At 45.2% G+C, this 72,089-nt stretch overlaps 1 protein-coding gene, 1 long non-coding RNA gene and 1 pseudogene across 2 annotated transcripts; 1 reads left to right on the forward strand and 2 right to left on the reverse strand.

Moving 5' to 3' along the window:
* Positions 1-4,235: 4,235 nt before the first annotated feature.
* LOC134486444 (uncharacterized) lies at positions 4,236-24,428 on the reverse strand. The gene is made up of 2 exons (XR_010065390.1): positions 24,192-24,428; positions 4,236-6,052 (listed from the first exon to the last, which is right to left on the reverse strand). It is a non-coding gene; the product is annotated as an uncharacterized LOC134486444 (long non-coding RNA).
* Tgm3 (transglutaminase 3) lies at positions 9,216-44,626 on the forward strand. The gene is made up of 13 exons (NM_001108959.1): positions 9,216-9,276; positions 19,673-19,846; positions 20,332-20,571; positions 21,171-21,289; positions 22,512-22,640; positions 25,520-25,697; positions 25,796-25,931; positions 33,647-33,750; positions 34,579-34,824; positions 37,969-38,277; positions 40,705-40,862; positions 43,639-43,772; positions 44,008-44,626. Exons 1-13 carry the CDS (start codon positions 9,270-9,272, stop codon positions 44,153-44,155), a joined length of 2,082 nt encoding a protein of 693 aa, NP_001102429.1. The 5' UTR covers positions 9,216-9,269; the 3' UTR covers positions 44,156-44,626.
* Positions 44,627-69,751: 25,125 nt separating this feature from the next.
* Positions 69,752-70,616, reverse strand: LOC134486153 (large ribosomal subunit protein eL8-like; annotated as a pseudogene).
* Between the last annotated feature and the right edge of the window lie 1,473 nt (positions 70,617-72,089).

Here is a 72,089-nt window from a genome sequence, read left to right on the forward strand (position 1 = left end):
GGGGGTACCCAGGCAAATGGCTTAAGTCTGCAAGGCTCAGAATCCACAGGAAGGCAAGTGGGGACTGGCAGAGGGCAAAAGGTCATATCCCCTCCGAGCCTCCATACCCAGGAGGAAAGAAGGTGGAGAGGAAAGAGAAAGTGCTTATGGTCTTCATGTCCTTGTTCTGGCTAAAGCTCTTGGGTGTGCATAAGGTGTCCCTTTACTTCCATGTTCTCATGGTTATATGTCTTAGCTCTCCATTAGGAAGTTCTTGCCCTAAGTCCCTTTGCCTTCTTGGGAGCACTAGACATGTCACCCATCTCCAACATTTGCTCTGGAAGGTTTCAGGTGGCAAATACTCTTTATAGGAAAAGGGAGAGAGGTAAGGAGAAAGCTAGAGAGAACAAGAAAAGGGAGAAAAAGAGGAAAAGAAGGATGGGGTGAGGGATCTAGGGATGGCAGAGTCAGATTACAGCTCTCAGCATAGTGTGACAGTCTGCTTTATTTGCTAAGATTATCTTTGCCTCTCTCTAGCTCTTTCTCCATGTCTCCCTGTCTCTCTGTTTCTATCTTTCTGTTTCTCTCTGTGTGTTTCTGTCCCTGTCCCTCTCTCTGTCTCTGTCTGTCTGTCTCTGTCTTTTTGTGTGTCTGTCTGTCGGTCTGTCTGTCTGTCTCTACCCTCCCTCTCCACACCAGTGGAGGATTGGATATCCAGAGACAGACAGTGGCTTTCCCAAGAGAACAGAGAACCTGAACTCGGATGTCTTAGGTACTCATTCCAGTCTTTGTTTTCTGTTGTAGTGATTCCTAGCCCTACAAGGACCAAGTAGGTCTCCTTTAGAATAGGCTCATCTGTTAGAACAAAACTAAAGCCACAGCCATGGGCTAAAGAGCTCTAAAATCCCAGACTCAGGGCCTTGCCCTCAATGACACAGAGCAGTGAACAATGGAGGGAAGCCCGCTGCCTGTGGTGGAGCTTTGCTACCCAAGCAGAGGGAGAACAGGACAGAACATGACTGCAGAGCACAGCTCTTGTCGTTCCCACCAAAGTTTAGCAAATTCCCTTAGATCAGTGTGCTTTGGTTTTATTTGCTGTACAACCTTAGAAGATGTTTCTGGCTATTTCTTACTCGTGCTGGAAACCTTATGTGGTTTCTACTTTGTCATCGCTGTGGTCATGCTGTATTGTTTGTTCCTATGGCTTTCTTCTGGCAGTGTTATTGTTTGAAAAGACAATGCATGTGCTATAGACACACTGTGACCACCAGATCTGTAACCCATCTCTCATTAGTACTCATAAGACCCTAATTTTGCATTGGACATGTGCTGTACACAAGGCAGCAATCCAGCAAGATGGCTCGTGTTCCCAGCCCCTCGAAGCTGAGGGGAGCAGTAGAATTGAGCTGTGATTTCACCAGAAGTGGCTGAGGCATCCTCCCAGGATAGCTTATTGCATAATCATCTGCCAGTGCTCTTTGCCCTTCTGCCTTCCTGCCAGAAACACAGGGTGTCACCCAGAGGTGCACGAACTATCTCTGAGCTTGAGGCCAGGTAAAGCCAGATGGAACTGGAAACAACTCTTCAAATCATGTACCAGCCCTGGATGGCCTGTCTAAACTTTTCCTTTAGACAGAAGGAAGATAAAATCACTGGTGTGATTAACTGCCATTCTTTGGGACTCTGTGACAAGCAGCCAAATAAAATTCCCCAAGTCCTCTGGACATGGTAGCACAGACCTCTACTCTCAGCTCTTGGGAAGCTGAGGCAGGCAGACCAGAAGTCCTACTTTAGCTTGGGCCACATAGTGAAATTCTGCCTCAAATGGCCAAGAATTAGCAATATATTTCCATGATGGAATACTTGCCTAGCATGTGCAAAGTTCTTGGCTCAATCCCCCAGTACCACAAAACCAAACAGCCAAAATCAATGGCTAGAGTTTCTTCATCATTGGGTTCCTAGATCCTCTCCCCAGAGAAAACCATAGTTAGCATCTTCTTTTAAGTCTTTCAAGGCATAATCAAGCTGTATACAAGGATAACTACATCTGTGCCTGTTTCCTTCAAGTCTCTACTTTAAATGTAGAATCTTAAGATTCAGGAGTAGGGTAGGGATACAAAATATATTATGATCATCTTGTTCAGAGAGTCTCAGTGAGAATCAGGAATGGGTAGAGGTGGTCATGTTTGTTAGCAGTCGCCGTGTCTAATGAGAGATGTTGCTGATGGGTTTATAGAAGATGAGATAATATATTAGCCGAGGAAAAGGTTGGCACCTCCCACTTTAAACAGAACCCTGCATCTCTCAAGGTCTCCAAGTGTGTTAGAGAGAATCGGCCTTGACTAGACCTAATCTCCAAATCTCCAGAATGCAAGGCTTCTATTTTATCCAAAATGCTGAGGACACAGAATCTGAGCCAAAGAACATGCTGGGGAAAAAATCAAGAGAAGTGGAGTGCTGGGGGCTTGCTGGAAGAAGACAGAAGATTATTTATTCTGAGTTGTAATTGACTTAAATTAATAACTCTGTTTCCTCTCTTGGGTCCTCACAAATATTGCTGTACTGTGAGGAGTAAGCCTTGTTTGGATTTTCTAGACAATTTTATGTCAGAGGGGTGAACAAAGCTATTTCTCCAAGCAGTCTCGACTTCCTGTCATCTAGTCTGTCTTCTGGTAGACAAGATGGTAACCTTCCTCACACACACATCATGTCTTTGGTTTAAAGTTATTAGCGCCCTGCCATGAGGTCCTACATTATGCCAGACATGCCTTCGCCCTTTAAAGTTTACGACTCTCTTATTTTATGGCTCTCTTTACTGATGCACAAAACTAGGACCTAAATATGCTGCCCGGGAATCCCCACTTTGCTCCAGAGAAGTAAGAAACCTTTAGTTTAGATTAATCTGATGAAGACCAAAACTCCCAGTTAAATGCAGCCAACAGACAATAGATTTCCCAACCATAAATTAATGTGCTATCTTGGGAATCAGCTCAGTGGTAGAGAACTTGTCTAGCAAGGCAAGTACAGTTCCTAGCACCAAATTCACTGACAGAACTTCTTTAGTGCCAAATCCTTTAAAGAAATTAGTAGCAAATATTGACGAGAATGACATTTTCGCATATGCACACAATGTACTTTGATCATGTTTCTTTTTGCCCTCTCTGTCCTCCTCCCAGTTCTCGGTCCTTCCTCCAAATAGACCTCCTTCTACTTGTATTTTTTTAATCTAGATTCTGCATATGAGAAAAAATATGCTGTGTTGACTTTTGGACTCTGCCTTATTCCACTTAACATGTTTTTCCATCTGTTCTCTTGCAAATAGCATAATCTCGGTCCTACTTATGGCTAACTAAAACTCATACATCACCTCGGCTTTGCCCATTCATCTAGAAACAGGCGCTGAGGCTGCTTCTGTGACTGGGCTTTGCGAATAGGCTGAATGAACATGAGTGGGCAGATAGATGTCTCTGCTGTGTACTAACCTTGATTTCTTCAGGTGGGCACCCAAAAGTGGCACAGCTGGGGAATTAGCTTCTATGTGTGTGAAGAGAACAGAAGAACAGAGGTTGGGCCCTTTGCATGGCTCCTTATTTCAGAAGCTGCCTAAGATTCAGTGCTATTGGAGAGTCGGTCTGGAAAGTGGCTGAGGCTGCTGGGTACTTTCCAGATGTCGTTCTGTGGATGCACTCTGACTTCATCCTCCCTTTACGTTAATGAGAATGCTCTTTCTTCCAGTTTCTATTATCTTTTATGCCACAGTGAAATGTTCGCTTTCTTGCGAATCTTTACCACATTTTTTAGTAGGCAAACCTCACTGATTCCAGTTGTATAATTACGTTCTCCTTGGTCTACTTGCCTCTCCAGCAGTGAATCATCATGGCAGTAAAGGCAGGACCCTACTTCACTAATCCTCCCTCAGAAGAAGACACGTTTCTCCTGTATCCATAATGTGTGCATATGAATTGTCGACACAGCAAAACAACAGGGAATATGAAACATTTTGCATTTGGTTACACAAATTCTAGACTTTAAATTTTTTTCTCTATTTGCTGAAGATATATCAAATTGGATCACTCCAAATCCATAGTCACACCGACTGCCTCAGTTAAACTCTGGGTTACAGAACAAAACAAGGAGATACAACTTCGGGGCAGTGAGTTGGAGGAAGGTGGGAGGAGGTGGAGAGGGCCGGAAAGAGCTAAGAGAAGGTGGGGTGAGGGCCATCGGATTGCTTCACATACATGCACGACGGTGTCAAAGAATGAATTTAATTAAAATGTGCCTCGTCAGACTACATTTAAGGCATTGAGGGAGTTTCTCAACTGAAAAGCAGGAAATGACTAAACTGGCTAGCAGAAATGATTCTCCCAGTTGGAGGTCCCAGGTGCACCAGCCTGAGGGTGAAAAGGAATCTCAGAAGGGAAGGAAGAGACCTGCACTCTCTACAGTTCAAGTCTCCATTTGGAGATCTTAGGCCAAGCATTTGTCTGTAGGCCTTGGTCCATTATCAGAAGAATAAAAAGCTGAGCTTCATGGCCTCTGGTCTGTTTTCTTCCCGAGAAGTTACATCCTCCAAAAGCCTTTGCCACCGTCACTTCCTAATGTCCTCTCTGGCTACAACATGGCTGCAGGTGTGCCATCAGGAGCCAGATGGTGGGTTGTAGTCTCTTCTCTGCATTGTTTTTTCCTGACCCTGCTCATGAATGACCAAGAGCGTTTGGCAGACGCCAATCTTTCCAACAGTCTCGTAGTGGGTTGAGACCCACTGATTTCTCTTCTATGTCTGAGAACTTAGGGTGACCACTGGGACTAAAAGTGGAGGCTAGCCTTCCCTACTGACTCCAAGCACTGTGTGCACCACACAAAGCCATGTGTGGGCAGCCCATGGAATGAAGACTGTCTGTCACTGCTGGTGGCTCCCCTTGATCTTCTCCTTCCTGGTTTGTCTGAAACACATCCTCTTTAATAAGCTGACCTCACCTATTGCCATCATCAGTATCTATCACTCTTTCTGGAAGATGACTACAAGTGATATGAACCCCTTTGGCTATGAGTTTATCATCTTCAAGATTTTCTGTTGCTTCTTGTCTGACTGTTCAAGGAAGTACATCACTTAGCTAGAATTCACTGTGCCACCTGCAGTTTACAGTCAAAGAAATGCACATAGATAATTTAGAAGGGATCATCAGATACCTACTCTTCTTACAAGGTTTTGTTTAATCGTGTTTGGGCAAGAGTAGGAAAGTGGGGGTACAAACATTGAAGTTGATGTTAGATCTGGCATTAGATCCCATGAGTCCCTACCTTCCTGTTCAGCCCTAGATTACTAACGCAGCCACCAATCAGTAACAACTGTCTAGGGGTAGAAGACCCAAGTGGGGGCTTTCCTAAGGTCCAGGCTACACTGAATGGAAGGACCTGGGTCAGGTAGATCCTGGTGGGTCCACATCATCTTATCAAGACTGTTATTAGCTCCTGTAAGCTAAGTTTCTTAGCTGTGAAATGGATTAGTGCTCCCTAAGAAGCTTTAGAAGTTAACAGATGTGGAACTCTTAGCACACAATCTGACATCAGGAATAGTGGTGAGTTTTTGTGTGTGTGTGTGTGTGTGTGTGTGTGTGTGTGTGTGTGTGTGTGCTTATGTATATGTGCACATACACAAGTGTGTGTGTGTGTGTGTGTGTGTGTGTGTGTGTGTGTGTACATATGTTTAGGTTTAACAACCCAGTATTAGCTAATCAATTAGTGGGCACATCCCTGGGGAAAACTAATTCTCCTTCTCATCAGTCATAACTTGCCTATGGCTCTTCTAGGGGTGAGGTCCCTAAAAGTTCCTTCATTTATGTCATCTGGTGCCATTGTTCAGGTCTTGTTTAGACAATCATATTACTGAGATTTCGTGGGTGCCACTCTCCTGTTGTATGTCCAGGTCTTCTTGGCTGTTCAAGTCCTTCTGTCCACTATGATATTCCCTGAGCTTTAGGCGTGGGTTTGTGCTGGAGATGTATCTGGGCTGAACAACTTCTCAGAGCCGGTGCTTTCTGTGTTGTGAAATCTTCAGCATCCTAAATCCCTTAATGAGAGGGAGAAAAAAAGGCAAATGATCAATGGGCTTCTCGTTTTAAAAGCCTCCGCTTGCGTGCTCCATCTTACCTGGTGTCTGGGCTGCAGAGTGTGGCCAAGCAGGAATTTCATCCTGTGTATAGCTGTCTGACTCAACTATGAACTGAAAATCATTTAGCTGAAGTTGTGACAAAGCCAGCAATTAGAGTTTGCCTGCAGGTTGGGGCTGTGGCAGTGGCCATGATGCAATCCTCCCACAGCCAGCATTAGGCTCAGGCAGACTCCCTGCTGTACCTGGCCTCTGGGGAGTTAACAGGCTGGCCAGCCTGGATGGGCAGCAGGGAAGGGGACAAGGGAAACTGGCCCGAGCGATGTCTCAGGAAGTATTTCTAGCACTGACTAAACAGTGGTTCTGGGTGTCCCTGCAGCTCAGCAGGATTTGTGGTCAGGAAGCAGAGGTCAGTGTGAAAGTAAACAGCCAAGGCCACACAGCAAGCAAGCTCTAGTGCCTAGATTTGCATCCGGGTCTTCTGAGTCCAGTGTCTATATTTATCTACCACACTGGGATAAAGGCTGGTCTGTGGGAAGACTACATGACCAGGCATTAGTGTAGACACTTGTGGGTCCCCTTGCAAAATTTGTGGCACTGAGAACTGTGCCATTCTTTAAGGATAACAATAACCCTAGTAATCTGAGCCCTGACTACTTGCACCCAGAGGTCGTGCTAATTAAGCTCTTTACAGCTCCTTTAATTCTCACAACAGTTCTGCCTCAGTTTTACACACAAGGAAACGGAAGCTCCGAATGATGAGCTGACCTGACAAAACCAGAATATGGACCCGGGTCTGTATGACCTCAGGCTCTTCCCCAAGGGCAGTGCCACCTGCTTGTCCTCTCTTCCGGTTACTTTGTCTTATTACTCAAAGGAATGCCCAGCGTCCAATTGCCCCTGGCACTCAGGCCCACAGAAATAGTAACACTAATGGGTAAGCTCTTCCTTCTCTTTGTTCCACACTCGAGAGTACAAGGAGTGATTCCACACTCGTTCATCACATTTGGGTCACACAGCAACTTCCAAGGCTCCTGGTAGGATGGATCCTGCATAACTAAGGCCTTCCTCAGAGCCACAGCTGATGGAACAGCATGGGCCACAGCCACCCTCAAACCTCCACATGAGATTCGGGGCTCTTTGCCAGATACCTCTGAAACCTCTGCTCTCTTCTTGACTGCCTAAGAAATAGGTGCCAAGCAAGCTACCTCTCCCCAAGCCATCAGGACTCTGAGAAGGCCAAGCTTCCTCATCATCTAGGAAGTGATGACTGAGCAGACCAGATCTGGAGTCATTTAAATTTGGGTCCCAGGCCCACAGTTGCATGGCCTCACGTTCATCTGTTTGTCCCCTTCATGATATAGCAGCAATAGAGCCTACGCTGTGTACGTATGTGAGGGCAGAAGAAGGTAACACTTGTGAAGGCAATGGCCACAGGAACCACAAGATGGAAGTTGTTATCGCCCTCTTAGTCGTCCGTTCATTCATTCATTCATTCATTCATTCATTCATTCATGTATTCAAGCAGGAGCCAGTGAGATGGCTCAGTAGATAAGAGCACTTGGCACACAAGCCTGGCACCCAGAATTGATCCCCGGAACCCACATAAAAGGCTGGACATGGCGGCACACATCAGCAACCCGAGGGGCATAGGAGGCAGAGACAAGAGAATTACCAGAACCTTGAGGACCACCTAGCCCAGAACAGCAACACAACAGAAACAAGAGAGACCCTCCTCCACAAGGCAGAGGGAGAGGACAGACACCCCAGAGTTGTCTTCGGATCTCCACACACTCACTCCAGCATACATGCCTCCATGCGTGCATATGACACACATGCTAATAAAAAATAATGTTTTAACTCTTATTCAAACAAGTTTGTGTTCTCACCACTGTCAGGTACTCATCTAGGTTTGGGGAAGAAAATTAGTAACATACAGCCTGTATCTCCAAGGAGCTCAGTCTACGGGTGGGGTCCTATTAAGCAGACAATTACAGCATAGTGCGGTCTATCTTAAACCCTCAATACATTTATTGATTGATTGATTGATTGGCTGGTTGGTTGGTTGATTTGTTTGTTTGTTTGTTATTGCATTGCTAGAGATGGAAGTCAGGCCCTCTGTGCAGATGCCCTAGCACCATGCTTTATCCCTATCTCCTTTTCCCAAGCTAGCCTATACCTTATGATCCTCCTGTCTCAGCTTCTCAAGAACTGTAATTCTGGTTGTGCAGCAAGCTACACCTGGAGGTGACTGTGAGCCACTTGATATAGGTGATGGGAACAAAACTGGTCTTCTGGAAGAGTAGAAAAGGTTCCTAACCACTGAGCCACCACACCAGCCCTTAATCTTCCCTTTAATGTTGGAGCCAAAAAACAGGTCAATGACTCCTCCTACACTTCTGGAGAGAGCATACGGCTGGAAAGTCAGTGGCCATTTCTAGTGCTTCGTGAAAAAAGACTGTGGTCCCCCTCACCTGGATTCTAACCGCCATCTGATTTCAAGATCTTTGGTGTAGTCCATGGTGAGGCACATGCATTCGCTTTCCACTTAAATAATCATATTGAATTAAATCCCCCATCCTTGTGAGCTGAGAGTGTGGGAATGCTTATCCTCAAACCTAAACAAAAGCTTCCAAGTTTCAGATGTGAAGGATGACCCAGGACCTAGAACTTAGGGCTGCCAGCCCCTCCGGATGAACTTTCTATTACCTTCTCCCTGGGCACATGAACTGTGGCGTGTGGAGGCAGTTAGCCCTAATAATATATGTGCACAGAGAGAAAGGACTGTCCTAAGTTCTAGACATGCCCTTGTCACAAAAGTCTTCCTGACATGAGTTTGGGATAAGTTTCCTAAATGCTGGGGCTCCAGGAAGCCACTTACCTTTGTAAATGAAACAAGAAATCCCAAGAACAAACCAACTTTCTTTCATCTCCTTTCTTCTTTGCCAGCCCATCTTGCATAAGCACGGTGACCATCCATTGGGTGGCGGGTGTGTTGTAAGTGAAACGTCTACAGGCACTACAGGAATGACTTGGTGCCTCGCCCACCTCATTAGAATTCTAATTGGGGTGTGTAGGAGAGGCTTCTATAAATGGTAAGGCAGTCCTTGGCGCCTGTCTCCCCACATCATCTCTGTCATTCCCAGAGGAGCCCCAGGAAAGGCAGAAGAAGCCGAACATGAGTGGTGAGTGTGGTGTCTCTCCAGCAGGTCCTCTCGGGAAACCCATTCTACCTTCTGGGCCTGCCTGGCAGAGCAGCCAGTCGGGACAGTTGTGTGTCTTGGGGACTCTGTTTTGGGGTTCTGTTCAGGGGCATCTCTATTCTAGAGTACCTGCTGGGTTCTGCTGGCAGATTTCAGTGGCGGAACGTGACTGGAATGGATGGCATGTGGGTAGGATGTTCAACACATTCCCCTTCAGGACAAGCTTTTGTCTTTATTGGTACTTATTCGTTGCTACCTATAAAGTCAAGTCAGATGGCACTCTGGGTTTCTTAGTACACTTTTCCTGGCTGTCAGTAGCAGGGACAAAGGAAAGCAACTTTCACAGGGTGAGAGAGAGACATGTGGAAGATGAGTGCTGAGAAGCCGCTGGCGTGTTCCTAAGTAAACTACAGATCCTCAAACACTGGGGCAGCCTCCCTGGCTTCACTGGCTGTGTGAAGGCCCAGGAGCAGACGTGGCAAGCATGTCACACGTTCCCGACTGTCCCTAGGAACAGCACCAGGGAAGGCGACTGAAAAGGAACAAGAAGTGCAGGTTTTTTGACTCCGTGGTTACTGTCGAGGATTTGGGCCCTGCTAATTACTGCCTATCATGGTGATTGGCCTTGGACCTTGATGCCAGCAATGCCAAACCCAAACAAAGCATGAGTCAAACCTGTAAAGTGTGGTGAATGGTGGTTAGGAGCACAGAGTACCAATCCAGACACAGAAGGTGGATATGGGCCCCAGATGAGGACTGGGCAGGGGATGCTCATGGTACCATCCAGTCCCTCTCACGAATACAAGCACGGCTGAGATGCTAAAAAGAAGTTCTCGGGGGTCTTACAACTTCGCCAAAAGGGGTTGGAAGTTGTCATCCAGTACATCTCTCTTCTGCCAGGAAGAGGCTGGGGACCGGGTACAGGAAGAGCCTTAGGAAGGTCAAACAGCAAGTTGGTAGCAAAAATGAACCAAATCCCCAGTACCAGGGTGCCTTTCCACTAGGCTCTGTGTCCAGATCTGAGCTCAAAAATGACTCCCAGCAGGTGAGCCACCAGACCTCTTTCTTGAGCTTGGACTTCGGCTGCTTTCTTGCAGGGAAGAGCTGGGAACTTCTCCTGGGTTCCTGACTTCTTTGTATACACCTACAACCTGCCAAGGTCCTTTCCTATCCTTATTTCAATTCCTCAGACCACAAGAGTATCCAGGCTCCCCAAAAAGAAGATCATCTCTCTGAGCTCCATATCTTGAGACTTCAGCCCCACCTGTTGTTTGCATCGAAGACCAGATTAGACACACACACACACACACACACACACACACACACACACACAGCCCTGGCTCAATGGCCTCTGTCACCTCCCTTAGCATGTGCCCACTTTGTGCTGCTCAAGCTGTATCTACCATTTAGGATTATATCCAAGAGCAGGGCTGTGGAAGCAATTGGCTTTCAGCCCTGTCCCTAGTGATCTTAGGGGTACTCTACCCTGTGAGTCTGTTTCCTCAGCTCTGACGTGGATTATACTCACCTAAGAGTGTGCATTAGCATGACTTAGTAGCACTTGGGAGTTTTTGGTTTTTTGGGTTTTTTTTTTTTTTTTACTGCGCCTGTTTCCTCCTTACCTTAGGATCTTAAGAAAGCCTGATGAGGAAGGGGTAGGTGTTAGGGTGCAAACATTGTTTCCATATATAGAATCATCAAAGAGTTTTTTTTTTTAAAAAGACAGTCTGTGTTTTAAAAAAGGAGAAGCCCCCGTGGGATAAAATCCATTTTCTGTTCCCAGGTGATTTCCAGAGGACCTCTTCTATTAGCACAAGTCACCCCAGCCTCCTTCCTCATCTTCCTTTCATGAGTTCCCAGGTTTGCTTGGGTTCACACACTCTTTGAATTCACCTCTAATGGCTTCCTATGCTGCCTCTACCCTGCAGGGCTGTGGTGTGCATGTGGGGCAGCCATTCCCCTCCTTGGGGCCCACATGCTAGGCTGGGGTGTATGTTGGAATTTGGAGATTCTCTCTGTATCACTTAGGAGGAAAGGAAACAAGATTGGGTCTCTTGGGTGGAAAGATGGCTTCCAAAGGAGACTGCATTGCGTATGCTGAGCCCCTCTCCCTTGGGAGATGATGGTAGCTTCTCTCCCTCCACTCCTACCCCATAGAGCAGCCACACAAGTCATTCGTGTGAAGGATCTTTCACACATATGAACTGAAGCATAGCCTAAGGTACCTGTTCTCTGCCCCAGCTACACATTTGGAATCAGCAGTAAAGTCGCTTTTAAAGGCCAAAGGTGTTCCTAATCCCGATCCTGATTTGATTGGTTGGGGAAACTCTTGGCTCAAGACATCACTCTCCTGGTGACTCCCCCGTGTGTCAAGGCTTGAAGCACCACCCCCCACCCCCACCCCAGCAGGAGAGATGACAAGCTCACTCTTTAGAAAGGAAGCATGTGAAGTCCTTCACCTCTAACCTGTCAGCATGATACCCAGGGCACAGAGCAGGCTGTGGTTAATGGCTTCTACAACACCACAGTAGTTGGCTGAAGCGAGCAGCTTGGAGTCAGATTTTTGTCAAGGAAAATTGGATTCCATCTTGGCCTTGGGTCTAGGTTCTGTCTGAGCTTGTGATATTGGAGCAATGAGTTCACCCCGCTGAACTCACAACACCCCCACCCCCATTGTAAATTGGTATAACGCCGTAGGCTTTTATGAGTTTAAAGGATGCAAGTGTGGTGCTCCGTGCTTGGCACAGAAGGAGCTACAGCCTTCCTGACCTTAGAAGAGGCAGATGTTGAGGTCTCACCACTCCCTTTGTATGTTGAGACACCCACAGTTCAGAGACATTGAAGGCCTAACCCAAGGCCTCTCTACCTATCCAAGGTTTTACCCCAGGAACTTTGCCAGACCCTTCCCCGGCCTGCTGACAGATCCTGGCCTTGAGGCCTGCTGACTGACAGATCCTGGCCTTCAGTGCCAGGAAATGTCGCAGTGTGTAAAGCACCCAGTTTGGAGGTGTCTTACTGTGGAGAGAGGCTAAAAGCAATTGATACCGACTGGAAAGAGAGAAAGGAGAGTGTGTCTGGCAGTGAGTCCTGGGATCCAAGGAGTGGCTGGCCAGGGCCTGGAGCCTGAGGGAGTGGCCTGGGGAATGACTCCTGCTTCCGTGGCTTGGATCCGAGACCTGGCTACTAAGCCAAGCTCTGCTTCTAAGCTACACTGTGCTTTCAGTAGGGTCCCTTCTGCCATTTTGGAGTTGGGGCGGGGAATCTGGTTTTCTGAAGTGAGATATGGGAATTATATTGAATTACGTCACCATTTTTCAAGATGTCCATTCCAATCCATTTCAGATTGTGACATCAGTTTAGACAACCAGCATGTGCTGTAAGTTGGTGTAATGGAGAAAATGTCAAGAGTATGTGCATTGTGGTATCTAGTTACAAATCAATGTCAGGGAACACCAAAATATGCTTCGTAGTGTGGTCCCTATCCTGAAATCCTCTCAGCTAAATGACTTTTAGATTTTCCATTAGTTGGGACTGTGGAGCTCGCTCAATAGTTGTTCTTGCAGAGGACCCAGGCTCAGTTCCAAACACTTGCATGGTGTCCCAGCCTTCCATAATTCCAGTTCCAGGGAGTCTGATGACCTTTTCTGGCCTCTGAGGGTACCAGGCATGCGTGTAGTACACTGACATACATAAAAGGAAATCACTTGTACACATAAAAAATAAGTGAAGTATAATTTCCATTAGCATTAATTAAGTCTGGAAACCTGTAATATAAGAATGCATCTTTGCCTAAGGAAGACATAATAAGAATAGAATCAGACTGGTGTGTGTAGGAGACCAGCTCCCCATGTGTAAGGCCTGCCATCTTGGTGCCCCGCTAGCTCCTTTCTCAGCCCAACACTTAGCAACCAAGACATCCTCAGATGTCTGCTGCCAGCAATTTCTTTATAGAGCTGGCCTGATAAGGGCATGTTTAGCCGATGGTAATCTCCTGTCACAGTCTGACATCTTCTTACACTGCCCTGCCAAATGTGAGCCCCAGAAGAGATGGGTGAGAGCTATAATCACAGGATCATAGAAGTAGGATTACTTGTAAATGACAGTGATTCCCCAAGAGACAACCAACCAGAAAACAAAAGCCACCCAGCTGTTCATTTCCTCTTTACACAATAGATCTGAATGTAGGTAGATCCAGAGATGTTCATTTCCTCTTTACACAATAGATCTGAATGTAGGTAGATCCGGAAAGGGAAGGGAACTACATAGTTCTCAGAACACAAGCTCTGACCAGCCCCACGACTTACTGCCACACATGGCCCCTGTGGAATCTGAGGTGGATATTGCAAGCCCCATCCACATCACTTTACACCCGAGACAGCAGGATAGAAGAAAGAGGAGGAAAATAGGCCAAGCACATTTGCCAACTGCTGCCACAAAGGTTTCCTAGCTGGGCGTGATGTAATGATGAGGTGATGTCATCTCAGTGCTGGGAGGCTGAGGCAGGAGGATCAAAAGTTCCAGCAAGCTTGGGCGTGTTCCAAGTGTGTGGAGATAGAATAGGGTCACATATTCAGGGCACTCCTGGGCTACATAGCGAGGCTTATCTCAGAACCAAAGATCTTCAAAAGAATTGAATACAGCAACTCAGAGAAATACATGCTTCATAAAAGCCCTTTTCATAACAGCCAGAATATAGAAACAACCCATGTCTACCAGCTGAGTAAAAGATAAAATGTAGGGTGTATTTGTGTAGTGGAATATGGTTCGTCCATAGGAGAATAAGTTGTGCATTCGACAGCATGAACGAGCCTTGGAAATATTGTACCAAGCAAAACGAGGCAGACGTCAAGAACCAGTACTGTGTGGTTCCGTTTTTACCAGATCATCCAGAACAGACAAAACTGTAGAGGCAGGAAACAGACCGGAGGTCAGAAGACTCTAGGGAGGAGTGGCAATGATGGAAACTAGGTAGAGTTCACACAACATACAAATATACTAAACATACTGAAGTGTACTTAAAATGCGTAAGATGTTAATTTTTATCCTATGTCACTGCAATTTTAAAAGACTCATTGGAAGTTCTGGCCTATAAACCACTGGCTAGACATGGTTTATGTGCGTCCCCTGACGGGAACCTGTGAGATGCACAGCCTATTAAAATGCAGGTTTTGTTATAGGAAAGGGGGAAACAAGTGAACTTCGGGATAGAATTTAGCAGTCTCTCCATCAGAAATGCTGGTGATGCTGGTATTTACTGAGATATGTCTTCATCCTGACACTGATACAAAGAGTCATCCTAGGGTGGGATGGGGAAATGGTCTGCAGTGAGACATCAGGGGCATTTGCTTGCAGACTTCCCCATCTTTGTGCAGGGAGAAGCTTAGAAAGCAAATGAGTCGTTTCTCGGTGTTCTTTCCCCCTCTTTTCCCCCAGGAACTCAAACCCAGGGCTTTGAGCATTCTAGTCTCCTGCCTAAATCAAGCTATACCCCTAGTCTTTCCCTTTCCTCCTGACAATGTTTAAGTGTGTGACTTGAGTCCATTGCAGGCCAAGGAGACTCTCCCTTCACCTCTTCCTTTCACCCAAGCAGGCAATAGAAAACACCTCTGAGATGAAAACACATTCGTGAGCTTTCAACCTGAGGAGACCCCAAGATGGCGGACACTTTTTCCCCTTTCCCTTCATTTTTTTTTCCTTTTTTCAGAGCTGGGGACCGAACCCAGGGCCTTGTGCCCCCTTTCCCTTCTTACTCTTCTGGCAAAGTAGACAACATGCTCTGTTAGGAGCAATGATCTGGGCATAGCCAAAGGCCCCTGCTACCCACAAACAGGAGTTCCTGATTCAGAGGTTCATGGGTGGGACAGGGTCCGAGAATGGCAGCCAGTGAGCCTTCTTGTGCAGCTCTCTCAGGGACGACAAGGCAGATGGATCCTGTTCATTCACTGTCCCCAAAGACTGCCCTCCAAGAACACGTTTCCTCCCACTAGGTACTCAGTGTCCCTGTTCATTAGGTTACAATGTCAGTGAGTAGACAGTACATCCTAAGCACCTCTTACTACCTACAGTAGCTTCTGGGTTCTGAGCCTTACATGGAACCTATTCCCAAGAGAAGACCTGGGGACACAGTGACAGTAGAGTCAGAGATCCTGGTGGAAAGGAAATGCTGTTTCCTTGTAGCCTGCTTACAGTGCTCCTAGTTAACAAATGAATGAAATTTCCACACCAGCCAGCCCCACTCTTGTAGCATTAACTAGATGCCCTATGGCCTATGGAATAAGAGCTCGGTTTCACAAGTCTGTTAATCACACAGATGTAAAGAAAAAGACTGCTGATCCAAATTATGGACAAATTAAAGCAAGCTATATTTTGGTTTTAGTAAGTCTTCATTACATAGACAACCTTGATTGATTACAGAGTTAATTAATGATTAATGATGACCATAGTCATTGATGATTATATCAATTTCCCTTCCCTGAAGAACAGGGTCATGATAACTGAAGCCTCTAACCCTCTGAGGACATGGTTGGTTTCCTAGGCAACCAGCCACTATCCTGAGGCTGTTGGAAGCTCCCAACCACCAGTTATCTTATTAGTTTAAAAAGACACTCACCCTTTCCAAGATCCCAACTGTTTTAGAAGACTTGTGCCAGGAAAAGGCAGAGACCAAATATACATTTCTGATTGGGCCACACAGCTTAGTCCATGCTCTGCTGATTTCTAGGTACCAAGGTGGACGCTCTGTCTCCTGAACTTGTTTGCAGTTGCCAGAGTCATCCATGGTGTATATATAATATATATAATGGGTTCCCTGTGTGGTCAACAGTTGACACGCTGCATACTGGTGACACATATGAGTCCACCTTTCCGTCTTCCTTCAACTCAGGAAGGACTTTCAGATCTCACAATACCCCTCAGGTCTCTCATGACTGTGTACCTACCATATCCCACTCAGGAAGGAGTAACTATGACCAAGGCTTCCCCACATCTTGGCTCTTTCACCTATAAAACTCTGAGTGCAACTCATGGCATTAATGGGCTAAGGCATGTAAAGACTTGGGACGATGGTTAGCACATCAAAGCCTAGCAAACTTCAGCTAATGCAGTGATTGTCATCACCACAATCATGCTGCAGCTGACCTGTCTGCTACACCTCTGGTGGGAGGGATCGGGTCCTTACAGCCTTCTCTCATCCTGAAGTGCAGCCTCATCTCGATTATTCCTTCCAAGCACAGCCACTGGTTTCTAGAATGAATGAGGAAGGCACAGCTATGGCAGAGTGCATAAACGTCAGTAGAACCAAGAGGCAGGGGTTGGGGTGGGGGTAAAACCCCTGTGGATGGGAACAGATGCCAACCATAAATGTGACTCTCCCCACTCTTCTATCCTTACCCCTGTCCTCGGCAGAGGGCCGTACACTTTCTGCCCCAAAACAGTCCATGGTCTAGCAAAGTGAGCTTTTACTTCTGGCCATGCATCATTTGGGGGATAAAAAAAGTCAGAGGCTAGAGGGTCTGAAAACACCTGGCTCATAAATTCCTCCTCCTCCTCCTCCTCCTCCTCCTCCTCCTCCTCCTCCTCCTCCTCCTCCTCTTCTTCTTCCTCCTCCTCCTCCTTCTCTCTTTTGTTTTTGTTCTTGTTTTGTTTTTATTTTTATCAAGAAGGGTTTCTCTGTGTAGCTTCTGCTGTCCTGGAAGCTGTAGATCAGGCTGACCTTGAACTCAGAGACCCACCTGCCTCTGCCTCTCTCTCTGCCTCTCTGCCTCTCTGCCTCTCTGCCTCTCTGCCTCTCTGCCTCTGCCTCTGCCTCTGCCTCTGCCTCTGCCTCTGCCTCTGCCTCTGCCTCTGCCTCTGCCTCTGCCTCTGCCTCTGCCTCTGCCTCTCTGCCTCTCTGCCTCTCTGCCTCTCTGCCTCTCTGCCTCTCTGCCTCTCTGCCTCTGCCTCCTCCCCCGCCTCCAAGTGCTGGGATCAAAGGATTGCACCACCACTGCCTGGTAAGGCCCTTCTTTTCTTTGAAACAAGATAGAATTGGAGATTTTTGTTTTACAGATTTCATTTCCCTTTAATACATACTGTTGGTGGGATTGTTCGACCATAGGGCGGTTCCATTTTTTAGGGCATTAACACTGAGCCAAATCCCCAACCCCTCATTTTTTAATTGTCTTGAAGGACTGCTACACTGTTTTCCATAATAGCTATATTGTAATAATTTCCATTTCTACCACAGTGCATAGGGTTGTTCTTCTCTCAGCTCACATTACTTCTTATCTTTTGTATTTTGGAAAGTAATGGTTCCTACCAGAGTAAGATAATCTCACAGTTTTGATTTGCATCTCCCCCGTGATTGTGTATACTGAGCACCGTATACCTTCATATAGCTTTCTGCCAGTTTCTGTTCTCTTTTAAGGTCAAGTATTTTCAGTAAAGCCTTTCTGGCCTCTACAAAAATATAGCCAAACAAAACAAAACCCTTCTGTGTTGTCTGCATTTCCCATGTACCTTTAGTTGAAAGAAACTGGATTCTTCCAATCCTATCCTTCACTATGTCTTTTTCTTGTCTTGCTGACTAAGAAAAACCTTTGACTGATCGACATACATTTTACAGATTTCTACTCCCAACGTGTCTGACAGTGCTTTATAAACAATAGGTCTCTCTCTCTCTCTCTCTCTCTCTCTCTCTCTCTCTCTCTCACACACACACACACACACACACACACACACACACACACACACACACACTTTGAATACCCCACATTCACCCTGTTCTATGGACTACATTTTGAGTTGCATTTAGAACAGATTTCGGTATTTGTTTATCTATCTTCGCTCTTTGGTCATGCGGCTGTTGCCTGCACGCACGCCTATGCATCACCTGTGTTTGGTGCCTGCAGAAGTCAGAGAAGGCCTTAGGATTCCCTGGAATTGGAGTTACAGACCCTTCTTACTCGCATGTGAATTTGGGGGCTCTAACCTGGGTCCTCTGGGAGAACAGCGGATGCTCTAACCATCGAGCCGTCTGTCCTGGCTCTAAGACAGTTACTTTTTTGATGTTAGCTTTGCTTTGTTTATTTACATATCCCTTCATTCACTTCTGTGCCTAATCAGTCAAGCAGAGTGCTAGGCTAAGAATATAAAGATGGAGAGGATGTGTCCTCATGGACAGCCTGTCAACACACACAAACGGGGATGGTTTCTGACGGTGCGATGTGCCGTCATATGCTCAAGACTACTTCACGGTGAAAACAGAGAGCAGTTTGTTTTGCAGTGGAGTGAGTGATGTAACACCCCAGCTATAACTCGAAAGGATAAGATTTCCCAACAGGTTGGATTGAGCTAAACGTCTCATAAATTATGTCATCTCCCATAAGCCTGATGTAGTTTCGCTCCACTGCTTCCACGGTCATCTGAGAAGTGGAGGAGGGTGGCTTCTGAGACATTTGTCATAGGGAGCACTTCCCGGGGAGCACTCGCAAGTTGCTTCTGCTAATATTCCCCAATCCCAAGCACTATCAAGGCTTCTTAAAGTTGTGGCTGATCTCTCTGGTCTCCAAGGCCAACACCAATGTATAGACATCAACCCTGGTGAGATTGAGAGTGGAAAGATGCATTTGGGGTCAGAGAAATCACCTCCTCTCAGTTCTGTTGGAGTCCTGATGACACCCAGTTCTCTTTCCTTTCTTTTCTTTTAACCTGTGTGTGTGTGTGTGTGTGTGTGTGCAGGAGCACTGTGGCATGCTCAGGAACATGCTGTCTGTAGATGTTGGGATACCTTCCTCAATGTTTCCTCACCATATTTCCCAGGGAAGGTCTTTCCCTGAACATGGAGCAAGCTGTTTCATCTAGATTGCCCCATCAGCAAGCCCTGGGGACCTGCCTATTTCTACCCTTAGTACCAGGCTATAGCTATGCACCAACACCCAGCTGTTTATGGAAACGCTACAGATCTGAGCCGAGGTCCTCAGGGTTTCACAAGTACTTCACCCACCAAACTGTCTCCCCAGTCTCTCGTGACATGGTTCTTCTAGCTGGTTGAGTGATATTTCCTTGAGTGTTCAGCCTACTCCTCAAGGCCTAATGACAAGTCACAAGATGGACGGAGAGAGTCTGAGCAGAGGGAATGGTTGGTGGAGTGGCTTGGCCACCTGAAAGGCAGGACATTTATGTGATCCTGGATTATGTGAGTTGCAGTATTTGTATACAGAAAGGTTGAATGGGGACAAGTGGTGACCGTTCTGCTATGCAGAAGTGACGCTTTTGTGCCGTACTGTGACTCCTACGTGGTCAGCTCCCTGCTGCCTCCATACCCATGCATGGCTTTTTGGTATGCTGCACACTTGTTCCTTCTCCCTCAAGACTTCAGATTCTATTTTCTGTCTTACAGCTTTAGAGGTCCAAAACATCAACTGGCAGATGCCAATGAATCGAAGGGCACATCACACAGACAAGTTCTCCAGCCAAGATTTCATTGTACGGAGAGGACAGCCCTGGGAGGTAATACTGCTCTGCAACCGAAGTCTTGAGTCTGGAGACAATCTGAACTTCATCGTTTCCACAGGTACTCACTCTGCCCCCTCCACACATACCTACTGAGCTACCCTTGAGGGGCCATTGGGCTTTGAGCTATGTCTTGATTTAGGATAACTATGGGAGCATGAGACTTATGGTCTTCAAATCAAGAAGGATGTGGCCTGCATGTTCCCTCTAGTTACCTCAAGCACTACAATGACATGCTTTACTGGATGAAGGCCTAGATCAGTGGTTCTCACCCTTCCTAATGCTTTGACCCCTTAATACAGTTTCTCCTGTTGTGGTGGACCCCAACCATAAAATTATATCATTGCTACTTCATAGCTGTAACTTTGCTACTATTAGGAATTGTAATGTAAACATCTGTGTTTTCTGATGGGCTTGGATGGCACAGGACCCACAGGTTGAGAACCACCGACCCAGAGGCATTCATTCACAGTGACATCAGAGCCTGGTTTCTTCTAGGTCCTACCCATCTCCTTTTGTTTCCTTCATTTTCTGTTTCTCTCACAGGTCCCCAGCCCTCTGAGTCAGCCAGGACAAAGGCTGTATTTTCCATCTCTGGGAGAAATACAAGTGGCTGGAGTGCAGCGCTCAAAGCCAGCAATGGCAATAATCTGTTCATTGCTATTGCCAGTCCTGTCAGCGCTCCCATCGGATTGTACACACTGAATGTTGAGGTCTCCTCCAAGGGCAGGGTCTCCTCTGTGAAACTTGGCACATTCACAGTGCTCTTCAACCCATGGCAACAAGGTAGGTCTCTAAGCACTGCGTTCCCACATGTCCCTGATAGAAACAATGAGTGTGCAAAAGAGAGAAGGTTACCCTGTGCTCCTTACAGGCTTAGATCTGGTTGGAAAACGCCTGTGGGCTGTGAAAGGAGCAGAAAGCTACTAGTCAGGAACTCCGCACTCACCTGGCTGTGTGACTCTAGGCAGTGACACTATCATTTCCATCCTCAAACACTTCCCCATTAGGTGTATGTTGTGTGGTTACCTTCTGGGGCTCCTGTGGGAGTTTTTATACAGCACGATAAATTCTAAGAGACAACCGAAGAGTAAAAGTCTACAATGTGGCAGTGCCCTGCTATTTGAAGGTGCAAATATCTCTTCCTTAGGCTCTTAGGTCAGCTTAGCTTCTCTCTCTAGGCTGAGTACCCACAGTGAGGGCTGGAAGTGTCATAGCCCAAGGCATCATTCTTCACTGGAGATTGGGGGATGGGCCCAAAATGACTGATTTCATTGGTTCACTATGGCATCTGTTTTTTTTGTCTCCCTCTCCCTCCCCTTCACCCTTCCCGTGTGTGTGTGTGTGTGTGTGTGTGTGTGTGTGTGTGTGTGTGTGTGTAACAGGGGATGATGTCTTTATGAGTAACCATGCTGAAAGACAAGAGTATGTTGAGGAAGATTCTGGCATCATCTACGTGGGCAGCACAAATCGAATTGGCATGGTTGGCTGGAACTTTGGACAGGTAAACAGACCATAAGAAGGCTGGGGTTTTCTCCCTGCGACACAAGATGCTCAGTACTTATAGCAGATTGTCCTATCATCCTGCCCTTCTATCTGTTCATTCATTTGGGACACATCTGTTGACCATCTGTTCTAGAGCCTAAGCCGAACACTGAGATACAGACAGATAAACCTCATGCTCCACAGGAGTCACAGTCTAGTTGGCATGATGGACTCTACTGGATTGATAAAGTAAAATATCTCTGATGCCACAACACACAAATAATTAAAAGACCCATCAAAGAATCTCAGGACAGTAATATAGCTCCTGTTTTTCATTCCACACAAAATTGTGGTGAAGCCCCATTATCGAATATTCTTGGCCTTTCAAACCCATAGCTTTTGTTTTGCATTACCATCTGAGCCCAGAGAGTTCCCTGGTTTTCTCAGTTTAGAAAATGATTGGGAGTGCCTTTTCACCTTTCATTTTCCAGACCATACATGAAAGCATTAGAATGAAGTACCTTGGGCAGCCAGGGTGCCCACATAGCCAGATGTGGCTGGGCAGGTGCATGTGGATCCATTCCAGGTTCCATTATGGAGCTGACTACATCAAGTTTCTAAGTTGAGCCTCTGTGTTGACTTAGTGAAGAGGGAGAACATGAGGGGTATAAAAGTACATAACACACCCAAGAATGGGAGCAGGCATTTTGGGTGGGATGGTTTGTGAAAGCCTTTTTTAGGGAAGGAGCTTGTGAGCCTGAGGAGGTAAGGGAGACTGCTAGCTAGCCATCTTGAAGAAGAACATTCTAGGAAGAAAGAAACAAATGCAAAGACTCAGGGCAAGGAGAGCAAGCATGTGAAACAATTCTCGTGTGTCTTATTTTGTAAACATAGCTTTCTGTATGTCTTCAGCCACACATTTTATCTGGTCTGTTATTAAGCAAATAGAGAAACTAAGACTAGAAAGGCTGACTCGTTCCTGAGTCCTCAGCAAAGCTGAGAGTGGACTGTACCATGCCGTCTCCTGTTCATGCTAGTGGAATGAATTCTGGTTCATGTAGAGTGAGAGATCTGGTGAACTTGCTGGGCAAAGGCTAGTTGTTGGTGGCTGCTTCTCCATAGCTCTTAGCTCGGAAGGCCACAGAGTGACAGGGCTTGGGTATGTCCAGTGGTCCTCACCATTGTGCTCCAACAAACTGGGTCATTTCCTTCATTTTAACATGTGGTCCCATTACGAACAGTTTGAAGAAGATATTCTGAGCATCAGCCTCTCCATTTTGGATAGAAGTCTGAATTTCCGTCGTGACCCGGCGACTGATGTGGCCCGCAGAAATGATCCCAAATATGTTTGCCGGGTGCTGAGTGCCATGGTAAGTAACAGGAGACAATAGCAAGTGCCACTCACTGCGTTATCATGTGGCTGCATGTCAGGCCATACACTTGTGTCTCATGGGTTTGGTAGCTTCAACCTTGCCCATTTTGTCAATAGAGAATGTGGAACTCCTATAAATTAAGGGACTGACATGTGTAGTGACCAAGCAGCAAAAGCAGAACCAGACCCCAAACGTGATTGGTTTCAAAGCTCCTTCTGCCATATGGCAAGGCCTGTTTTAGATGACGATGGGAACACGCCCATTAGGTGTTTACCAGGGATAGGGTGAGAGGGAGGATGAGAAGTTTTGCTCCATCATGAGGCCTCCTAGGAAAGGAGAGTTGTGTCCAGTGAGACTGGGATGTGAGCCCCCTTGGTAACATGGAACCTTCAAGTTTCTTGACAGGAGGAGAACAGAGAGCCCCACTCATTTCTAGTCAGAGAAAGAGACTCAGGGGATTAATGTAACCTACTCACAGTGTGTGCTTGTGAGTCAAACAATGTCTCGAGCTACTGGACAGGGTTTCTTTCCATTCCCATGGACCTAGACACATGAGAACAGCACACACACACACACACACACACACACACACACACACACACACAATCCTGGAGGAATCTGCACTCAGTGTGTACAGACTATCTCCATCAAAAAGATCTACCTGCCTAAAAATTTAAAGGTCACTACGGTGGCTTTTGGGAGCCTGAGGAGACCAGACGATCATGAGTACCTAGTCAGTCTTGGCTTCACAGAAGAACCCTGTCTCCAAAGAAAGCTAAAAATCAAAGTGAGCTCTTTTATTCTAACTTTCATGAACTAAATCATAATATAGAAATATCGTTAGCATCATTTTATGTTGGCCATGGTTTAGGCACACCTTGGACTATTTCCAGGGTGCCCAGTTACTTTGTTAGAAATCTGAATCAACTTTGGGTGGCACGCTGATGCCTAAGATTAATTAGGGAAGGCTTCTAAAAAAAAAAAAAAAAAAAAAAAAGGAAGGGGGAGGATCTTGAACAGAGCCCTGCAGGAAAGAAGTGAGATGGGCCCAGAGACACTTAAGACCTTCAGATCCAGGAAGGCCTTAAACATCCAGGACAGAGTATGGAGCAAGGGAGCTCTGGGCTGAACCTTCAAAAGCGAGTTGCTTTGATAAGGGGTAGCCAATGGAAGCAGAGGTCAAATAAAACTGGAGATCCGGGCCACTTAAAAAGCCAAGTTTCCTGCCAGCAAATAGAGTAGTGGAGTCCAGCCGTGAAGCCAGCTGGCTCCTCAGCTGCTGACTCACTCAGCCTGGGGCCAATCTATGCTATCTCAGAGCTGATTTCCTCAGACGTGCCTCCCTGATGCTCTCTCCAGACCCTCCTTTTGGGCAGGGCTAGGCCAGGAGCTAATTATGGCTTCTGAAGAGCTTTGAAGTACTCGGCTTTCAGCCAGCAGTGACCTTACCCCGAGCACCCATGACCCCTGGAGCTGGTGAGCTGCACATCTTCCCTGGTCAAGGACGCCTAGCTTGCATGGTACCACTGAAAGTGATAGAGAGCTCACCTCTGGGCTGGCGGCTCATCCTGGGCCAAGATGCTTCCTGTGTCTGCTGTGCACTTTCGTACACCTTGCTACCTTCATAGGTGCTCCAGCGAGAAGGGGCAGACTGACAGGTTGAGGAGTCAGTCTTCGAGGTCCCGGGCTAGCCTCTCACTGCACAGCTGGGATAAATAGCAGAGTTTTATGGACTCTGAACGCTGACCGGGGGAGCACCTCTGATGAATCTACAGCACACATTGTCTGTATTGGAATGTGAAGGTGCAGTGGTCATGGAGACAAACCGACCCCCAGGATCACCAAGGAGACAAGGGGCAGGGAGTAGCCATGAGCTCTTCCTCCTCCCTCACCAGGCAGTGTGTGATGATGAATGTGAGCATGTGCGTTGCTGAAGATTGAACCCAGCTGCACACATGCTAGGCAAGTAGCCAACTACCGAGATAGATACAGCCCCTGGTCTCTTTTATAACTTTTATTATGGAGGAATCCAGACCTATACAAAAGTAGAGAGAAATATACAAATCCTTAGGTACCTGTCGTCGACCTCAAAGACTGTTTTACTTCATCTATGACCCCCTCTCCACAGGTGGCTTGATGAACCCCAACACTGCATCCTTTGATATCATTCCATCCATAAGTACTGTAAAGGAAAGGGAAAAGGAGAACTCAGGCCTCCCAAGTCCTCATCCAGTGTCTGTCAATGCTGTCTCCCATTTGTGCTCCTTATAGAATCATATTTAAGTTGAATGAATAAATGAACAAATGGTTGAAAGAAGGAAGGGAGGCAGGGACAGAGGAAGGGAAGAAGAGAGGAAAGATGGACAGAAAGAAGAAAAAAAGGAAGGGCCATATTCCACCTTTTTTTTTTTGAGAAGTTATATGTTAAAGTTCTAAGTAAATTTTAGAAGACAGGCATACACACGTGTATGCGTGCACGCACACACACACACACACACACACACACATGCGCACACACACACATATGCACACACACACACACACACACACACACACACACACACACACACACAGCAAATAGAACTTCTGGGTCCTGTCTTGCTGCTGACAAACTGTGGAGTCTCCTGCTTCTTGTCATCCTGTAGTAAAGAACTGATGTCATTTGGGAGCAATCAGACATGGCCCATTAAACAAAATACCTCTAAACTCATAAGGGCCCCCCTCTAAGTGATTTGTTACAATTTTCATTATAGAGAGGAGCACTCAAGGCCCCACGGCTTCCTCACCTCCCATCTTGTGTTCTGACTTCTGTACACTTCTCCTATAGGCATGACATGGTATTAATTCATTTGGGACATGGGGATGTTTCTGTGCAGATTAATGCCAATGACGACAGCGGCGTTCTTTCTGGGAATTGGAGCGGTAACTACAGCGGTGGTGTAGACCCAAGAACCTGGAACGGTAGTGTGGAGATCCTCAAGAACTGGAAAAAATCTGGCTTCAGACCAGTCCAATTTGGCCAGTGCTGGGTCTTTGCTGGGACCCTCAACACAGGTAATTTGGGCGTGGTGTGCCTTTTATGGGTCTCTGGGCAGTAATGGGGTATTCTAAGTTACCATCAACAGTGTCCTCACAATGACCTTGGTTTGTAGTGCTGCGGTGCTTGGGGGTTCCCTCTCGGGTGATCACCAACTTCAACTCAGCTCACGACACAGATCGCAACCTCAGTGTGGATGTGTACTATGACGCCATGGGAAATCCCTTGGAGAAAGGCAGTGATAGCGTGTGGTAAGTGATGAGCCATTTCCCTGGGCACAGCGCCCCAAGTCTGAGGAAGTCTCCCCTGTTATCCTGGAACTCAGTTACACACTGGAACCAGAAAGGAAAGGAACGCACAAGCCAGGGCATTAGTTCCAAGTAGACGTGCTGCTGAGGCTAAACATGTACCTCGCTCGACCTACAATGGAGGTCTTGGGAAGGTCTGAGGCCAGTGGAAAACAGGCTCGGGAGCTCTGGGAGACCACTGGAGGTTTATAGCAGTCATTAGGCTTGGCTCCAGTTGAAAAGTTAAAAACTGAAGCTACTAATTTTCCAGCGAAGAATACAAATTTATCTTAATTCAAGCAACCAGTTACTTTTTGTTGTGGTTAGGTTTTGGGTTGGTTGGTTGGGTGTTTTGGTTTGTTTTGTTTTTTGAGGCAGAGAATCACTCTGCAGCCCACGATAACCTCAGGGCGTCCCTGCCTCCCTCCCAAGTGCTAGGACTGCAGGCATGCACCACATGTCCAGCTTGTTTCCTTAAACAAGACAAAGAGAACCCAATACATTTTCTCATAGCTTATATGCACTTATCAGGCATCTTAGTTGACAGAATAAAAACATTTATTCTGGGCTTCATGTAAAAATAAGAAAATGTATGCACTTAAGAGGCGTATAGTTCTAATCATAAATATGCCATAGTCACATGTAGCCGTATGCACACAGATATATAAATAATTTATAATAGATGCCAGCCAGAAGTAGATTACGTAAAGCTTTAAAATGTAAAATTACTTATAGCAATGTGTTTACAGTGTGTATATTATATATATAATACTGTTTAAGCTTACTATCATGATAGGTTAGTAACAGTCATTATCGATGGACTTTCTGTATAGATGCTTAGATATCTGTGGCTCTCTCACACACACAGTCAGTAATCCATGGCTTGAGTCAGGTTCAAAGGACACTTCAGCATAGTTGTTCACCAGTATCCACATGACTAGATGAACTTCAGAGCAGTTACCATTTTTGTCCAGCTTTAATCTTGTTTGTATAACAGGTTATTTACCATTTCCAGAATGAGAAGGTCCAGCTTTTCTAAACTGTGTTCAGTCTGACAGAAAATATGAAATAAAAAAGTGAGAAAGTTTTTAATCCAAACAAGCCACCCCATGCCGACAGCTGAACTAATAAAGTGTCCCTCCCCTCTACAGAACAGGGAACACATAAAATTCACCTACAGTCACATGGCTTGAGGTTTTCCAGGGACTTATATTGGGAGTCCCCACCCCTTTTTTTTTTCCAGATATACAGCTGTCTCCCTAGTGACATCAATACTAATGACAAAAGTCTTGTTTTCCAGCTTCCCCCAAATTAAAGTTTTTCTTCTTCCCAGTTTTTGTTTTGTTGTGGTGTCTGAAATCTTTCCACAGTCAGTTCTGATCACTGGGGAAACTGCTCCTCCAGAAGAGGAGACAGATGGCTGTGCAGGAGCAGCCTGGCGATCTCTGGACGAAGGTCCCTTTTGTTTTAGCCAGGCTGTGATGACCCATCACACCAGGAACTGCAAGGAATTAAGACTCAATTCCTCTCCTGAAAGCACTCACAGCAGTGTTGGGACAAGGGACAGGGCATTAGGTGTGATGTCCAGACCGATGAATGATTCAAATTAAGCCTTGTGGGAACCCAGGGAAGGAATCCTCAAGAGATGCTTCAACAAAAGAGAAATGTGGGGCTTTAAAATTGAGTTTATTTTCTTGGCAGCTTAGTAATTTATTCCAAATACAATCACCTTTAAGACAAGTAGAGCCTGAGAGAGACAGGCCTGGGTGGCCCCACCGCCATTCTGTTGTCTTTAAGGGAAGATTCCACATCTAGAATCAGGCTGTTCCTATGGGGTCTGTCACCTTTACTCTCATCCCACTACCGTCTCCAAACCCTTTCCCTGGCAGCAGTGTGCAGAGAACCAGGCCTGCATGGTGTTGTTAGGACAGAGTCCTGAGCCTTGTTTCCAGCTCTGCTACACACCTGCTGTGTACTTGTGCAAGTGCCTTGTGTTTCTGTTCCCAAGTTTCTCCTCCAGTGAAGCATTAGAGTTGGTCCAGGACGCGATTATCATCCAAGCCTCTTACAAGCTCTTATCAGTCTCAACCATATTCTTCTTCTCAGACCCTGTGTTTGGTGTGAGATCTAGCTGCTCCCTCCAGAAACCCACACGTCAAGCTCACCCAGGGAGAGCAGAATTGCTAACCTTTTATAGTAAGCACAGCTTAGTTTTAGGTAGAAAGACTTGGGCCTAAACCTTCATGTCGTAAATGTCAAAAGGTTTAGATTTAAACGGCTGTGCGTAGGCGCCTGACTTTGCAGGTGAGGCTGGGTCAGGAAGAGCTTAGCAACAGCTGATGCACAGCTGGATGCCAACTAGTGTTCTCCACGCTGACATTCACGTTCACAAACCAGGAGCTAGGACCTGGTATACTTCCAGACCCAACCTATAGGTGAGGAACCGAGACGCAGAGAAGTTGAATAATTTCCTCCAAAAGACATAACCAGAAGGTTGAGGTGCAATTTGAACTCAGACACTGAACTACAAAGCCCCAAATAATGCTGTTGCTCTTATCCCTGACTAAAGCTTGAGACATCCAACAGCTCCTATCTGGGTATTTTTCAAAGGAGGTTGGCAAGACATCACGGTGTGGAAGAGCAGGGTGGGTTCCTTGGCTCACTTTAAACAGTAAATAATGCTTCCCCATGAGACCAAACATACCTCAGGAGTGCCACAAAGAAAAATGACTTGCCCAAAGTCACACTGTGAATTTGTGACGAAGCTATGGTTAGAACATAATAGATTTCTATTACCACAAAGAACATCTGAGGGAGAGGGAGAGTCCTGGTCATCTTACAGAGGGGTGAAGAGGTGCCCACCAAGGGTTACATCCAGCCCTCTGTGTCTATCCACAGACTCACAGACTCTGAACTGGAAACATATGATAGACCTTTCCATCATTCCCTGAATGATATCATGTCCCTGTGGGTCACATTTACGCTGTACTAGGCATTATAGTCACCTAAAGGTGATGTAAAGAATATGATAGTATGATAATATATCGAATGCCTTTTGAACACTGTAGGATTTGGTTCGCCGAGGGGAGATATTGGAATGAGCCCCTTGTGGCCTGTACTTGTCTCGAGATGAGCAGCTAGGAGACAGACACTCTCACTGGATGGGAGACGCTCAGTTACTTTCTGTTGTTTTTATTGTCTGTGGGGTTTTTTTTTGTACTTAACTTCCCACCTACATATTGAAGGGCTGGGTTAAGCCTAATCTGCAGTTTCTTCCAGGGTCCCCTTTGTAGTCACACTTGCAGCCTCCAGCTGAGCACAGCTTCTCCCCAGGCCTAAGAGACAGGAGCTTTCCTGTCTGTCCACAGCCTTTGCTTCCCTCAGGAGCAGGAAACTTCGGGGGAACTTGATGTTGGTGGTTGTTATTGTTGCTGTTGTTGTTGTTGTTGTTGTTGTTGTTGTTGTTTTTGTTGTTGTTGTTGTTCTTAACCCAGATTCCTGTTGGACCACTGTGAAGGGGGAGGCTCTGGATACTATTCAATCAGATTGTCCACCCAATTATTAAGCAAAGTTGTCCAAGTTTTCTTGATGATTCTAGTTGCTTTTCTCTGTGTTCTCTCTCTCTCTCTCTCTCTCTCTCTCTCTCTCTCTCTCTCTCTCTCTAGTTGCATACAGGACACTATCTGTAGATTTTGCAGAGCTCCAAGGTAGGAAGCAGATGAGGACTGCCCTGCCCTGCCCTGCCCTGCCCAGGGAGTGGAGTATTCAAAGAAGAGCTGTTCGTCCCTATTCTTCTTCAGTGACCCACCGCTGTCTTCTCACACAGAGCTCTGCCTTTGAATTCCTGCCCCTACTAACCCTTAACCACTTGATCTACAAAGAGGTCACCAAGGCTAGGACAAGAGCCTTGTCCCCAAAGCCGTTCACATCAGCAAGCGTGACTCAGCACTTGCACTGGGGCACTGGGTGCCAAGAGGTTAAGAGCAGGGACTGTACTAGAGTGGTTTACAGGTTCACGTAAAGAGTAGTGGTTACAGAGTGAAAATGGATGCACGGGATGATACACAAGACACAGAGTAGCACTGAGTTCTGTTCAGCATACTCCCCAGATCTGGAAAGGGGTCCTGATGAGGCAGTAGCTGAGGCTGTGTTTACCTGCAGGAGAAACCGGGGTTTGAGACCACTTTCTAGGCAGAATCTCCTCACCCTAGGAACTTAAAAGTGACAGAGCTCAAGACAAGCCCAGAGTGGTGGCTCATAAACTTCCAACTTTGTATCACGACTAATGTAGATAGGGAGCTGGAGGGGCAGGCTTCCATGACTGCTAATAAACCTGCAGTCCTTCTGAGACGGGAAGTCTGGCTTTTCCAGAGCCTTTCTTCTCCAGTTAAAGAAAATTTCAGAATATAAGAAAAGTAAAACTCAACTATAGCCATATTGTTCACACATTTTAACATTTGACAATTTCCTACCCATTCTTTTTTTTTTTTTTTTTTTTTTTTGGTTCTTTTTTTCGGAGCTGGGGACTGAACCCAGGGCCTTGCGCTTCCCAGTCCTACCCGTTCTTTAATGCTTTCCGTTGATTGTATTATTAAGATACTACACTTTGCAAAGTTCAAGAACAAGATGGAACGGGTGATAGATGCAGCCTGCGTCCTGTCATGTCTCATAGATGGAAGCAGCCACTTCATGGCTTCTCTTATAGGGTTTGTTTGTTTGTTTGTTTTTTAGTGTGGGGACTGAGTTTAGAGTCCTTAAATGTTTTTATATTTATTATTTAACTCTCTCTCTCTCTCTCTCTCTCTCTCTCTCTCTGTGTGGTGTGATAGAGCTTGAACTCAGGACCTTGTGTATGTTAGGCAAGCATTGATACATAACCCTGCCCCTGTATTAGCACCTTTAATACTTGACTTTATAAAATGGAAGCCATTAACCATTCCTTTTTTTATGATTTGTAATCTGTGGCACCAAGAAAAGTGATTCCACAACTTACACTCAAGAAGTTCAAGTATAACAAAATTCAAGGGAGGGAAAGACAAACAAATATCACTATTACTAGGGAACATGATAATAGTTTAAACGTATGATGAATCATATTATATTTAAATAATTTACTTTTGAAGGATATTTAGTGGCAAGGGGGGCATGTTCGTAGCATACTATTTGCTCAAAAATATGTAATTAATTGGGGGTGTGGCTCACCTGTAGAATGCTTAAGTAGCAGGGGCAAGACCCTGGGCTCTAGGCTGGAGAGAAGGCTCAACAGGGAAAGGTGCTTTGCTGGAGTTACATCCCTGGAAGCCCTGTGATGAAGAGAGATCCAAGTCCCACAGCCTGTCCTCCAACTTCTGCATGCTCCCTGTGACGTGCGCACGCACGCACACACACACACACACACACACACACACACACACACACAGAGAGACTATACTGAAGGTAGTTAGAATATTTAACTTTCTATGCCACACTCTTCTGCTTATTGCCATTTTTATAGCATACAAAATCTAAATATTCATTTCTTTTCTAAGCATGCAAGCAATGAACAGTCTTCACAATTTTAAACAGTTTTAAAATATGAAACACTTCATAAACAATGTAACTTTTGTCCCGTGTGTGTTGTGTACACCCCAAACTGTTAATCTGGCTAACACAACAGAGGTATTAGAGAGTGACTGGGCCCAGTTTTTTCTATTGATGGGAACCAGACCCAGAGCCTCGAGCTCATTAGGTGAGTGCTCTGCCTCGGAGCTAAGTCCTTAACTTCCGTGCAGTTCATTTAGGAGTGAGTTTATTATTGTTCTGCGTGCGTGCATTTGGGGTGGAGTGCATGACACTGAGCACACGTGTCCATCAACATGAGAACTTTGTGGAGCTGACTCTGTCTCTCTCCCTTCACCTTCACACTGTTCCAAACTCCAGCTCAAGTCAACAGAGTTGTCTGACAACACCTTTACCACTGGTGCATCTCAGCAGCCCCAAGTAGTTTTATTTCAAAAGAACTCATACACACACACACACACACACACACACACACACACACGCACACACACACGTGTGCATTGTTTTCTACCTTGATTTTGTAAGTAATTTCCTGTTTTCATTTTAATTTAGAAAACATAATTGTTGATTTTGTTTTCTGTTTGTTTGTTTCTGTATTTTGTGGGGTTTGTTTTGGATTTTTGACATGTGTCACTATGTAGCACAATCTGGCCTAGAGTTCACCCCAGGATTACAGCCGTGTACTGCACTCGTAGCTTCCATTTGAGTTTCTTACTTTATGCTATATTAGATAACCTTCCCATGCTAGCTACTGCCTTCATTTTGCTTGGTATTTATTTTGCGGCTGTGTGATATTTTATTCATAGCTGTGCAACAATATACCTGGTTATTCCATCGGAAGTGAACTTTTTCTTCCAACATTCTTGCTCTCACAAGCCATGCTGGAGTGAGCACCTTAGTCCAGACAACCGTGCATAGTCATGAGTTTTCCCCTGGAGAAATCCCTCATGGTGGAAATACTGGCTTGGTGGGTATGCAAATTTTCAGAGTTTTTTTTTTTATACTCGTTGCCAAATTGCCCTCTGCAAAGGCCATACCAATTTAAATCCTCGCTGGGCTGTAGCAGTTGCTTTCTTTAATCTCTATTTAGCAGGCAGAATCTGGTTCTCTCGTTGCCATTTTAATCTTCTTTTAATAGCAGCGAGGTTAAAACTAGAACCATATGTTCAGTCACCGTGCTTATGAAAACTGTCGCTCTTTATTGGCATGTTTTTCTTTTATTTTGCTCTTATTAATCCATCCTATAACCGTAACATGGTGTTTCTGTGTAGCATATATGTTGTACCTGGTTTTTGGTTTTTCATCATCTTCTTTTTTTTCCTTTCCCATTTCCAGACATAATTGCAGCTGTCTGCAGATCTCTCTTCAAGTGTGTTTATCCTTCCTCCCTTTTAGCCTTTCTCCTAATATACTCATCCACCGAATTATTCAATTTCAGATATCGAGAAGGTGCAGTTAAAGCATTCCATTTGATTCTTCTAAAAATTTCTATTTATCTGCCAGAAGTCGCTCTCTTTTTGCTCTCTGTGAATATATCCACCACCACCACCACCACCACCACCACCACCACCACCACCACCACCCATGCCATTGATTCCGGTTAGAGTAGCTTCTTTAAAGACCTTGCCTGACAACTTCAACTGGTGATTGTCTTTTCCCTTGAGGCTGAATTACTGTAATTGCTGACCCTCTGTGTGTTGAGTTCTTTGGCTTATGCCCCAGGCATGCTGAATGGCTGCATTCTCTTATTGTGTCCTAGCAAACCCCTAGAAGGACGCAGCTCGCAAACTGCCTCAGTACAGTGGGAACAGCTCCACTCCATCATTTTTGTCACAAAACTTGATTTGTCTCCTGCACGTGTGGTTCATGGATCACAGACATGAGCAGTTTATAGATGAACTCGGAGCTCCTTTCCCTTTATTCTTACTTTTCAGAGCGGCCTCCTCACTGTCAACCCAGTGTCCCTGAGCCTCAGGTTACAGTGCTGGGGAGATTTCAGGGAGGTGATGCCCACCAAGACTAGCAGAATCTCTGGGGCAGGGAGTGCCTTCAGGGAGGATCTGCATTTGGTCAGAGAAGTGGTGCGCTCCTTCACCTGTTATGTGGCCTTCTGTCTGCAGGAATTTTCATGTCTGGAATGAAGGATGGTTCGTGCGGACTGACCTAGGTCCCTCATACAACGGATGGCAGGTGCTGGATGCCACCCCTCAGGAGAGAAGTCAAGGTAACCCTGCTGGAGCTGCTCTGAGCTTGCCCAGGGCCCTCTCTAGCTCCACAATGTGTACATCCCATTCTAATGGGATGAAGAATTTTCCTTATTTTGTGTTGCTTATGCTGTCATTTAAATGGATCCCTCCTCTGCAGCCCCTCCGGCTGTCGCTACCACTGGAGAGCCCTAGCATGTCAGGCAACAGGGAAAAGATACCCTCTCTTGTCAATAATTACTTCTTATCTCTGCCACCAGCAGCATGCCCTTTCAGGGTAGAAGCCCTGTGGATTCAGTCCTGTTATTCTTTATGTGACAGGCCCACGGCAATGGCTGCGGCTGCTGCTTCTGCTCCCTCCTGTGTACTTTCTGACGGGCTAGGCTCCCTTCAGACGGGTTGCCTTGCTCCTGCCTAGGGCATGGGCCTTTACTTTTGGTGAAGGTTGGGGTTAGAAACTCAGGGTCGGAAGGACCCCATGGACTAGATGTTCAGGAGAGATTTCTAGAAATAAAAAGTCAGTGCACCTCAGGGCCAGCATGATTTCAGAGGCAGAAAGGCAGCACTTCAGAGAAAGACCAGACTGACATCAGGTGGGTCTGCCAGGAGGGACACACAAGTCTTAAGTGGAATTGGACCAGGGACTTGGTACAGAATGATGGTGATGGGTAGGTGCTGTATGCCAGACCAATGGGTTACAGTTACAGCTGTCGTTTGGCTGAAGTAAAGGCAGAGGGGTGCTATATTGTCACATCAGGATGCCCCCCAGGGTTAGATCCTAGCCAGGCTGGAGTAGATGGACCTAGCCATGGTTTTTGTGCACCTAAACTCTACATCCTGGCCATCAGGTGTGTTCCAGTGTGGTCCTGCTTCCGTTAATGCAATCAAAGATGGTGAGGTGGACCAGAACTTCGACATGATCTTCATCTTCGCGGAGGTTAACGCTGATCGCATCACTTGGATCTACAATAATAGGGATGGCAGCCAGAAGCAGAATTCTGTGGATACTTACTCCATTGGCAAATACATCAGCACCAAGGCAGTAGGCAGCAACTCTCGCATGGATGTCACGATCAAGTACAAGCACCCAGAAGGTAAGATCGATGCATGGAACCATGCCACATGGGGCTTGGTGATGGGTGGACAGCTTTGAGAACGGCAGGAAAAAGCCTTTACCCGACACTTCTACATCTCCACTAGTTCTACAGAAACGGCAGGATGTCTCATGTGCTCAGCGGTTGTTTTCAGTAGGGACAGAGCATCAAGGACAGTTACAATACCTGGGGGAGTTAGCATCAGAGCACGGACAAGTGTAAGCCCAGCCCACCTCCAGATAAATTCTTTTTCAATTGTCAACTGAAGTGATGTTACTGTGATTGAACATCACAAGGAGAGGCATGGTCCTCAAGGCCTTGGGACACATTTCTCTATCAGTGTCTAGTCTCCAAGAACATGGACAGAGGATGCCATCTCAGCAAACAAACAGACAAAGAAACTCAGGGATGTGTGCTTGTGCCATCTACATGCATAGCTGCATCCCCTAAGAAGCCCGAGGTATGATTGTGGAGGAGGCTAATGCCATGGTCCCTGAAATTGCCATCACTATACGGCTGCTGTCCTCTTACAGTAACCTAGGAAGGCTGAGGTCACTCCGAAGTTGCTTTGGGGACCAGCAGCATAGCAGTTCTCAAGGATGGAAAAAAGCTCCCCGTTTAGAAGTGTAGTTCGGGGTCTGGGGATTTAGCTCAGTGGTAGAGCACTTACCTAGGAAGCGCAAGGCCCTGGGTTCGGTCCCCAGCTCCGGAAAAAAAAGAACCAAAAAAAAAAAAAAAAAAAAAAAGAAGTGTAGTTTGGCTTTAGAAACAGCCCAGAGTAACTTAGCAGTTGCTCTGGCAGGCCATGAGCACTCTCTAATTGATCAATTGATCCTTACAGTCAGTCTCTAGGAAGGGGGAGAGGGTAAAACAAAGGTGTCCTAGACGCGCCTACAGTGCTCCTGAAAGCAGACCAAATCTCCGACGACTGCTGGCTATTGGTGTTGGTGCTCACAGGAGAACACTGACTCGAGAAGGTGGAGTCTAACTCCAAGGCCAGAGGTGTCCACTTTAGGTACCAGTGGGTGGACACTTTATGGTCTGTAAACACTGTTGAAATTCTCTGAAATTGAAATGGACTTGTTTGAGAACGGTAGAGCACTGGGAGGAGAGCGTGCATGCTGTAGTAAACCATCTCACAACGTTCGCAAGCCTGAATGCCTGCTCCAGGTACCCTGTAGACAACACACAGCAGATGGTGTCCCTGGAGAGGCAGGTGCCAGGCTGGTAATTTCAATAGCATAGTGTAGGACAAGCACAGGGAACAAGAAACAAATAAGCCAGGACAGAAGGCAACACTCAGTCCTACCTACCACTTATAACAGGCTTCATAGGATCTCTGACTTTCTTGTCCCCCTGCCAACAAAACAAGAAAAGCAATGTCTCTCTTGGGTCAGATTTCAATACGAAAATGCACACAAAGTACAGTGTTTGGCACACAGTGAGGACGGAATGTCTAGGATGGTGATCTCCATCCATTTGGATACCCTCCTCCATTTGGATACTGCCTTCCTGCAGACTATTTTTGTTCAGGTACTGCTTACCTGACTGTATGAGCCTGTGGCTTTCCCTGTCACTCTCGCACGTTGATCCTGTTTCTCTGAATTCCTAGCAACCTTCTAAGCAATAGGGAGAGGCCTAGTAGATGCTCCCTCCGGGGACAGAGGCAGTACCTGTGTTCATGCCTGACAGCAGGCTGGGAGAGCTGTCTGATGTTACCCAGATCTTCTTGCCTAATGATGCCAGTAGTTGATTCTCAGAGAGCCCCAGGCAGGAAAAGCTCATAAAATGGGTCGCTAAGCATTTGCACAATAGCAGTGCTGTGGTGAGAAAACAGCAGCAGGAAGCATAGTCTTGAGTAAGCTTAGCAGGTGACCTATATAGGCCCTGGAACCTCCTAGGGCAAATGCCTGCTTCAAGGACTCAGGCAGAGAGGCTCAGAGGCTCAGCACAGCCTTCAGCTCTGGGTGTGGACTGACAGCTCAGCTAGAGAATGGAAGGGCGTCCAGAGGAACCTGACCCTCCAGGAGCTCTCAAGCCTGGTAATCTAGCCACTTGCTTGCAACAGGGTGGGTACAAGGGAGGATCCTTAGACCAGGCTCCAGATCCCTGGAGATGAGCCCCTCCCTTTCTTCATCCAAATCCCAGACCAAACCAGTAGCTTCTCTTAGATGGCATGAACCTCTGAAGTCCCCACCAGGACATTCACATAACTCATGGAAAGGATTCGCTAACTTTTACTTATCTTAAGCCTTCTGGTTTACTTTGAAATTTTCACAAGTTGGTTGGGGGAAAGCCTAAGGGGCCATAAATATCAACTCTTCTATCGTCTTGGGAGGCCAAAACCTTCTGCTGTATGGTACATGTGTCTGCAGGTCAAAGCCAGGAGTGGATAGTGAACTGCTTAGTCAGCCTGAGCTTGGAGTTGTTTGCTCTGTTCCCAGTATGCCACAAGCCTTTAGGGTGTCACCCATGCTGTCCTCTCACTACTTCTGCTGCCATTGGCGGCAGGACCTACAGAGTCAGGCAACGCACCCTTGATTTGAACTCTTGCATTTTGGGGACTCCAAACTTCTCAGCAATTCAAACTAGCCATGACTTCAGACCATACCAGCCTCAGGATGTTCTTGCTGACGTGCACAGACAAAAGTGTCACTTGTTGACTCTCAAAGTGCCTCCAGACACGAGCCTGGGGAATGTGAGGAAGTGATTTGGGGTTCTTTCTCATGACTCTGGCTTTGCTTATGAATTCGTTCTCACTCCTCTCCAGTTCAGTTTTGCAGTTTGCTTTTAAACAATTGATTTGTTCTTCAAGTCTTAGGGAAAGACCTTCTGTCTAAAGAAAGAGATGGGAGGAAAGAGGGAGGGAGAGTAATGTTTGCAGAGACTGACCTAGCTTTCCTCGTGGTTTCCTGAGAGTAAAGACTTGACTGAAAAAGGACCAGAGACCAGCCTTATACTAAGAAAGGTTAATGGAGACCTGACAAGATTAGACACATGCTGGGAGCATCTTGAGCAGGGGGACGTGGTGCCAATGTTAGATCGAGGTCACTTTCTGGTGGGTCATGTGTCCGTTGTCTGAAATGGAGCTACACCCCTGAGGTATGCCCATGTTTTGATTTTGTTTCTCTCGCCAACACACAGGTTCCAAGGAGGAAAGACAAGTGCAGCAAAAGGCTATGAACAAACTCAAACCTAATGCATCTTTTGGCGCAACGTCTTCGAGGGGTCCCCAGGGGGAAGAAAAGGAGCCCAGCATTTCTGGGAAGTTCAAGGTCACTGGGGTACTGGCAGTAGGCAAAGAAGTCAGTCTGGCCCTGATACTCAAAAACACGACTAGTGATAGGAAGACAGTGACAACAAATATGACAGCCTGGACCATCGTCTACAATGGTACCCTTGTCCACGAAGTGTGGAAGGACTCTGCCACAATATCCTTGGATCCTGAAGAAGGTAACTCATCCTGTAGTTGGTGGGACTTAATCAATCTAGGGCCCAAAAGAGTTGGTCAGTGATGGAATCTACTGCTTTCGGTGGGTCTGCTGACTGGACAGAGTAGTCAATGGCCTCTGTGAGTAAGCCTTAGTTCTGATGCTCTGGAGGTTGGCCGTCCTATGAGCAAGGCCAGTCATTGTGGTGCTAACAATGTTTATTACGCCCTCGCAGAGGAAGAAGGAAGGATCAGCAGTTCATAGCCATGCAGTGTCCTATATGGGTTTTTGCCACCCTGCAAGGTTTTCAGAGTGAATGTAACCTCATCTGACTTTCTTTAAAAAGGGGGTGATTTCAAGCCTCATGTTACAGAGGTGAATAGAAGGCTTTAGATACTTGTGACTTGCTTGTGCCAGGGTGATTAAGGGAAGTGCTGAGGTCTTGGTCCTTGTTTTCCTGATGTCAAGCCCAATGTCACCTCCTGTTTGCTAGGTTTTATAGCTGCTGTCCTGCTCTTATACCCCACCCCCAGTCCTCTTGTAGGTTTGACTTTGGATGGTTTTCGAAAGATCCTGGGTCTTATATCCTTGTCCCATGTTGCCCACAGCTTCCAGGCTCTTGAGTATAGTTTCCTGATGACAGGGACGGTTTTTCTTGGAGATCTAAGCATTTGGGAGGTTCAGTGACTTGTTGCTCCAGGGCAGCAGAGATGGGAAGAGAACCAGGCAGAGCAGAGGGAGACTGATTCTGTGGGATTAGAATGTAGGTGTGTGCCGGCATTGGCAAAATCCTGGAGCTGTTATGAAAAGTTTGGGCTGACAAAGCAGATTGACAAGGGTGGGGTGACTATTTGCTTCACATCAAGAATTAATAGAAACTGGTTAATTATATAGCCGGTCCTGAAAGAATCCCGAGGGAAAAAATGAGCTGCATTGCTCCTGCTAAAAGACAGAATCCTTTCACAGCTTGTCTTCCAGCAGAAATGTCAATGTCAGAAACAACTGTTACTGTTATTTACCCCTGACACTTAAAAAAAGGAGCCCAGGGTCTCCTGGATGCTAGGCAAGAAGGTTACCATAGCATAGGACTACATGCTTCTGTAGGCCAAAAATATTTCATATGAATGGGGAAAACATTTTAATCCTCTATAAAACAAAACAAAACAAAACAAAAAACAAGCAAACAAAAACCCAGCAGAGTGGCACGGAAAGCAGGTAAAGTGGCCCTGGAATTCTGACGCTCAGGTACTTCCTAGATCGACCTGAGTGAGTCTCATTCCCTCTCTGAGTCTCAAAGTCAGACCACTAAGAAGGCTGTATCAAATGATTCAGGGATTCCGTCTCCGCATTAGGGACAGCTGTGCCAATCCACTCAGTGGAAGAGAAGGGAACTTTCTCCTAGCTGTCTTACCCCCAAGGCCATGGAGCACAACTGTGGGAAGGAAATCGATGCCCACGACCATCTAGAAAGGGAAAGTCCCCACGATCTGCAGTGTTGGGAGGTTTTGTGGAGTGAAAGCATAGCTCACTGATAGAGTATATGCTTAGCATGCACAAGGCCCTGGATCCTGTCTCCAGCACCACAGAGGGAGTCTTTGAAGCCTAGAGAGAAGCCAGAGGAGGAAATCCCATTAAGGGAAAACCCACAAGTCAGAGTGTGGCGGAAACAACCCCGATGTATGTATAGACCGATGAGAAAGTGCAGGATGTTTTTTAAGGAAGAAGTGCCTTTTGCACAGTTCGGGCAGGGCCAAGTTGAGAGTCTGAACTTTATCCCCGAGATGGTAAGAAATCATGGAAGGCATAAGAGGAGCAACATGACTTAGAAACCCTCGTGTGGCCTTTCGGCTTTGCCTTCCGTGAGTGTGGACTGCTCTGAAGCTAGAGCACCTGGAGGGAGGAGGCCGAGGACACTGTCACTCTAGAATCACAGCTTATTAGATGACTGGGAGAACTGAGGCACTTAGCCAATGCCTTGGCCTCCCTGCCTAGTCATTACTGTGTTGTCACCCGGATTGCCACTGCCATTAGGCAATAGCATCCTTCTTCCCCTGTCTCTTCCAAGGAAACTCATCCTCTGACATTTCCCAGGCCTGGGAGGGGCAGCTGCACTTCAGACCTTCAAGTCCCTCTTTTTTGCATGCAAGCTTGCTTGCTTGCATCCTGAAACCTCCTTGGTCCCTTACTCTAACCTCCTCACCTCCCGATTAAAAAAAAAAAAAGTCCAAAACCACAAACCCACAACCAAACCACAAAACCAAAACCAACAAAACCACAAACTCAACAACAACAACCAAAAAAACCCCACAAAACCTCAGAGCGGAAGGCTTTGAAAGCAATAGGTGACCATACAACCCTCCCGCCTGCTCAGCCCACCTCAGCTCAATTCCAAAGAGGATCTCAGAGCTCGGCTTCACGCTCAGCCCACCCCACTCCCTTCTCCCTTCAGAAATACAGTATCCAGTGAAGATTGCATACTCTCAGTATGATAGATACCTAAAGGCAGACAACATGATCCGGATCACAGCCGTATGCAAGGTGCCTGATGAGGCTGAGGTGGTCGTGGAGCGGGATGTCATCCTGGACAACCCCACTTTGACCCTGGAGGTAAGACGATGGGAAGGGTGCCTCCCCCGGTCCAGAAGCCCCACTAGCCACCAGGAAGTGAGCAGAAAAGGCAGAGTTTTCCCTAAGGAGGTACCTAAGAACCTCGAGGATCTGGCTACCCTTTGCCTACTGTTTCTGTATATAGTGCTTGCTTCTTCCTATGTAATCAATCCCACTGCCGGCTTCCTGAGTCCCCACGGATCCAGGAAATTGTGTCTGCCCTGGTTCCACCTCTCCTAAGCTTCCTGCCCCCTAGTTTCTAGGAGCTCAGGAAAGGGGCCCAGGGTGTTCACTGTGATACAGGGTCCCATTTCTTATGTGGCTACTGCTTTGCTGTCCTGTTCAGTCCACTGTGCTTCAGGACAGGGGCGGTCCCACCTCAGGACTAGACAGTCACTGTGGGGCAGTAGTTCCAATCTCGAGCCTTACTCCTGAAGAGACCTGGCCTTGTATCTGGGCTCCAGCATTTGTCAGCATGGAAAGTGGGCAAGCCCTTTAGCTAAGTCTGTTGCTCCAGTTCTGTCAGAGGGATGAGAAGATGCTTTCCTTGCAGGGTGTCACTTCCTCCGGTAGCCACACATGACAGGACATTCTAAACGTTTGTCCCACTGAAAGCACACCTTCGTATAACAATTTGTGCCCCTGTCTGATAGGCAGTGCCAGTGGAGCCAATGTTAATGCTGTTCCGGGGTTATCTCACCACCTCAAACAGCAACGGCATCTTCCATGGGTCATGACTACAGCATGACCGGGCTGCCATTCCTCTGAGGGAAGCTGTTGTCAGTTCCTGTATGGCTCCTGCATGGTGCAGCCTCTTTTGCTTCACAAGGAGTTTTCAAGAAGCTCTCCCGGTCTGTCTCTGAGATATGACTGACAACTGAGTGTTTTCTCCGACTCCCAAAGCTGGGAGACAATACTTGGTGGTGACTCAGCTCAGCTATAAAGATATTTTGTCCTAAGAGGATGAGCATTTAAATTAAGTTAGTTCCCCCCGCCCCATTTATCCTTTATCCTCAAACATCCTTACATGGTCATCTTTTGTTCATATTCAATTTTTGGATTTCTGTATGATGTCTGATTTATCTTTAAAGACACTATAACATCTTTATCACTGATGCTGTCAAGATGAAGGCCGTACTGAATTTCCTTCAGTGTTTATGAGATACACCAATTATCCTTCTCTCAAACACACCCTCCCCTCCTGTTGAGATGCTAGAAAAGAGAAATATTTTTGATCACTAAATAAGTCGATGTGTGGTTCACTCAGAGCAGTGTCAGAGGTTCAAACTCGTGAAGGGAATCTATAGAAAAAGATAATATTCTAGATAGAATTCTTTTATCTCGTCTAACAGTCTTGTCAGTCACACCCTGCTAGCTCATCTACTGATGGGCAATTAACATGGGCTAACCTGGGGACCTTACACCGTGGGATATGGGTAATTAACATGGGCTAACCTGGGGACCTTACATCATGGGATCGGAAATAAAATCTGAATGTTTTTCCAAAGGAGTGAGAGCATTCAAGTTCATGTCTAGTGTTCCACATCCAGTACGCTGCTTGCATTTATAGACCAACTTAATATAACAATAAAGAAGCAGACACTTGAAAATTAAAGAGTGTGTTTATAGGCTTGCTGATAAACAACCATAGAGAAATAAATGTACAGATGCATGCGTTTAACGTCAGCAGTGACAAGAGCACAGAGCACTGCTTTCTCTTCGGATTATTCCATACGCTTTGAATTCCCAGGGAGAGGTGACAGTAATCACAACGTGTACTATGTTTCACTTATTCAGAGTATGCTGTGATATATTGCAATGTCTGTCAAAAAAAAAATAGTCTAGGCTTTGGGACCAGGAAGGCCCTTTTGTTTCCCAGTGTGTGAGTTTCTCAAGCTGTCAAATTAGTCTGAACCTGCCCTATTACACCGTACAGGGGTAGCCACGAGCACTAACCACAAGAAAAACAAACAACAAACTAACTAATAACTAACTAACTAATAACTAACTATCTAATAACTAACTAACTAACTAATAACTAATAACTAACTAACTAATAACTAACTAACACAACAGCCTCCAGGGTTCTCAAAGGCAGCCATGCAGTTTCAGCATTTATTTCCAAAACACTGTCTTCCTTTCCGTGACGTCATTTGTTCCTTACTAGACAGGGAGATAATTAATTTTCCCTCCTGACCAGCTATGTCTGCCCAGATCATGGCCGATACTTAGCAGCTAAAAACAGTCCTCACCTTTCGGTGTGAGTAAGTAGTTTGTTTTGCTTATATGGCCCCAAATCCTGCTGTCATTTTCTATGACTCCAGCCTCCCGAGTGTACGTACACACACACACACACACACACACACACACACACACACCCACACCAAAAATATTTTTAAGAAGATAAAAACCACTAATGAGTAGAAGGTTCAAGCAAACTAGCTGGCCGTGGACTGTCCCGAGAAGCAGGAGCTGCCCGTTCTGGATGACCTGAGCTAGGGTTGTGAGCTTGTCTCAGTATGCTTCCAGTCACAGAGAACAACACAGGTCTCTCTGTCTGAGCTGACTCCCACAGATAGTGTGGGGATCACAGCAGTGTTTTGGTACCCCACATGGAGGTTAGGATAGCATCTAATACTCATGGCTGAGTGGAATGGCCTTCCTTTCTACATCCTCGGCAGTATTTCTCTCTCACCCTATCGTCATGGTCAGCTCTCACAGGGTAGCAGGCAGGGCCCACATACCTAGCATCTTAACTCATGGGCCCTCCCTCCAGGTGCTGGACCAGGCTCAGTTACGAAAGCCGGTGGTCGTGCAGATGCTTTTCTCCAACCCCCTGGATGAACCAGTGAAGAACTGTGTGCTGATGGTGGAAGGCAGTGGCCTGCTGCGTGGCAGCCTCAAAATCGAGTGAGTCCGGGACTGAAGCAGCTTTGTGGGGATGGCCAAGAGTCGACAGGAGGGCCTGCTCAGAGCCTTTAGGTAGTAGACGGGCAGAGAGTACCCTCTGGCCTTGAATCTTCATTCTTTGTGGGCCTTGGTACTCAGGACTCTGCATTTGGTTTGGAGTCTATCAAACTTGAAGTCTAATTGCAAATGCTAAACTCTGGTCTTCCACACTAATCTGTGAATCCTTCCCCATCAGTGTGCCGGCCCTGCGCCCCAAGGAGAAGTCCCGGGTCCGATTTGAGATTTTCCCCACTCGGATTGGCATCAAGCAACTGCTGGCCGACTTTTCCTGCAATAAATTCCCTGCAATCAAGGCCATGCTGGTCATTGAGGTGTCCGAGTGACCGGCCTAGCGGCACTCCCACAGAGCTGGGTAACACAGACCAGACAGTGCTCTCCTGTGGAGTGAAACTGTTACCTATGCTGTCCAGCCTGAGAAGTCCTCCATGTCCCCAAGGCTGCCAGACATGGACTTCCAGCAAGCCCCCATACCCAACCCCCCTCACTTCAAGCTAGGCCAGGTTGCCTCTGGTCTGGGACTTGATCAGTTTTGCACATTTCCTGATTGCCTTCCTGTTCTGTGAACCCTTGACCCTGTCGATCCCTTATACCCGGCACTGCTGCGAACAGAACAGCACCGAACAGCACCAGAGCTCAACACATTGGGAAGAAGCCAGCCTGGACCGCTTGCTGATCCCAGCCTGCAATTCGGATACCCTGTTCCTCCCTCAGCCTCCACGGAAGGCGGGGAGTATTATATACCACACCACTCACATCCTTACAGTCGTAATAAATGCCAAACAAGTGCAATCCTCCAACAGCCGTTCCATCCGACTGCGTTGCCTCAGGTGGTAGAGGAGGGAGAGGGGCCGGGGTCACCTCCTCTAGAAGATTCGGGAAGGCCTTGTCCATCGGTACCAATGTCCGCAGAAACTATGTTTGCTCTTTTGCGGCTTCAAGGGCAAAAACAGGGAAACACTGCCAGCTAGTTCTGGAAAACTTCCCAAGGTAATGCCCCAAATGAAATAAGGCCGTGGTAGTAGGCGCCGACCCAGTAGTTCTCAACCTGTGGGTCCCGACCCCTTTAGGGATTGAGAGCCGTTTTTTCCACAGAGGTTGCCTAAGACCATCAGGAAACTCAGATATTTACATTATGATTCATAACAGTAGCAAGATTACAGTTAGGAAGTAGCAACAAAAATAATCTGTGGTTGGGGATCACCACAACATGAGGAACTGTATTAAAGGGCCACAGCATTAGGAGGCTTGAAAACCTCTTCCCCAATCCCTGTGTGTGCTTAGGAAACTCTTTAGAACCTTTGTGCAGGTCTTAGAAAGAGAAAGAACTTCCAAGTATTTTCAGGAAACTTACGGCAAAGTGGGCTCTCCCTGCTGTGTTGGTCCATTTTCTGTGGCCCTCACAAAATATCTGGGGCTGGACCATATCCAAAGAAGGGGGTTGTTTTGCTCTCAGATTGGAGGGATGAAAGTCCAAACAGCATGACAGTGGCTCTGATTGGGACGTCATGGCAATTGGTAGACATATATACAAGAGGAAAGAGTCACGTGGCAAGAAAGGAAGTCAGGAAGTACAGCAGGGCCAGTGATGGTGTGTCATAATTCATTCTCATAACTCGAGATCTCATAAGAACTGTATATCCCTGCGTAAAGCAGTACCCATAATGGCTGCCCGGTACCCCTTTCCTGAAACTCTCCATCACCTCTTAACATAGCCACACTGAAGACTTGGCTTCCAGTTCACAAGCCTCCAGTCAAAACTCAAAACCCCTCAATCTGTAGCACTCCCCTGGGCCAACCTCTTCTCCCTGAAGCCAGAAGAGCCTGTGTTTGCCTGCCAGCCACAGCCTGTTGCCCTCACCAACTCAGAAAATGCCTCAGCATTTACCTGTTGAAATAACCCCCAGCCAATGAGCACACACCTGCATTCCCAGCTCTTGGGAATTTGTGACAAGAGGATCATGAGTTCAAAACCAGCCTGAGTGAGTTATGTAGTGAGACCCTATCTCTTTTTAATGTTTTTAAACGATTTATTTATTTATTTATTTATTTTATTTTAAGTACACTGTAGCTGTCTTCAGACACACCAGAAGAGGGCATCAGATCCCATTACAGATGGTTGTGAGCCACCATGTAGATGCTGGGATTTGAACTCAGGACCTCTAGGAGAGCAGTCAGTGATCTTAACCACTGAGCCATCTCTCCAGCCCAAGACCCTATCTCAAAGAACAACAACAACAAAAAAATCCTCAGGGAGACCCGTTAGTTCTTTGACTAACCCCAGTCAGGCCATTCAGGCTATTCTGTTTTATTTTTCCAACTTTAGGAACCAATCTACTCTTTACATCTGGCCCAAGGCCTGCTCCCTTTATACTTAGCTCAGGCCTCCCCAGGGCCTGTGAAGGAAGAGTCATCCTCTCCTCCCTTCCTTCCCCTCTTCCTTCCTTCCTTCCTTTCTTCTTTCCTTCCTTCCTTCCTTCCTTCCTTTTCCTTCCTACTGTTTGACCCTGCAGAATTACAGCAAGGGGGAAGTCACAAGGAAAATGACTAAAGTCACTTTCACTGGCACTGATGCCACATGGCCACCAGCCTCACTTTTGAGCTGGTAAAGTTTACGCACGGTCTGTCTACAGCATGCCCTCTAACATACATGGACGGCATGGTTGGCCCGGGAGGTGCACGTGTAGGCTCTAACTGCCCTAGGAGAGTACAGAAGTCCTCTGACTCTGTAATGGCTTCAGACCAGACCCTGCAGGAGGCTCACCTCTCCCTGCCCACCAGTGGGTGCATTGACAAGCACGCTGTGCTCACCAGCCTTTCTCTTCCCACCAGTCAAGCTGCTCCCTCACCCCACTTCCCATGGGGGAAGGCAGCACCTGAATCTGTATTCACATTTGCTCCAACACCAAACTTTCCCCAGAACTCCTGCCTAGCCCTGACTCTGGTGGCTACGGGCAGCTGGGCCCTAAGTCTCTACTGCAGAGAGGCCCCCCCCATTATGGAGGACAGGACGACTGTGGCTCTGTTCGCAGCCTCACAATTCTGTCTCTTTTTCTTTGGTGATTCCTGGGGCCTGCCATTCACCTTGAGTTAGGGATAAGGAGATTCATTCTGCCTCAGAGACTCTGCCTCAGCCTCCAGTGAAGGCTGAAGTAAAACAGACTCACTGCTGCTCTAGTCTCTGATAGGAAAGTCCAGAGCTTCTCAGCACCTCCCGTCCATAGAAGGCTGGTCTAGGCTGATTCCACAAGCACACGGTGATCTGAGTTTGAGCCAGACTCTGTATTGGACAGGGTTCAGAGATATCAAAACCCACACTGGAGTGATGATTGCCTTTGGTGTCCCACTCTCAAGAAGACAGAGCATTAAAAAAATATCTATGCCAAGTGTCTATCCGACCCAGACACATGTCTTGAGAAATAAACCTAATAAACTTCTCACCCTGCTTGGGTTCTGGACTATTTTAGGAACAAAATAGACTGGAGAGATGGACCTGCAGCCAAGAGTAACGGCTGCCCGTCTACCTGGGTTTGATTTCCAGCCACAACATGGCAGTTCATAACCATCTGTAACTCCAGGTCCAGGGAATAGATGCCCTCTTCTGGCCTCCACAGGTACTGGGCACATATGGGGTGAACAGACAGACATTCAGGCAAAACATTCATACACATAAAATAAAAAGAATTTAAAGACAACAGTATGACAGATGACATTTAAAATTATACATTGTGTGTCTGCTTATGTCCCACTGACTTGAACTTAGTAACATGGTGCCAGTTAATTGCCAGGTCAGCTAGGAGGTGTGGCCATTAGCTGGGGGAACTTGTACTGAGCTAATACATATAGTTTTTTTATCACTATGGCAACAACAACAACAATTAAAAAAGGTAACCACGAGCCTGCATGATTTCCTCTCCCAACACACAGGCAGTGTGGGTCAAGAACATGCAGGAAACCCAGAGAAGCCAAGAGCACCAAGAGGAAATTGAATCCTTTATATGTAATTATTCTTTCCAAATTACCCATCAGGCAAGACTCCATCCCCTACCCTGCATGGTACAGAGAGAAGCTTCAAACTCGCATAGGAGGCATTGCCCCTTGTAAAGAAGAGACCTTTCCCTAGGTCAGACCACTGACTATTTACTCCTCTCCACACTTCCCAAATTGGGGTTGCCCTGCAGAGCCTCAGCTATGCTTTTTGGAAAACACCCTCTAGCCTTTGAAACTGGATTTGTCGTTTAGAGTTAGGTGGGGACACCCACTTTCAGCTGCTAAAGAAACAAAACCCCTTGAGGCATATATATATATATATATATATATATATATATATATATATAATCAAAATGGGGTTAGAAATGCATGAGAGGTGACACTTAATGCAAAGAAAAGAGGAGCAGGTAGAGACTGGCCCTGAAGACTGCGGTCAGGCCTGACTCACAGGAAAGAAGAAGCAGACGGAAGGGACTCTAGGAACACGGCATGGCTCTAGGAAAACCTCAGCCAGCCCCATGGCCAGCTGTGTGCAGCAAGTTCTCCCGTGGAAATGTTTACACAGACTGGCTGTGCTAGTCATGGCTAAGGCTGTCCTAGAAGCCCATAGTCTCAGCTCAAGAGCTGAGGTGAGCCCAGAGCATCAGGAAAATACGAGGCAGCCCACTTCCATGTCTGCTGTGTGGATCCTGAAGGTAAATCTGACCTTCTGTAAACTCTCACAAAGCAGACCAGATTTGCTTTACCTCTGCCCATTTTAGCCAGCCAAAGGGTACACAGGAGACAGAATATGCACGAGGTATGCATTCTGCTGTGCACCGTGCCCGTGACACCTCTGAGGAGAACGGTGCTTCGTGAGAACACCTTAGATTCCTTACTTTAATTGTCAAGTCTTATCTCGCCTCACTCTTACCAGGTGAAGAGATAAGGTAACACAGCATCCCATGAGTCACCTCCTTTGAGGAACAGAAAAGAAAAAAGAAAGAAAAAAAAAAAGACTTGGAGCTTTGAGGTTGCATTTGCTAATCCAAAACTATCAACCTCCAGAGTTATGCTGAAGTGAGATATACACATTCTGATTGGTTAAGGCACTTTCGATTGGACATACCTTAGCTCAGTGTCCTAGTCAATACATCCAGATCAACTCCCAGCTCCCACACGGGGGCTCACAAGCATCTGTAACTCCAGTTCTAGAGGACCCAATGCCCTTTCCCCGTAGAGCATGGGAATCCACATGTTGTACAGACATACATACAGGCAAAGCATTCACACATAAAGTTAAAAATGAATATTTTTTAAAGACAACTACTGTCAAATTGGACAACTACACACCGCTACAAAAACTGAATCTGAACTATAAAGTTGGTATGAATTAAATGTAAAAAGATAAAAAATTATGTATTCTGCAAGTGGTGACTGAAAGAAATCTGGAAGGGGCATACAAGTATGCAGAATAGACAAAGATGTTACCAGAGACAAAAATATTTTCTAATGGTAAAATATCAATACATCAAGAAAATTAGAATTGTAAGTACCCTCATATTTCTTTGACCATGGGAACACTAGCATCAATACCAAATATGCCTGCCAAGCTCCCAAATGAATGAAAAGTAATAGAAAGCCTTCAGAATGCCGATGGGTGACAGGGAGCATGAAAGAGAACCGCTCTGCGGAATTTTAACACGTATGCACAGCTCATCAGACTTTATATGTTGAGGGCTGGCTGAGGAACCAAGACTTCTCCTGAGTCTCTGACGTATGGAGAAGGGATTTAGTTCCTTCTCGAGGGTCTTGCTTAACAGAGCTGGTAATGTGCCTTGGGGGAACTATAGCTTCAGACATGACCCCCAACTCTTCCCACCCTACAGGGCTGCGGTTATCAGTCTCAGACCCCGTATGTACAGTCTGTAACGTTCATGAGATACCTTGGGTTCCCCTTGTACAACATTGTTTGATTAGCTTCATATGATCTTGCCCTTATTGTATGATAGTTTCCACGGACTGTCTCATTTCTTCCCTAAAAGTAATATATAAGGCGATGCATTTCTTTTATTTTTAAATGTATTTATTTATTATATATGAGTACACTCTAGCTGTTTTCAGACACACCAGAAGAGGGCATCAGATCTCATTACAGATGGTTGTGAGCCACCATGTGGTCGTTGGGAATTGAACTCAGGACCTCTGGAAGAGCAGCCAGTGCTCTTAACCACTGAGCCATCTCCCCAGCCCAGCGCTGAACTTCTTAATAACCTTGTTGCAATAAATAACATAAATAACATAAATAACAGTTTATGCAAGGCCTCCTGGTCCCAAACTTTCTTCTCTATCATCCTTCCTATTTATCTCCTGATCTCCTGCTCCTCTCACTCGGGATCCTGTCACTGAAAAAGCAACCTGCTGGTCCACGTAATTAAAAACCAGTCTATAATAGATTATCTTACTTTCTAATGAAATTTTAATGTTTGAACACATGCAGCCACATTAAGGTATTTTATGCGAGCGTGTTAACAACATCAAAACATTTTAAATATGTAAAAATATAAGAGGATTGGTTGTTTTAAAGTAGACAGTGACATTCCCCGACTCCTCCCACAGGATATACTGCAGCGTCTTCTTCCCCGTATTTTATAGTCCTTAGAAATGGGAAAGAGGCACCCCCTAGTGGTCTATGGGAGAATAACATACATAGTATGTAAATCTGATGGGCTATGCTTGAGCTTGAATTCTGTGGGGTTGAGGGTGTGGGTGTTTTAAAATATGTCGGTGGTACACTTCACCCTGCATGCTGTGATCTCCAGGCCATGAAATTACCAGGCAAAACTTTCAGTGAGTGATAAATGATTAATGAGTCCCTACTATGATCAGGTTGTAAGGATTGGGGGCAACGCTTGGTGGTTTCTACAGGTTCGTGGTCACACAGACTGGGAGACTGTGGGGGGGGGGGCAGGAGATAGATGACACGGTGAGGACTCAGATAGACTTTTACCACAAATCCAAAAGTGATTAGTGCTGGGAACACTCGAGAGGAGTGTGGTGTATGTGTCACTGTGATTGGCAGTGTTTAGAGTCACCTAGGAGACACACCACACCTCTGAGCGTACCGGTGAGGGTCTTTCCAGAGAAGGTTAACTGACTTACCCTGACTGTGGGGAGCACCATGCCTTGGGTTGGGGTCCTAGACGAAAGACAAGGAGAACATTCACAAAACACACCACCACACACCTCGCTCCACGTCCTGAGCATGCGCACACGGGACCAGCTGCCCCACCTCCCTGCCATCACAGCCAGAGATGCTCTCACTGTTCTTCCTTCCTTGCCCTGCCAGAACCCACTGCACTCTCAAAGTGTGAGCTAAATAAAGTTGTTCTTTCTACGAGAGAAGTAACTAGTATTTAGTGGAAGTTGGCAAATCAAAGTACAAGAGAAATGCCTATAGGAGAGGCCTGGTTTACGAAGTTTCAGAGAAGGGCAAGGGCTCTATTGGGAACTGGGCTAGAGACCATCCACAATACACTCTTATAAGAAGAATCTGGGAAGCCCGTTCTTTTCTGAGGGGAGGCAGAAAGGGGGTGGATCTGAGGGAGAGGGAAGGTGGGGAAGAGGGTAGGGGGAAGGAAAGGAGGGAGACTGACCGGGATGAAAAACGTGAGTCGGAAATTGGGGGGGGGGGGAATGGTTATCTTAATAAACAAATCTACATGTAAAAACAAAAAACAAAACAAAACAAAACAAAAAGGACATGGCTACATTCTGCCTGTGTCCTGAAAATCAGAGTGGAGGTGAAGTCAAAAGAAATAAGCCTATTTGTTTGGGGAGGAAATTGCAGGGCAGATCATTCTGCAGACTATGAAATGGTTGTCACTTGTCATACATCTGTGGTGAGAGAGTACAAATAAGTAGAAAGTGTGCGTTTTGGTGAGAGTGCTAAGTCAAATGATCATTCAACATATTTGTGCCAGAAAGACTTAGTCAGTGAACGGATGCACTGGGACAAGCGAGTCTCAATGCAAAGCCCAAATAACATGAAAATCCAGGACAAAATGTCCCCTGCAAAAGCGACTGACCAATCCCATAGTCATGGCCCCAGTAGAGTGACTTGGATAAAATTCCAGACAGAGAATTCAAAAGGAGCACGAGTAAACCTGTGGGTGCTTTGAAAACGATATGGATAATCTCCTGAAGGGAATCCTGGGAACATAAACAGCTGGATTAAACGAGGGAAGCAATTCAATTTGTGAAAATAGATATCAACAGAGACAGAAATACTGAAGAAAAGCCAAGTTGAAGGGAAACTGAAGAGGAGGTTCCATAAAACACAACGCAAAGGAAAACCCCAGGGCAGGACGTCAAGGCCTGCAGACAGCGGAGAGGAGGTAGACCACACAGTCCAACTCAATGGCAAATGTTCTAAAGTACAAAGGGAATGTGCGAGATCTTTACAACACCATGAAAAGGCCATATCTGCAAATATAGACAAAGTAGAAAAATCTATAGAGAAGTCAATAAAATATTTTCAATAAACTCCCCAAATATGTGGAAAGAAGTGTCCTACCAGGTATAAGGAAACCAAATAGACAGAGCCAGGAAGAAAGAATTCCCCACATAATATTATAGTTTTAAAAAGAAAGGAAAGAAACCTAAATATTCAGAACAAACACAGTAAAGTGTCAGGAGAGGGGCTGGGCACACACACAGGCAGATCCATGAAAACAAAAGCCAGTTTTTCAGTGGAAACTCTAAAACTTAGTAGGGCTTAAAAAGACGTGACTCAAGTTCTGAGAGACCACAGCTACAAACCCATGTTACGGTGTCCAGCAAAGCTGTCACAGATCAAGAAAAAGAAAAAACTTAACATGCCAAAAGCAGACTAAAGCAACTTACCATCACTAAGCCAGCACTCCAGAGGACATTGGAGTCAATATCACAGATGGACGGGAGTGACAAGCTCATCAAAGAGCTATAGCAAAAGCAAGAAAACTGGACAGTTACTAACCAAATACGACTAAACACTATAAAATAAAAAACGAGAGAATTAATACATCTTTCAGAATTAGCCCTGAATATTCAATAGACTTTGTTCTTCATTCTACCAGACAAACTAGCATATTGGATTTGAGAACAGAATTCCTGGGCTGGGAAGATGACTCAGTGGGTCAAGGCACCTGCTGCCAAGCCTGGTGACATGTGTTCAATGCCCCAAGGGTCCCAGAGTGAAGGAAAGAACGACTCCTACAAGGTGTCCTCTGACCTCCATGCATGTACCATGGTGTGTGCACACATGTACACACACACACATACACACACACACACACACACACAGAGAGAGAGAGAGAGAGAGAGAGAGAGAGAGACCACACACATACACACACCACACACACTCCCAACAAATAAATAAATAAATAAATAAATAAATAAATAAATAAATAATTTTTAAAACCCAGGATTCTTATGATTATGGCTGTAAAGAAACACACCTCATCATCAAAGATAGACACAGGGGTTGGGGATTTGGCTCAGTGGCAGAGCGCTTGCCTAGGAAGCACAAGGCCCTGGGTTCGGTCCCCAGCTCCGAAAAAAAGAACCAAAAAAAAAAAAAAAAAAAAAAAGATAGACACAGCCTTGCCCACATGACTGCCTAGCATACATAGTACCCGGAGGTATACAAACTTCTGGAGCGGGGAACCCGTCATCAGTTTTGCCTAGCCAGCTGCAGTACACATCTATAAGTTAATGGTACAATAGTGATTTAACTGTTTTGGGGGAAACAAACCACTCTCTGATTGAATTTGAAGTCTACTCCATGCCTGATTAGGTAAACCAACAATCTAGGATTAGCTTGTCCTTGATTGCCTCCCAGAACTTGAAGATTAGACCTTATTGCCAGAGGCACCATTCACTTTGGACGTTGGACTTGGAGGAATAAAGCTAAAACTGACCAAGAAGCCTCCCTGGTATTAGCTTTCACAGTATCAGGAAGTGCTATATATGATACCAGGGAGAGAAGCAACCAGAAGCCTTGCTCGGATGCAAGCCCATGAACCACAACAGTGACTGGCCAGGAAATATCCCCAATACGTGATCATAGCACTTCTGTATTGGGGGTAACCAATGGATGTTTAGTAAGACTGGATGCCCGCTCAGTAGGAGGGATTCATGCCTGGCACTGTGAACCTAGTCAACTAGCCATGGCTGGAAAATCATAGGCCCAGAGGAGAGACTACTACTGTCGTTTGCTAAGCATATTCTAAATATAGCACAGATAAATGTAGCTGCCTCCTCTTATCCCAAAGGCCTCTTCTCTTTCTTAAGCATTTTTATTAGAATTTAAATGAAAAACCAAACAACAACAACAGAATCAAAACAAGACAGCAGCTACCAAAGGAGAGGGGGAAAGCCCGTGTCATTTGAACCAGCATAGAAGTCAAACACAGGGCAGATGTCATACAGTAGGGAAGGGTGCTTCAGAAGAGTAAGGACGTCTAAATGTTGGAGAAGGCCAAAGGTTATGGAACACAGAGGTCGTGTGAGAAGACAAAAACAAAAGTTACACTTTTCTGAGTAATTTGGGCCAGGGGCAAACTTTAAAGTTCTTTAAGAATCTGCACGAGAGGACTAGAGATTAGGGAGGGAAGAAAAGGGATTTTTTTTGTCATTAAAGGAAAATTAGAACAGAGGCTATTCTCTTGAGCAGAGTTCTTTTCCTTTTTCCTTAATGGGTCTTTATTGCTTCTCTATCATCCCCTCTCTAAAATCAGAAACTAGATCAAATATCAGAAACCTCAAACAAAAGGAGAATTCTTTTGGCAGCAGATGGTACACACAACGAAATTCAGAAAATAAGTGATTTGGGGGTGCCCAGCTCCAACTGGTACACCTGCAATACGACCTTTACACCTAAGGCGCAGGGACCATTGTGTCAGACGGGACGGAAAGATTATAAGAACCAGAGGAGCAGAGTGTCTGCTGCTGAATCATGTCTTCTAGACAGGATAGGAATGCTGCAGTCATGAAATCTCAACAATACGACCCCCTTAGAAAGACCCACATAATGACACTATCGGGTCACCTGTCAGAATGGATAGGGAAATTTCATGAGGCTCCACCCCTAGATGCAGGGCCACAGGCTCTTACTGATGGCTGCTGAGAGGGGGAGAATCAGTTTTCTTTAGGTTCTCCAATACCAAGTGATCAGCTCTAAGCACATGTACATGTGAGCAACACTGAAGGGACTCAGTAAATTGTGTGTGTGTGTGTGTGTGTGTGTGTGTGTGTGTATGTGTGTAAAAATAATTATAGAAGAAAAGAACATGAATTTGAGAGGGAATGGGAACATGGAATGAGTTGGCAGTGTCATGTTACTTTTCTATTGTTGTGACAAAACATCATAGCTAATGCAACTTATAAAAGAAAGCATTTAATTGGGCTTATGGTTTCAGAGGGTCAGAGTCAATGACAGTAGAACAAAGACATGGTGTCAGGAACAGCTGAGAGCTCACATCTTGATCCTCAAGCAGAAGGAAAAAGGCACAGTAGGAATGAAGCAGTCTTTTAAAACTTTAAATACCATCCCCAACAACACACCTCCTCCAAAAGGCCACACCTCCTAATCCTTCCCAAACAATTCCACCAACTAGGGACTCAAACAAATGAACCTACAGAGGCCATTCTCATTAAACCATTACACTATACTCCATAGATTTGTGGCAATATCAAAACGCAAAATACATTCAGTCCAACTTTGAGAGTCCTCATTGTCTTTCAATCTCAACATCATCTAAAAGCCAAAAGTTCAAAATCTCTTCAGAGACTCCAGGCAAACTCTTAACTGTTATGCCCTGTAAATGACATACTTCCGCTCACAATGTAAAGTAAATGACACACTTCCAACACACAAAGATTCAGAATACCCACTGTCATTCCAAAAAGCAGTAAGAGCACATAGTAAGGAAACAGTGAACCAAAGCAGGACTGAAACCCCTGGAGGACAACTCCAAGTCTTGTAGCTCCAGGTCACAGGACAGGGGGCTTATATGGCTCTATCCTTCCAGCTTTGCTGCCTGCAACACACACACACACACACACACACACACACACACACACACACACACACACACACGGAGATGGGAGAAAGAGTCACACACAAATAAATAAACAAAACAAACATAAAACAAAAGGAAAATGAGATGAAAATTACAGACAGGAATTAGGAAATGTCCTCATTAATATTCTTACATGTAAATGGATCAGCTCATTAATAAAGAGGCACAGCTTGTCTGAACAGATTGAAAAGAAAATTGGATCCAACTTCCTGTTTTCACCAAGAAACACACCTCACCAGCGACTGTCATAGCATACCAATAAAACAATCTAACAAGCAAATAGAAACAAAAGAACAAGCTATTCTGACATCTGATAAAGATTATTTCAAATCAAAATCAGTTAAAATGTGAATGTCACTACATTATCAATAAAAGACACAATTCATCAAGAAAATATAACAATTGTAACTTTGTATCCATGCAGAAGAGGAGGGAGCGGGGACAGCCCGCTGTAATATTAACAATAGCCAGCAGAGGGAGCGCTAGACTAGAATTACCCTGAAACCAGTGACTTTAATGGGCATCTGAGAGTGAGAACCAAGGACCTAAAGAATGAATTAAAAGCACATTGGAAACTTCTTTAAAAAGAAAAAAAAAGCAGAGCACACTATTCCGACGTGGGAAGCGTAGGGTGTTGGTGTGGAGGTCAGATGTGTACCAAGCACCCTAGCACCCATCTGTCATTAGTCCCAGTCACTGCTGCTTTTGTACCCAATAGCCTTGTACTGTGCTTTGGACTTTCACTCTCTGTCTGTGACTTTCGTTAGAACACCAGGGACCCAGAGCTACAGCCATGTGTGTGCAACTGGGAGCACAACCTTGTTGGAGCCTTAAAGGCATCTCAGAGTGCTTTCTCCTTGTTAGCTTGACAAGAACTAGAATCCCCTGGAGATGGGCTTTGGGGCACGTTTGTGTGTGTGTGTTGGGGATTAGGGGGACTTACCTTGTGTTAATTGATGGTGGTGCCATTCCCTGGCTGGGCTTCAGACAGTATAGGTGGAGAAAGGAAGAAAAGCAAGGCATGCGTTCCTCCATTCTTTCTACTTCTTGACTGCAAATGCAACTGACCAGGTATCTCAAGCTTCCTGTCACTAAAACTTCCTAGCAACAGAAATGGGACTGTATTATGTAACTGTGAGCCGAAATAAACCCTCTCTCCTCTCAGTGCTCGGGGGGTTTGGGTTTTTTGTTTTGTTTTGTGTTGAACTCATTATGTAGATCAGGCTGCCATGGGATGCTCCTGTCTCTGCCTCTCAGTCCTGAGAGTAAAGGTGTGGACCACCATGCCTTGTCCTTAACTTTTTTGCCTGGGTATTTTACCACAGGTAGTGGTTTGAATGTCCCCATGAGCTCATCTACTGAATGCTTGGTCATTAGGGAGTGGTGCTATTTGACAGGGATTAGGAGGTAGGGCCTTATTGGAGTGGATGTGTCCTTATTGGGGGAAATGTGTCACTGGGGATGGGGCTTTACGGTTTCAGGGACTCAAGCCAGGCCTTGTGCCTCTTTCTTCCTGTTCCCTTTGGATCTGGATATAGAACTGTCAGCTGCTATGTTTGCCTATGTGTCATCATGCGTCCTGCCATGACGATAACGAAACTGTAAGCAAGAGTCAGTTAAATGCTTTCTTTTACAAGAGTTGCCAGGATCACGGTGTCTCTTTACAGCAATAAAACACTGACAAGACAGATGGGTCCATAGACTGTATTGTCCTAGCCCCTACTTTATATATGTTAAGATTTTTCCGTAATGAAATATATCACATCCATGAAGACACACACTCGAGAGATGAAATTCAGGAATGAAGTCTTTGACAAAGCAATGAAAGCACCGTCAGACTTCCTGAGAGTCAGATTTGCAAAATTCTTGAAATTTACCAAAGTTATAGCCAGCGGATGGACACTCATTTAAAACAAAGTAAAAACAAAACAAATCCAAAAAAAATCCTTGCTGAACCTCAATAAAAGGACTAGACTTGTGGCTTTATTTCTTGATTGACTTCTCTTCCCCATCATCTATGGAAGCTTTAAAACCCAGATGTCACAGTGGTTATACTGGGGGTCAGCAACCTGTGGCCACCAGAGGAGCCAAGTGTTGGCACCCCAGAGAGATTCCCAGATGGCAGAGTGCTTGCTTGTCACATGCAAAGCCCAGCCAAAGAAGGGAGAGAGCAGAGTGTGGAGGGAGGAATGGAATGAAAGCTCCCTGTAGAATAGCATTCTTGTTTGATCTAGAATGATCCATTTCCTGAAGTTATCCCCATCTGAGCTGAGCTGAGCTGAACTGAAGTTTTTCCTGCAGGAAAATCCTGTCCTCGGGATGTTTACCAAAGCAGTCACCAGCAATTGTTCAGCATAAGGAGCTGCCTGGGACAGGGAGATGCCTGGGACAGTGATGACCCTTGAGTTAAGCAAGAACCTGATAAAACTGTAAGATTTTGGAAGTAAAATGTCTGAAATGAAAAGACCTAACTTAATCCTGAGGGTGGAGACACACCTGTATCTATGCTATGTCTGTATCTCTATCCTCTACCCATATCTATCTATATGATCTATACGTATATCATCTCTCCCTATGTCATCTATAGATCCCTATCCTTATATGTATATCATTGACCTATGGTTATGTCATGTACACGGGGCGGGGGGAATGCCCACAGAAGATTAGAGCGATCCCCAATGTTTCTCATCTGGCTGATCTTGATGTTCTGCTCAATGGAGTCAGACAGTTACCTTTTCCCTTTTTCTTTTCCTTTTGTTTCTCTGGTGGGAGTATCTCAGTGGACTCTCTTCAAGACCACTAATTATTTCTCCCACCGTCTGAAATCCAAGCAGGACGTAAAGATTAAAGCAGAGTTGTAAAACTGTGAGCCCCTTAGCAAAAGATGAAAAGACTTACACTATTCATGGTGGTTTGGATGGGAATGGCCCCCATGCTGGTATATTTGAATGTCTGGTCCCCAGTTGGCTGAACCATTTGAGAAGGATTTGGAGGTATGGCTAACATGGAGGAAATATGTCACTGGAGGTGGGCTTTGAGGTTTCAAAAGTTCATATCAGACCCAGTCTCTCCTCTCTCTCTCTCTCTCTCTCTCTCTCTCTCTCTCTCTCTCTCTCTCTCTCCCTCTCTCTCCCTCTCTCTCCCTCTCTCTCCTTCCCATTCCCGTGGGAAGCGCAGAAGATGTGGCCCTGGTTGTGAATTTGCAGTTGAGCTGGCCCTGAAGGTACAAGCACAAGAGGGCTGACCTTGCAACTTGTCTGCTGCAGCATTCGGGACAGTGGGCCCTGCACTCACCTAGGCACCACAGTAGAGCTGGCTCTGATGGGATGGGAATAGAAGAACAGCCTGGAGGGCATTAGAGTGGCAGGGCTTGATGGCTTCAGCAATGGGTGGGACAGCCAGGACAGGGTAGGAGGGCTTGCCCTGGTGGGGTGGGTACAAGAGAGCTAACCCAGTTAACCACCTCAGATACCTCTCAGACCTAATCCAGGCTTTGAATTGGCTCAGTCCAACATCTACCCCATTGATGAACTGCTGGAGTGCACAAAGGAGCTGGTCCTATGGATCCAAAACTACAGGATCTCCATGACACAGGCAAACAACAGGATATCTGAGAGGAGTCCCAGTGAGGTTCCACTATTGATAGAGTAGCAGAAGCCAGAGGCCTCCTACAAGACCAACGACTCATTACACTGAACATTTGCAAGCAAAGAAGTGTGTACAAAGATTCCACAGGGAGAGAGATGGTCTCCTGGTAGTGCTGACACACAGGCTTACAGGAGGAACACCAGAGATAAGCAGATGGTGAGAGGCAAATGCAAGGACCTAAGCAACAGAAACCAAGGCCATTTGGCATCATCAAAACCCAGTTCCCCCACCCAGCAAGCCCTGGCTACTCCAACACACCAGAAAAGCAGGACATAACTCCCTTAAAGAAATATAGGACAACACAGTTAAACAAGTAGAAGCTCTTAAAGAGGAAACACAAAAATCAACCAAACAGGTGAAGGAATTGAACAAAACCATCAAGGATCTAAAAGCGCAAATAGAACCAATAAAGAAATCACAAAGGAAGACAACCCTGGAGATAGAAAACCTAGGAAAGAGATCAGGAATCATAGACACAAGGCTTCTTGTATGTTTATGGGCATCTCTTTCTTCAGGTTAGGGAAGTTTTCTTCTATAATTTTGTTGAATATATTTACTGGCCCTTTAAGCTGGGAATCTTCACTCTCTTCTATACCTATTATCCTTAGGTTTGATCTTTTCATTGTGTCCTGGATTTCCTGGATGTTTGGGTTAGGGGCTTTTTGTGTTTTGCTCTTTCTTTGATGGTTGTGTCAATGTTTTCTATGGTATTGTCTACCCCTGAGATTCTCTCTTCTATTTCTTGTATTCTGTTGGTAATGTTTGCAGGGTATGGAGCATGATCTCTGGAGGTAGGTGCAGGTGTTCTCAGAGATACAGAATGCCCTCATTCGTGAGGTACCAGTAGGAATGTCTCCAAGCAAACTGCTCCTTCTTGTAGCCTCGAGACTTGAGAGACTGCATGCCCTTCATGACATGAAGGCTGGGCACGTTCTTGTCTGCCAGCTTGGGGTGTTTGGGCATGTGGACATCTTCTTTGGTACCCATCACTCCTTCCTTAAAAAGGAGTTCATAGGTGGCGATCCGATCCTTCTTAGGCATCAACATCATGGCAGCTACAAGGTCCAAGGCGGAGGCTGGAAAAGCAGGGAGGAGCTTTAAGTGCTCTTTAAGTTCTCTGCTTGTGGTCCCTTGCACGAGTGGGATAGAGAGCATGCATCTGGGTAGAGAGGTAGACCAGTTGAATAAGTCCCATGCATGGAAAGGAAAGAGGGGGAGAAAAAGGACAAAGATGCCAGAGGGGAAAATGGAGGCATCATTAAATGGCTGTGTGGCTGGCAGTGATGGCCAAGCCGGAGTGAACACAAACAGATCCCCTGGAATCAATTTAGGAGTGAGGGGCTTGTGTAAGAGAATCCTGTGACATAGGATAACATTCCTTCCACAGCCAGGGGTCCAAAAGACAGGCCATGAAGGCTCGGGTGTAAATTATCTCAGACTTTCTTCTTGAATTGTGGCAAAAGAGGTCTAGCTATAGGATACAATTACAGCTTAATGTGCCATTGGGCAGCCAGAGTGGGCATCTGTTACAAAGGAACAGGTGTGTGTGTGTGTGTGTGTGTGTGTGTGTGTGTGTGTGTGTGTGTGTGTGTTGTTGTTGTTGTTGTTGTTGTTGTTGTTGTTGTTTCACCTTGTGTAAGTCTGAGGGTAAAACTTAGATCAGTTTTTCAATAACATGTCCAAGAGGCAAATTAGACTATGAGTCCTAGCAGAAGTAAATCAAGTATTCTTAAGGCATCCGTCCTTTGGAGGCGTCAGATATCCAAGTCATGGATGAGACTAGCTTCATTATGCTTACTGGACCGAGGTACTCGTTGTCTGAGAATAAAGACCTGGTGACTCACAGAGGTGAAACACAGTTTCACTCTATACCCAAGCCTGTCTGGTTGGTCTGGCTAGACCAACCTTCAAGTGATAAAAACTGAATCAGCTGTGCAGGGAAGAGTAGCCGCATGACTTGCTGCACAGGAAAGGGAAGCTGTGTAGCTTGCCATGCTAAAGAAAGCAAAATCCTGACCGCCTATAGGCCTCTTGGATCCAGAAGTCTGGAAGGAAAACTGCAGGCAAAATGTTTCTCCGCTATGTGTTCACCAAGGGCCAGGCTGAGGAAGGAGGGCAATGAAGAGAGGGGAGCAATTGAATCTTCACCATGGGTGTAGATTTGCCCTGGCTGCTGCTGTCCCTGTGCCACAGTGTTAACAGTGGGAGGGGGGCTCTATAAAAAAATAAAGGTATCCCTTATCATTTAAAAGGAGCCAAAAAGAAGCTCACAGGGCTTCGCAGACAGTCATGACAAGCACCAGACTGAAGAGAAAGGTCAAGTGACCTAGACCTATGTCCTATGCCAAGCAAGCGTATTAAGACATACAGCATCTTATATATTATTTCCAGGGAGAAATGGTGCAGAATTAGCAGAACCTATCATATGATGGGACAAAGTCAGCAGGAAGCTAATTAAACGATGCTGCACAAGGGGGAAAGAGATGATCTCAAGAGCGTCACCGTTGGAGCACACACACCACAGTCTTGGGACTGATAACTGTAGTCCTGTAAGATAGGAAGAGTTGGCTTCTCAGGATCTGAGGTTGAAGCTCATTCAAGATCCTGGTCCCAGGACATCACTGGCTCTGCCAAGCACGTTCCCGCTTTTACATAAGGAACTGTGTTTCTTCTCCTTGGAGCCTCAGGGAAAGCCTGGGACCAGCTCAGTCTACAACAGTCAAGGAGGCAAGGGGAGAAATTTCCAGCCAGAGAACCAAAATGTCGTGCCAGGAAAAGGGAGCCTGAGTGTGGAGATAAGCTATTTATCAGACAAGAATCAATATAAAAAGTTTTAGTAAATGCTTGGGCCAGCAAGATGGCTCGGTGACTAAAGGCTCTTGTTGCATAAACCTCACAACCGGAGTTCAGTCCCTAGAAACCACATAAAATAGGGGAAAACTGACTTCACAAGATTGTCCTCAGACTCCACATGTGTAACACACAAGCATGCATGCGCGCGCGTGCGCGCGCGCACACACACACACACACACACACACACACACACAGGATTATATCTTCTTTCTTCCTTTCTTTCTCTCTTTCTTTCTTTCTCTCTTTCTTCCTTTCTTTCTTTCTTTCTTTCTTAAAGAATAGGCCATTTGGACATAAATACTACAGGCAAATTCGCAGTAAATCATCTCATTGGAAAGGAATGGGGTCCTTTTATAGCAATTAAAAGAAGTTTTTGGCTTGGTCCTCTGGCCGTTTTATAGCATTGTACATAGAGTTCAACAGGGCAGCTCGCTATCTTGTTAGGCAAATAACTTTATAACACCACTTGCCCTTCCCGAGACTGTTCGCAATGATGTGCCAAGGGTCATCAGAATTAGGTTTTAGTTATTTGTACAAAGCATTTCAAGTCACTGGGTCAAGCTCCAAACAGCTATGGTTTGTCCATCAGAGAGCGGAGAAGTTAGCTTTTAATCTTTGACCCTTTTATTGTTGTCCTTTACTAATTGCATGCATTTAAAACTCAGACAAAAACAGTGAGAGGGCACAGAGATAAAAGTGCTTGCTACCAAGCCTGATGACCTGACTTTGATCCCCAGGTCTCATATGAGAGAACAAGAGGACCAACTACACATGTGAGTGCACATATGCAAACACGTTAAATAGATACTTTTAATAACAAGTTTAAAAATCAGAGATATTTTAAGTAAATAACTAAATTACAGTGTTGGAAAAAATAACAAGCTAAACTCCAGAGCATTAGAGAGAAGTAATTATGATTAGAGGAAAAATTAATGAAATAGAAATTTTAAAAGCAAACACTCGAAATGTAAATAAGAAATACTCAAGTTAATAAAAAAATTTTTAAAAAAATTATAAAAAAAAAAGCATGGTTAGAATGAAAATGGGCCCAATAGGTCCATAGGGAGTACCACTATTTGGAGGTGTGGCCTTGTTAGAGTAGGTGTGGCCTTGAAGGAGGTGTGGCCTTGTTGGAGGAGATGTGGCCTTGGAGGAGGTGTGGCCTTGTTGGAGGAGGTGTGGCCTTGTTGGAGGAGGTGTGGCCTTGGGGAGTGGGCTTTGGTGCCTCAGAAGCTCAAGCCAGGCCTAGTGGCTCAATCTGCTGCCTGCAGATCCACATGTAGAACTCTCAGCTCCTTCTCCAGCACCATGTCTGCCTTTGTGTCACCGTGCTTCCTGCCATGATGATAATGGACTAAACCTCTGAACTGTAAGCCAGCCCCAGTTAAATGTTTTCTTTTAGAAGAGTTTCCATTGGTCATGGTGTCTTTTCACAGCAATAAAACCCTAACTAAGATAAAAAGCAATACAGGGAATCTGTGAAATGTATTTGATTCCTTGAAAAGATTGACAACCATTAACCAACCAAAAGAAAGAGATGAAAGGTCTAAATGAGTTAAATTACAAATTAACAAGGAGATATCACAATAGATAGCAATAAACTTTATAAAGCCATAAGCATATACCATAAAGCTCTACCCCATTAAAAGTTGGAAACTATAAATGAACTAGGTAAATTTCCAAATGTGGATAAATCAATTCCACCAGAATTAATCCCAGATGACACAAACTATTTAAACAAATCTGTAACAACCAGTGATATTGAAGCAGCGAGTTTAAAAGTGTCCAGGCCCAAACACAGTCACTGCAGAGTTCTGCTGGACCTTGGATGAGAGTCAACCCTTCTCATCACATTGGTACCAAAGCCAAACGAATACACAGCAGCAGAGGGGAAATTACGGACCAATTTCCCTGATTAATTAGACACACATATTTTCTTTCCTTTTTTTTAAAAGAATTTACTTACTTTATTTATACGAGTACACTGTACACCAGAAGAGGACATCGGATTTCATTATAGATGGTTGTGAGCCACCATGTGGTTGCTGGGATTTGAACTCAGAACCTCTGGAAGAGCAGTCGGTGCTCTTAACTGCTGAGCCATCTCTCCAGCCCAACACATATATTTTCAATAAAATTCTAGAAACTGAATCCAAGATCATAAAGAATGATCAAAAGAACCATTCACCATGGTCACATTGTTTTCACTGCAGAGAGTGGTTCAGTATATGTAAAAATATATTATATGTGATATATATATATACGATTTTTATTTAGTATTTATTTAGCTAGTAAAGTTAATATATACTTATTTATTTAGTATATATACTAAATGTATATGATATATAATATATAATTATATAAATTATATTTATAAATAATATTATATTTTATATATCATACACAATATATGATATATAACTTATATATGCATAACTTGTATATATGACACATATATTTGTACATGCTATACAAATATGATACATAGTATATAATTATGTGGTGTGTAATATATGATATATTAAATATGTAATAGCATATATCATATACTATATAATTATACAGTATATACTATCATATATTTACTGAAAGAGGTTTAATTTCCAGCACATAGAAAGAATTTTAAAAAGCTATCAACCTAGTTGTGGTAGGTTCTCTGCATATATATTATGGTCCTTCAGTTTGGGGGTTTGTGGGATTCCAAATAGTGGGGGTGAGGGGCGGTGTCTCTAACTCATTCACCTCTTCTTGGGACTCTTTCCCTCCTACTGGGCTGCCTCATCCAGCCTTGACAAGAGGGTTTGTGCCTAGTCCCATTGCATCTTGTGCTGTGTTCAGCTGATATTCCTGGGAGGCCTGCTCTTTCCTGAAAAGAAACAGAGTGCAGTGGATCTAGAGAAGAGGGAAAGTAATGGGTTGGGGAGATGACGGGAGAGAGGGAGGGGAAACTGTAATTGGGATACATTATATGAGAGAAGAATAAATAAGAAGGAAAAAGAAAAATGAGCTAAGGAAATAAACAGAGAATTCTCAAAAGAAGAGAAGCAGGTGGCCGATAAATATCTTCAAAAGTGTTCGACCACTTCATCCATCAGGGAGATACAAGTCAACGTGGTTTTGAGGGGAAGTGGGTATGCCCTGGGGGCTGGGAAGGCAGGGAAATGCAGGGGAGGGGGTGATTAATGGTACTCTGCTATACTTGCAGACAGGAAACTAGCATAAATCTCCTGAGAGGTTTCATCCAGCAGCGGATGGAAACAGATGCAGAGACCCACAGCCAAACTTCAGACAGAGTTCAGGGAGTCTTGCGGAAGAGTGGGGAATAGAACTGAGGGAGCTGGAGGGGTCACTACAAGAAGACCTACAGATCGACTAATCTGGGCCCATGGGGGCTCACCAAGACTGAACCACCAACCAAAGAGAGCATGGACTAGACCTAGGCCCCCTACACATTAGTAGCAGATGCACAGCTTGGGTCTCATGTGGGTCCCCTAACTGTCTATGACTCCGCCTGCTATTGGATCCCCTTCCATAACTGGACCACCTGCTTGGGCCTCAGTGGGAGAGGATATATGTGGGCCTACTGCAACTGGATGTCCCAGGGTGGGGTGGTACCCAAGGGAGGACGTCCCCTTCTCTGAGGAAAAGGGAAGGGGGTAGCGAGGGGAAAGATTTGTAAGGATGAGGCTGAGAGGAGAAGAAGGACAGGGAGCTGCAATCAGGATGTACAGTGAACAAATACATTTTAAAACTGGTTTTGAGACCCCATCAGTCCAATCAGGTTGGCTATCATAAAGAAAACAAATGACAACAGATTCTGGCAAGAATGTGAGAATAGGAAAGTTTAGTAACTGTTAGTGGGAGTATAAACCAGTACAGCAACTATGGACTCAGTGTGGAAATTTCTCAAAAGACGATAAGAACTGTCATATGACCCAGATATCCCACTCCTTGGAGAGATTCCATGGACTCTATATCCTACCACAGAAAAGTTGGACACTTACCATTGCTACTGCTCTACTCACAATAGCAAGAAATGTAATCAGCCTAGACGTCTATCACCTAATAAACAGATAATGAAACTGTGGTGCAGCTACATGATGAAATTTTACTCAGCCATAGAGAAAGATGTAAATTTGCAGGAGAATGGATAAAATTGGAAGATATTATATTAAGGGAGGCAACAGGAAATAAAACTTGAAGCCAGGTTCAGAAAGACAAACACCACCTGTTCTCTCTCATGTACAGATGTTAGCTTATTTTTACATATATTCATTTCTGAGGGAATCAGTGTGTATAGAAACCAGAACACTAGAAAGAGGCTCATGAGTTGGGGAGCAGTAGTTTAAGGACAGTAGGCAAGGGTAGTAGAAGGGATATGATAGGAAAGTGGTGGGGAGGGCTACTGCGATGGAATGATTTAAGTGGAGAACAAGGAGATGGGGAGAAAAGAGATGGGGAGAGTCCAACAAGCAAATGTGTATGAAAATAACATAAAGGTTGGTAATCTATATACATTTAATTGAAGCATCTTATGTGAAGGTACCTTGTATACGTGGATGTAGTGGATTGAATATGCTTGGCCCAGGGAGTACCACAATTAGGAGGTGTGGCCTTGTTGGAGGAAGTGTGTCATTGTGGGGGTAGGCAATGAGACCCTCCTCCTAACTACATGGGAGCCAGTCTTCTCCTGTTTGCCTTCCAAACAAGATGTAGAACTCTCAGCAGCTCCTATACCATGCCTGCCTCGATGCTGCCATGCTCCTGCCTTGATGATAATGGACTGAACCTCTGAACCTGTGAGCCACCCCCAGTTAAGTGTTGTTCTTATAAGAGTTGCCTTGGTCATGGTGTCTGTTCTCAGCAGTAAAACCCTAACTAAGAGAGTGGACAAACCTACTAGAACTTACAGGTCATTAAAGTCAAGTCCAGGAGTAAGTTAACCGAGGCCTCCAAAATAATGCAAGCAATTAGTATTGTGATTGGTTGCCCAGCATAAATGATGATAAGACTTTATTGCCAATGATACTACATGTTCTGGTAACAGGACACAGAGAAAGTAGACAGACTATTGAGGAAGAACCGTCATCAACAGTCTAACATCAGCTATGGACCTGCTGTTTGCCAAACTATAGACCAGTTAGGCAAGACATATTCACTAAGGCAGTGACAGTGAGTCTGTTATGCGGATAGTCAATTGCATTGAGATGGACTGAGTTCACTCCACAGGATGTAACGCACATCCGATATTACAACCCTGGTCAAAAGCCCATTGCTGAAGAGACCATAGATCCTAATGAGAAAGCTTCAGCAGATTTTCATTAAATAGACACAATATGCCCATTAAACCACCTTCTAAATAATTACATTTATCCTTATAGATTGGTGAGAAGGAAGAAAGAAAAAGTTGGATGCCCTGGGAAAAGGGGACTCAAGAGTGATGAGGACAAGAGAGGTTAATAGGATGGATATGATCAAAATATACTGTATACATGTATGAAAATATCACAGCATAACTCATTTACATATGAAAACATTTACATATGAAGGAAATTCTGCAATGCAAATTTACATACAAGGGAATAAATGTCAGGATATTATAAAGCCTTTTGTCAGTAACCTTAAAAACCAGGAAAATATGACATGTCATATTCAAGTGTTGAACATAAATGGCAACACAGTCCAGTGGTATCTCTTAAAATTAAGGAAGAAACTAGAGCATTTTTAGACAGACATAAGTTAAGAGAACTCATAACCAAATCATCACTGCATAAAACGCTTTTAAAAATACTATGCAGGCAGGGTTAGAGAGATGGCTTGGTGACCAAGAGCACTTGCTGCCCTTTCAGAGGACCAGAGTTGGGTTCTTGGCACTAATTTCGTTGGGGGGGGGGATCATAGCCATATGTAACTCCAGTCCCAGAAAGATACAATGGCTCTAGCTTTGACAGCCCCTGCATTCATGTACACATGCTTACACTCAGTCACATACCCCTACATATAATTAAGAATAACAAAAATAAAATACTTTTAATTTTTAAAATACTATATACCAAGGAACGAATAATCAAATCCAGTTCACAAGAGCACAGAAGAAAACATCTCATGAGAGGAATACATGAACATAGGAAAGCCAGGAATTAATCCATCATTTTCCGTCTAATAAAGCGAGAAGAGCCAATAATCCATCTAACCAAAGTAACCAATAAAGCTATAAGAATAGAAAACCTTTCAATAATAATATTAAATAAAAATGACCTCTATTCATGCATTAAAGGATAATGCAGTCTAACTATCTGGATTTAAACGGTTTATCAAACTGTCTGTTGTCTCCAAGAAACATACCTCACTATCAAAGACACCCCAAGAGAGAGTAAAAGATAGGCAGTAGTCTATGAAGCAAATGGGAGCAGTAAATGAGCTGGCATATCAAATATCTCATATTTGATAAAGTGGGCTTCAAACAAAAACTGGTCAGAAGAGATAAAGGCCACATGTAGTAATGAAGGGAACAATTTACTAAAAAAAAAAAATACAATTCTAAATATACCCCAAACATTGGGATTTTTGGTTGCATAAAATAAACACTAAAAAACATGAAAGGTCAGGTAGGTCCTTATACAGAAAGAAATAGTTCAGATTAAAAATCAACAGAGAAATGTTATTACTAAACTACACCACAGATAAACTGGATATATAGGATTGCCACAGAACATTCCATCCAATGGAAAGAGAATACACATTTGTTTCAGCAACAATCTTTATTAACTTGGGTATTTCTTATTTACATTTCAATTGGAAACCTTTCCCGGTTTCCAGGCCAACATCCCCCTAACCCCTCCCTCTCCCCTTCTACATGGGTGTTCCCCTCCCCATCCTCCTCCCCTTACCGACCTCCCCCTAACAATCCTGTTCACTGAGGGTTAAGTCTTGGCAGGACCAAGGGCTTCCCCTTCCACTGGTGCTCTTACTAGGATATTCATTGCTACCTATGGGGTCAGAGTCCAGGGTCAGTCCATGTATAGTCTTTGGGTAGTGACTTAGTCCCTGGAAGCTCTGGTTGGTTGGCATTGTTGTTCATATGGGGTCTCGAGCCCCTTCAAGCTCTTTCAGTCCTTTCTCTGATTCCTTCAACGGGGGTCCCGTTCTCAGTTCAGTGGTTTGATGCTGGCATTCGCCTATGTATTTGCCATATTCTGGCTGTGTCTCTCGGGAGAGATCTACATCCGGTTCCTGTCAGCCTGCACTTCTTTGCTTCATCCATCTTATCTAGTTTGGTGGCTGTATATGTATGGGCCACATGTGGGACAGGCTCTGAATGGGTGTTCCTTCTGCCTCTTTTTTTAAATTTTGTAATTATATTTATGTACAGAAAACTTAAGTGTACATTTAACCCAGCTTAGTGGCGAGTTCTTTAGCCTTTGCCTTTTCCAGCTTGGCAATGCGAGCCACAGACTTAGGACCCAGGACGTTGCCTCCCCCGTGGCAGCGGATCTCGTCATATCTGTCATTATAATTGGTCCTAATAGCTTCCACCAGCTTAGGCAGACTTTCAAGTCAACCTGTGTGAAGGCAACAGTGGTGCACGTCTTCCTGTGGATCAGGCGCCCCAGCCTGGCCTTTCCCTTGATGATGCAGTAGGGCACCCCCATCTTTCGACACAGGGCAGGCAGGAAAACCACCAGCTCAATGGGGTCTACATCATGGGCAATCACCACCAGCTGAGCCTTCTTGTTCTCCACCAAAGTGGTGATTGTATTGACCCCTGCTCGGAGGACAGATGGTCTCTTAGTTGGGACGTTCCCTTTGCCAGCAGCTTTCTTCTCAGCTCGGGCCAGCAGCCTTTGCTTTTTCTCCTGCTTTGTCTCTGACCTGTACTTGTGGGTGAGCTTAAGCAGCTGAGTCGCTGTTTGCCTGTCCAGGGCCTGGGTGAACTGGTTAATGGCAGGAGGTACTGTGAGCCGCTTATAGAGGACGGCTCTGCCACTGCAGCCTGATGTAGCAGGGTCATTTGAAGAAGCGCGTGAGATCTCTTTTGGGCTGGATGTCCTGCCCAATGCCGAAGTTTTTAGGCCTTTTCTCAAACAAAGGATTGACCACCTTTTTGGCCTCTTGTTTCTTGACCACGGCGGGGGCCGGGGCCACCTTCTTCCCCTTGGCCTTCTTTCCTTTGGGCATCTTGCTCGGCTGGAGGAGAGAGCCTGCCTCTTTTCTAAACTTTGCCTCCCTATTCCCTCCCCACCGGTTGTGGAGGCAGTTTCAATAGAAGTAATAGGGTGCTGGCATTCCTAACACCTCCATCTCCTGCTATCCCTCTTTCCTATAATCTCTTCCCTACATTCATATATTTTGTTTCGTTTGTGTCCCTCTGGGTTTGACCAGAGCCAAAATGTGTTCGGGATTTGAACTATTTATTGAACTCTGACGGGTACATCAATGATTATTACAACTGAAGTTACTAACTTCTCCCCACCCTCCAGTGTCCAATGGTGGCCTATATAATTCAGTAGAGAGGAATCCCATGAGTCTCTTCCTCATCTATTACCGACTATTGAGAGGCCCTGTCTTGTGCAGGCCCAGAGAAAGTAACAACAGCTTCCATAAGTTCCTGATTATATTTGCTGTGCCACATCTGGGTGAGATTACACTGCTTTTCTCTCTACCTTCTACCTTTACATTCTTCTCTCTCCTCTTCTGCTCTTCTGCAATGATCCCTAAGCCTCGGAGTGGGTAGTATAAATGATGCTTTTTAGTGCTGGCCTCATCTGTCATTTATTCTCAGTATTTTGGTTGGCTATGAATCTCTCTATTTACCACCATTCACTGACATAGCAGCTTCTGTGATTAGGGTTGAAAGTACCTTAATCTAAGGCTGTAACACAGGTATTCAGCAGGCATGATGCCTATTGCGTTAACTATGGGTAATAACATCCTTTATAAGACTTACTCAAATTGGAACTGACCTGGACACTTCTTCCATACTGGCTAGCTTTAAAGTGCCTGGGGTGCTATATAGTCGGCTTGCGGAAGAAGAGGCATCAGTGGACTTATCCATCGGGGTTAGAATTTATTAGAAACCTTTCAGGAAATATTTGCCCAGATATGGTGGCACAATGGTTATAGGAATAACCAAAGACTTTGATTGGATTTGAAGCCTGCAATAGTTCTATGCTTGGTGCTATGAGCCTAGTCAAAAACTCATGCCTAGAAATTGTCTGTGTTTCTTTTTAAATTTATTATTTTTCTGTAATTAGAATTAAATATACATACATATACATATTATTCAATATACACATATAAATTTATGAACACAACCTGCTGAGTCCACTTAGTGTTGCTTATATGTACATTGTTTTAGGACTGGTAGCTTGGTATTGAATAAACAATTAGGGGACTCATCCTGGGAAGATTGCTTCTCCCTATCTCAGCAATCATTAAGTTATTAAGGTTTTCTATGCGGTCAATGCTTGACAAAAATCAGTACGAATCAAGCAATTATTGTAATAAAAACATAAAATCATGAAATTATTGCACACATTAGCTTTTAATTTGGTAATATTTAAAAGCATAGCCTTTTCTTCTATTACATACAGAGTTAGCTTATGTAGACCTTGAATATCATGGTTTCTTGGGGCTATAGCTCCTGTTCTTCCCATTATGAAAAGAA

This window comes from Rattus norvegicus, chromosome 3, assembly GCF_036323735.1.
Source record: "Rattus norvegicus strain BN/NHsdMcwi chromosome 3, GRCr8, whole genome shotgun sequence".
Classification (NCBI taxonomy): domain Eukaryota; kingdom Metazoa; phylum Chordata; class Mammalia; order Rodentia; family Muridae; genus Rattus; species Rattus norvegicus.

What these genes read in the sequence shown, in the direction of transcription:
- Tgm3 (NM_001108959.1), top strand. An exon ending in TTGGCTGGAACTTTGGACAG is followed by an intron (nt 21,290 to 22,511) that starts GTAAACAGACCA and finishes CATTACGAACAG; the next exon opens with TTTGAAGAAGATATTCTGAG. An exon ending in TGCTGGGACCCTCAACACAG is followed by an intron (nt 25,698 to 25,795) that starts GTAATTTGGGCG and finishes CTTGGTTTGTAG; the next exon opens with TGCTGCGGTGCTTGGGGGTT.